Source organism: Heteronotia binoei, chromosome 1, assembly GCF_032191835.1.
Source record: "Heteronotia binoei isolate CCM8104 ecotype False Entrance Well chromosome 1, APGP_CSIRO_Hbin_v1, whole genome shotgun sequence".
In the NCBI taxonomy this organism is placed as follows: domain Eukaryota; kingdom Metazoa; phylum Chordata; class Lepidosauria; order Squamata; family Gekkonidae; genus Heteronotia; species Heteronotia binoei.
This window is the reverse complement of record NC_083223.1, coordinates 98,653,361-98,725,449: the sequence shown is the minus strand read 5'-3', so window position 1 is coordinate 98,725,449 and position 72,089 is coordinate 98,653,361. Positions and strand designations below refer to the sequence as shown.

General features: G+C 43.9%; 1 protein-coding gene across 1 annotated transcript; it reads left to right on the top strand.

The window, feature by feature from the left end:
- The first annotated feature begins 39,582 nt into the window (after positions 1–39,582).
- OSTM1 (osteoclastogenesis associated transmembrane protein 1) lies at positions 39,583–68,084 on the top strand. Its single transcript, XM_060237839.1, has 6 exons — positions 39,583–40,184; positions 48,422–48,533; positions 53,017–53,114; positions 63,360–63,518; positions 65,968–66,133; positions 67,224–68,084. Exons 1-6 carry the CDS (start codon positions 39,810–39,812, stop codon positions 67,277–67,279), a joined length of 966 nt encoding a protein of 321 aa, XP_060093822.1. The 5' UTR covers positions 39,583–39,809; the 3' UTR covers positions 67,280–68,084.
- Positions 68,085–72,089: the final 4,005 nt, after the last annotated feature.

The following is a 72,089-nucleotide window of genomic DNA, read 5'->3' as shown; positions in this document are numbered from 1 at the left end:
GTTGTATCCTTGACCTGTTGGGAAGAATTTTAAAAAATGGAATTCATTCAAATGAAAACATAAAAACCTATAGCTAATCAGCTACCTGAGTGCAGGACTGGCACTCATGGGTTAGGCCACTTATTTGTAAATATATGGTGTGTTTCTGATCTTTCAGTCAAGTAATATCTCAGATATGAAGGAGTTATCTACTGCTCAGCAAATGCTCCCTTAGAACTCATAGTAGCCCAAAGCCTGAGTCCCTGGAATCCTTGAGGTACTTCTCTGAAGCATATTAAAACTCTGCCCTGCACCTGATGGCCAAACTACACATTGTGTTTGATATGTGACTGCCCCAGGAACATACAGTGAGACAGGTTTCCCATTACAACTCGGTTTTGTAGTACAAGCCTTCTGACCCAGAATGTTTTTTGGGGGTGGGGAAGAGTATGTGTCCCACTCTTCACTGCTCATCTACTGATGCTGTAACTGACAAACTGCCAGTGAACCAAATAGTGCCCCCAGTGCTAGTTTGAGTCAGGAAAACAGCTGGAGGAGGAGAGACAGAATTTTCATCTCTCCCTGCACCACAACCCCAATCTGAACTAGGGGCCTGCATCCTTGACAACTGAGTTCCCATGCAGGGCTTGCAGCTGATACCTGACCATAAGTCCCTGTAGTGGTCATATATGTCAACTGTTGTTGCAATGATACCACTGGAGCAACTAATTTCCATCTACCTAAAAATGGTTCAGTTACCCAAGTCCTTTCACTTCACAGTAAAACTACATCTAAAGATGCCCAAAAGGATATCTGGAATGATTAATTTGTAGGGCTAGGATTATGGCCCTTTCTTCACAAGCTAGCAGCTAGACTAGAGGAAGAGCTAGAGCAAGTTTTATCATTTAAGGGTTAAAATCTAGTCATGTTGGAACTGCCTAAATGCTGACATAGGTCTGCTTAGTGCAACTTGCTTCCTCTTATCCCATTTGGCTAGTTCATGGGCACCTCATGGGCTAGTTTGGGTGGCTCTGAATAGAACAGATAAAAAGGTAATGTGAACATTGCCAACATTTGAATAGCTGTAAACAGCTGTACAAATAGGCACTGAGAGAAAGGGAAAGTGCAAGAAAAATGTGAGTGATTAGAAATCCTCCCCTCCCCCACAAAAAAGTTGGGCAGAATTTTCCAGGTCTTGGGATAGAAAAGAGGGATGGATAATAAATGTAACATAGCTACATGTTCAAGGATATAAGTGACAAATTAAGAACACAAAAGTGTCTCAGAATGAAATTAATATGACTCAGGGTTGGGTGACACCTTTACTCTTTCTTCACTGTCTGGCGGATTTTGCTGAATGTGGGTGTCTTGTCATGCCAATAATTCCTTAGAATTGGAAGGGACCTAGCTCCAGGGTAATCTAGTCAAACCCCCTGCACAATGCAGGAAATTCACAAATACCTTTCCCCACCACACAGTCCCAGTGACAACTGTTCCACATCCAGAAGATGTTTAAAAAAAAAAAAACCCTCCAGGATCTCTGGCCAAACAGATCTGGAGAAAAATTGCTGCTTGACCCCAAAGTGGCAAACAATATTTCCCTGGGCGTGTATGAAAGGGCCACAAGAACTAAGCACTGATGCAACCCTTCCTACCCTTCTTCTCATGATCTGCCTAAGCTCAAAGAATCAGCTTTGCTGTCGGATGACCATCTAGCTTCCATTTTAAAACCTCCAAAGAAAGCCCACCACTTGCCAAGGAAGCCTGTTCCACTGTGGAACTGCTCTGTCAGGAAGTTCTTCCAAATGTTCAGCTGAAAACTCTTTTGATTTAATTTCAACCTGCTAATATTTCTGACTTTCTGGGGCCACAGAAAACTGCTCTGCACCATTCTCTATATGACAGCCCTTCAAGGACTTGAAGATGGGTATCAGCTAAACATACCCAACTCCTTCAGCCTTTCCTCACAGGACTTGGTCTACAGACCCCTCACCATCTTTGTTGTCCTCTGGACTCGTTTCAGCTTGTCTATATCCTGCTTAAATTGTGGTGCCAAAAGCTGAGCACAATACTCTAGGTGAGGTCTAACCAGAGCAGAGCAAAATGATACTATTTATTTATTTATTTATTTATTTATTTATTTATTTATTTATTTATTTATTTATTTATTTCTTTCACTTTGCGTGATCTGGACACTATACTTCTGTTGATACAGCCCCAAATTGCATTTATGTGTTCATCTACCACATCACACTTCTGACTCATGTTCGGTGTATGGTCCACTAAGACCCCTCCTTTTCACACACACTACTGCCAAGACAAGTCTCCACCATCCTAAAATTATGTATTTATTTTTCCTGCCTAAATGCAGACATCCTCCTTTGTGATATCTAGAGGGTTTTTTGGGGGGTGGAGAGATCAAGCTCTTCATTAGGACAAAGCAACTATCTGGTGAAGGTCTTACTGCCCAGTCGTGCATTCTCCACACACACACACACACACACAGATATTTCCCATTTACAGAAAAGCCACACATAGTATTAATTGACTTCTAGGAACATTTTGAGACCTAGTTCTGTTCTTTTTTGATAGATATCATATAGGTATCATATCTTTCTCTGAACTCCCGGTCATCTTCTTGCTTAGTGGCTGTCAGGGAATTAAGAAAGGGAGGGAGGGAGGGACAAAGTGGTGGTGGAGAGCTTCACAATCTAAACCTATGTAAAAGGAAGCTCATGCTGACTTTATTTAGGAATTACTGGTTTTCCTTCAGTCTCAGAGTTTTACTCTGCATTTTCCCCAGCCACAGATCTGAAATATCTGCACATCTAAATCCAGAGCAATCTCTCCATCCTCATACATTGTCAGTGCTATAGCGCAAAACAGTCACACTTTGTGTTGTCATATCAAAATCGCCATAACTACATGGTTTATGAAAAAAAATGAAGGTAAATTAGATTATTCTATTGATGGATGCTGACCATTTCTTAGAGGTTATTAGGACTAGGCACTAAACAGACTGATTGATAACAGAATGAATTATTCTGCCAGTACTGTGAACCTATCCATTCCAGCTCACCTTTGATAATAACTCTTTTGTTCAGTAATCCTAATTTAAATTCCATGCCTTTATTCATTTCTGTTCTCAACATTTCCTTTTCATCAACTGCAGTTTATTTGCTTTGACTGAATGTCACAATATAGACGAACATTTAAAATATATATTTATACCATTTAAAACAAAATAATAATACAAGAGCCCTAGCGTATTGTAGTGAATCTGGGTTCCAGTCCTGCTCAGTTATCAAACTCACTAGGTTATATGTGGCAGTCATTACATAGCCTAGCTTTAGGCGACTGGAACAAGCATATATAAGCCTATATCTACCACCTTTAACTTTCTGAGGGAAGAGTAGGATAAAAATCTGGTTAATAAATGATTATCACACTATTCATAATAATTGCAACAAAAACAAAAGTTCTAAAAGAAATATGTCAATACACAGTATCTCCGTATCTCCCTAAATGGCCTAACCTGCCTTAGATATTCAATGAGAGGCAAATGGTTTTTTTGTGGGGGGACATATGGGGCAGGACCTGGTGTTCTATAGTTAAATGCAGTGTTCTGCTTGTAGGGGGGGATTTACTCCACATCAAGATTTCCAGTAGAATATGAACATACTGAAACTTTGAAGTCAAAGAATGAATTCTATTCCAAATGAATAGCATTCCTTAGCCTATCTCTCTCACACATACATCTTATCTTGTGAGTTATATAGGTGGTGAACCTGTACTTCTGTACTGTGAGATCAAACCACAGTAAGAAAATGTATCCTGATAAGTCCTCTGCCTTTCTTGAAGCTTCAGATCGTCCAGATGGGGTCAGAAAAGTCCTTTGTAACAAACTATAGCCACATTAGATATTAGGAAAATGTAATATTCTGCAACAGAAGTGTTATCTTTGAACAAGGTTATCTGTACTGCACAAAAGAGTGAATATATATTTTGGGTGTGCAATAAACAGATTTCCAGGAAAGGACTTTACACACCATAAATGGAGTGTCCCTTGCCATAAAGCTGGCATCTTTGGCACCATAAAGTTTTTTAGACACTGCCCCCCCCCCCCAAATGACTAGGCAGACATCAGCCTTTCCCCTTTTTTCTTCTTCCTCCCTTCAAGCCACTTATTTTCCATAGAGGGTGCCTACTTCTCCTTTTTGGTTAAAAGGGGGGGGGGGCAGGAGAGAGAGAGAGAGACATTTTCTTTCACACGAGCCCTCAGAATTACAGTTCATGAACTATTCAGTAAACTGACCGGCCTGAACCTCCCCTTCAACGGCCTAATCTAAGGGGTGGATCTATGTGTTTTGTTGCTTGTCAGAAACAATCACTCCTCGGCCCATTACATTTACAGCACGTCGTCCTTTAATTGGTGTAACACACTGAAGGCTGAAAGGAAGAAAGTCCTACAAAAGAGCCCGAGTGAATGAACCCTGACTCACACAAAAATACTCTTCAGAAGTTCAGAGCCGGGCACTAACAAGGAGGTAGGGAGTTAGCTTGAAAAGAGGTTAAGTTCAGAAATGTGCCACCTTGAAGATCCTCCCATCAAAGCCATGATAACATTGACAAGATGAAGGGAGGGAAAAAGTTAATCATTCCTGGGCTTGGGAGGGTTTAGCAAAATAGATCGAGAGGATCCCAACTGCCCCTCCCCTCCTCTCCCGGTTACAACTATTCAAAGGGACCCAGATGAACTTCTTTCGCTTCAGTGTTTGTGTGCGTCTTTTCCTTCGAAATATTTCCCTTAACTTCTCTCCACAATCGCCCTTCCTGTTTCTGCAGGCTTGCTCTAATTAACCAAGTCGATGAGCACCTAAAAGACGACGGTTCATTTGGAGAGGTGAAATGGAAAGAGACTGGAGCGGCCACAAAGCTCAAGGAAGAGCTGAGAGAAGGACTTTAAGACTGGGACGTTAATGAAGGAGAAGGAAGGAGGGAGGCAGAAACGGGAAAGGAGAATAAATAAGGGGGTGGGAATGAGGTGGAGGGGGGAGGGGGGGAGAGAGAAACCGAGCCCTTTCTCTGACAACTTTGATTACTGTGATCTGCATGGAATAATTACAACATATCTTCTGTGTCACAAAGTTCCAAGGAGACTTTTCTTTCTCTGAACTCCCAGCCATCTCTTTGCTTAGTGGCTGTCAGGGAATTGAGAAAGGGAGGGAGGGAGGGACGGAGTGGTGGTGGAGAGGGACTTGCTACTTTTTTTTTCCAGGCTTCAGTTCAGCAGAGCCTAAAAAAGTCAGATTCCTGCGTTGTCCCAATTTGTTGCTAATGTTCCATGATGGACGTTCCTGAAGTTTCCTATTAAACAAGATGGCTTTGCCTTTTGTTTCAACAAAAATTGAAGATGAAAAGGGGGCTTTAGTGGCGGAAATAAGGAAAACCCACGAAGTTTTAAGATGTTTTTACATTAGTTCTTATTTTATCTAATACCAACATTAATTATTTTATTTAATACCAATCATTTTATCTAATACCAACGGTAATCCAACTAGTTAATACCACAGTAATAGGGTGCTCTCTGGAAGACGAAAGTCCAGTAAAAGCATTTCTACTGTCGTTAATGGAAATTACGCTTTGATAAAGTCCATAGCTAGTGTTTATAAGGGTCAGTATTATGGAGACAGAACTTTCTATTAAGGGCGGATCAATGTCTTTTAGTGTGCTTACAGGGGATAAAGTCAGCTGGCCCCTCCAATAATTCCCAGCATGAATGAATTTTGCTCAGGATTAAAGTTCCTGCTCAGATTTTCTTTCTTTCTTTCTTTCTTTCTTTCTTTCTTTCTTTCTTTCTTTCTTTCTTTCTTTCTTTCTTTCTTTCTTTCTTTCTTTCTTTCTTTCTTTCTTTCTTTCTTTCTTTCCCATCTTTTGGGTGGGTGCCTGGAGTAGGGAGTTAATGATTCTTTGGACTGTTCTTTCGCTCTCTCGCTCCTCCTCCTGGTTTGCACCACGTTAATAAATTAATGCACCTTTCATTACTCCTACACGCATCAAAACCTCAGCTTTGTGTTTTGCTGACTGACCCCTGGTCGTTTTACTTTTGTGGGTAAGTTGCCCCCATGCTAAAGCTGGGGGCACTTTTTAAATTCAGCTCCCCATAGTTCTACCCAGGTTTGTAATCCGTCAAAAAGCCGTTGATTGCTGCAAGCGTTACTTTTCATTAGGGAAACTTCGAAGCAATTGGAGAGAACCCGGCTCAATGAATACATTTACCCCCAAATGCTTTTTCCCCCCTTCCCTTCATTCTTCGCCTGTACTTGATGAGTTTCTCTGGCACAAATCAGGCCTTCCAGGCACAGAATGGGCAATCCCTTGATCCCCATCAATTGTCATCCAGAGTTGGGGCCATTTTGACCGCCAATAGTGGGGAAGTCAGAGCTAATCCTTAGAAGGAATCACGGGAAAAGAAAAGCAACAATAACCAAGTCAAGCGTAAAAAATGAAAGAGAAATCTCTATTATCACCCACTACATTTCCCAGCGATGTACTGAAAAAATCAGCTCGTTTGTCATTCGAGTCAGACACCCGGAGAAGAATATGGGGTCGTGGTGGGTTGGGAGACTCACACGACGTAAGGAGCAATATTTGAGAGCAAAAGGCCTCTTCATTTGCCAAATCCTCCTCACATCCGCCATAACCATTAAATACAGACTGACTTTATTCTGCATGGGAAGGCCGAGGGGGGAAAGGAGCCCTCCGCCGCAGCTCGAGACAAAAAAGTCCGAGCAGCCAGGCACAGTCAGGCGAGGCGGAAGAAATGGGGAAACTCGCGGCCTCCTCCTCCGCCGCCGCCGCCGCCACAGGAATCCATTGCTCGGGACGGCAGCGGGACTGGAGGCACCTCGTTGTGTGTGTCTGTGTGTGAAGGCGTTGTGGCGGGCGGGGCTGCGAGGAGATTGCACCAGGTGCCTGATGGTGTCCTTGCGAGAGGGGAGGCTTCAAGTCATCTTGACAAATGGAATGACTCGAAGGGCATGGGCAGGGAAAGCGCGGGAAAGTGTGTGTGTGTGTGTGTGTGTGGTGTTTTGTGCAGTTACGACAGGACCAGTTCTGCTTCAGGGAGAGGGAAGTCCCTCCGCAAAATGTATGCGTGTATGGAGGAAAAAAAAAAGAAAACTGTGTGTGGTTGTGTACTGGGAAATGCCGTCAGAACGTCAAGCTTAGCGTCCGCCAAAATAATGTGAGTTCTGGCAAAGGAGGTGTTTGTGAGGGGGCCGCAATAGGTTTACGTAGCAGGAAGACGTGGAAATGTGTGTGTTTCTGGAAGCAATTGCATTGGCACAAGGAAATGACTGAACGTGGGAGGGTCTGGGTGTGTGGGGGACAGAGTAGGGGAAGAGGGGGCACCGAGGAGAAGAGGAAGAGCGTGCAAATGCTTGGGGGGGGGGGCTGGGGGCGGCGCCCTCTATCGAATCTGCAGCCTCCCACCCAATCTTTCCTTTCAGTTAAGGTTTTCCTGAAGTCAGATATACAGTAAAATACTGCGCATTGTAGGCGAATGTGAGGGAGGAAAAAGTCCGAAATATGCTTATGCGAAGAGGCAATGAGAAGGTGTGAGTTAGTTATTTAAAATTTTAGCCCGCCTTTCCCTGCAAGCAGGGCTCAGGGCGGCTTACCACACAAAGGAGCATACAGTAAATAACTAGACGTTAAAATCCTATAATACATAATACAAAATATATAATGCAACAATTCATAAAAGCAGACAGTATGAAGTGTGTGTGTAGTGTCCCAGACCCTAGTGAATAGTGCTAGTGAATTCAACCAGTGAACCCGGGGCTTTTTTTGTAACAGGAACTCCTTTGCACATTAGGCCACACGCTCTTGATGCAGTCAGTCCTCTTTGGTTTAATGCAGTGTCATGTTGGATTGGTGTATATTATAAATAGAGATTATTTCAAAAATAAAAAATAAATAAATCTTGGAGGATTGGCTACATCAGGGGTGTGTGGCTTAGTATGCAAATGAGCTCCTGCAACAAAAAAAGCCCTGGCGAGATCACATGTTGCTCTTGTGGGCTTTTGCATTTATTTATTTACGTCATTTGTAGTCCGTCTTTCTCACTTGGACTCAAGGGGGATTACACAGAAAGAGTCAATACAACGGGTCGGATGGAGTCTTCAATAAACTGTGAGCTAGGATTTGGATTGTAGGACCAACCAGAACTGAAGCACAGCGTAAGTGTTAACATGACACGTTAAATGACGCAAGCATACCTAGTAGGATCCAATTTCCAGCAAACTATACGCAGTGTAACAGTCCCTAATAATTTGTCCAATTAACTTTGCGAATCATTTTGTACAGTGCTCTCCTATTGCCAGCGTAGAAAAGCCCTCTTGAATAATTCAGTTTTGCATCATTTGCAGAAAGCCAGGAGAGAGCGAGCCTCCCTGACCTCCTAAGGCAGGCCATCCCATAAGGCGGGGGCCACAAGGGAGAAGGCACATGAATGGGCCTGTGTCCTTTTCATTATTACAAATCTATAGTGTGCCTTGCACCTATGGGAAGTTTGTGGGACAGACAGAGCGTGTGTAGCTGACATTCCGCTTCTCAGGGGGAACTGGATGCCTCCCTCTTCTTCCTGTGTATTAAAAGACGCACAGACTCACTCACGCTTGTCTGCCCCACACTCGCATCCCCATGCCATTTACTACCGGGAGTACAGCCACCAGATACCTTCTGCGTGAAGGGTGTGTATAAGAGAGGAAGATTTACGACTGGTGTGTGTGTGTGTGTGTGCCTGCCGTGTACCTGTGACAGGTACGTGATACCCGTAACAACAAGACAGTGTCAGAGGGTAGCTAGCCCTCTTCGTCTGCAGTAGGGAGCGTGGACTCGTGGAGTCTGGAAAGCTTGCGCCGGCCCGCTGGAACCCTTGTGGGTCTCTCAGGTGCTGCTGGACTCAAGCCTAATGGTGCATCGAGGAAGGCCCCCCTGAGGGACACAGCTCGGAAGTTCAATGTCAAGAGAGGAGCCTGGAGGCCGCTGCGTCCCGGAGGCTGGAAAGGGGAGCACGTGAAAGAAAGGACCTGCTGTGCCTGCGCCTCAGGGGAATCTGAAGTGGTGTGCGTCTCAAGTGCACCCTGTGTTACACCCCTCGTGCCCGGCGGAGAACGCGCAAGACTCCCGCCATCCAGAGACTCCTGTTGGTCTGATCAGCTTGGCCCTGGAGAGGGTGAAGAGGAGGAGAGGGTGGGGAGGAGGAAGGGGAGAGGTGGAGGAGGCACTGCTGCTAGAAGGAAGGAGGGAGGGAGGGAGGGAGGGACCTATTGAAGGGAAGAAGAGGCCGGCAGAATCTAGAGAGACGGCAAACACTGCCACTTTCCACGCTGACACCTACAATTAACCAATCTAAGGACGTGATTCCTTTACTCCGCAGCCAAGCAAGAGGCGAGGTTAGCGCTAAATAGCCGGCTGCCAAGCGCTGGGGCGGGTGGGGGGGGAGTGGATGATGGAGGCTTTGGCTGAGAGGAGTAAACAACTTTATAGATTGGAGAAGTCCTCAGGCTCACGGTGGCACCCCTACCCTTTCTTTTGGAACTGCCTCAAAAAGTGGGGTTTGCCTAGGGGGTCCCCCTCCCTATCAAACGCAGGGATTGGGCTTCTTTTTGAGCCATTCTGAATCATCTGGGCCAGGAGGGAGAGGAAAGGCGGTAACACCTCCGACTAGAAGAAGAAAATATTAATTTTAGCATACTAATTTAACTTTGAAATATTACTATCCAAAGTTTATGGTGCACTTCACTACAAATAAACTTCTGTTCATAGAACTGCCGAGCACAAAATTATTTCAGTACGTTTTGATCCGTTTTATGTTTTTGAAAGTTTCAGTTCTAGTTGTAAAATCAGATCCGTCCACCTGCGTATGTGAGAACTAGAATCAAAGAGAACGAAGTGATGTTTATTTTACTCCATAGGACTCAAGGAGAATTGTACTTTCTATAGATGTGCTGGATGTTGTCGTTTAAGTCTCTCTGCTTTCTGAAAGGCACTGGAACCCGCCCCCCCCCCCCCCCCGTTTGTTGAGCTTCACTAGAATGTATTTAGTATTAATTTAGCTTCTCTAACTTTAAGGAAATATGCTGAAAGTTTGCAGGCAAGTCTGTGCTGGTCGCCCTGCTTGGCAGACAGGCACGAAGTCTTCCCCCCCCTTAACTGAAGCGGATTCGACGATTTTATCCCGTGGGTTTCAAAAAGGGGCATGGCTGCAGTGTCTGTCCCCTAACTTGCTGGCTGGTGAGGTGACAACTGCTGCCCTGCTCGCTAAAGAAGAAGTGCAAGATAACGCAGGTGCTGTACTGGATCCAAACTCTGGGTGCCGCTTCCATTTAGGCTCATGAGGAGCTGGGCGTCACTCTGTCCTTTGGGCAGATTCATCTTTGCAGCTCGAGTGCCTGTTGGAAACCCACTCTCTGTGTCGTAGGACTATGCTTGCTTACATCTTCTTTTCTGGAGCCATTAGCTGGCCAGATGGAGGAGGGGGAAAGATGCGTTTAAATGGCACTCCCCCCCCCCTCCGAAACGGTTTAAAATAAACGCTCTGTTGTGGCTAGAGCCTGCTCTCAGATGAAGAAATTGTCGATGGTTGTCACTCAGACTAGCTCAAGCCCCTTATTCCAGAGTAGTCCACGTTCAGTCAAATGCGGGTGTGTGTGTATGTGTTAAGAGTAAGTAGCTCGAGGATCACAACCGGAATGTAAATGAGTCTTTTTGAAAGCTTCCCTTCTCGCTGCGTCGGATTCCAGCATACTTCGAATTCTGCTAAACCCTCCGTTCGGATGCTGTGCTTGAAGTTTACTGAACAAAAACTAGCTGGTAATTTGGAGCGGGCGACTGAGCTAGGGGCGAGATTTTAAAGCAAGGTAGAAAATGCTGGCAGCACAGTAGCCATTTTTAGCAAGCAGGAGACCACTCGGGAGTTGTTTTGAAAGGCATCTTCGGCGGCGGTTCCGGGGCTGTTTCTCGTGGCTGCCGCTTTCTTTTTAAAGCGAGTCGCTGCTTCTGCTTAGAGGCAACCTTTCGGCTGCGGTGTCCTGGCCCGGATTTACATAAAAGTGCGATCTTTGCATCATAGCCGCTCTGCGAAGGGTGCTTGACGAGCGCGGGAGGCCCTCTGCAATCCCTAATTAGTGATTTTTGTCCTCTTGTTCCCGGGCTCCTCAGCATCTCATGCAAATGAACTCTTCAGCGCAGGCACCATCACCCTCTCTCCCGGCTCCAGAATTAACTGACTCTTATCTTTAATGATATGCTACTGAACTTCGCCGGGCCCGGCTAGCTTTTTATCTTGATTACTCTAATCAATAAGAAATGATAGAGTAGAATTATAAACTCTATTGGCTTTTTAAATGTTGCCGACAAGCCCTCTAGATAGATGCGCTTCCCTTTCATTGTTATTTATTAACACGATCTTCAGCTAACAGGGGATGCAAATGGGGAAATGAACAGGGGGGGGGGATTTATTACACGCCAGTGCCTCGCTGACTCTTCTTCCCTTCCTCTCCCATGCACACGTTAGAGCCTCCAGCCGGTTTATTAGCCTTTATGCTCGGGTGGGAGAGAAGGAGAGCCCTGGATTTATGTATTTATTTACTTTGCACGTGAGGACCCCCCCCTCCTCCCAGCCTTCCTTCCATTGGTCCATGACTACCGCTTAATTCTTTTTCACTCCTGCAGGTAGGCGATGAAGAGGGAGAGGAATCGTCTTGTTTGTAACAAGAAGCCGGACTTCTTCAGAATCATGAGTCCCCCTAGTCTAGCCCCTCTCTATTCCCCTATGCTTGCACAATCACCCATCCTATTTTTAAAAAAGCGTATATCGGTTTTTAATGTTAACATTCCCACCTAATTCAGGTTACTGGAATCCATCAGAGTCTCACATCTTTGAATATTTTTCCTGTGGGTACCAGTACTGGAAGTTTGCTTTGGAAAGGTCGGTTTCCTGGATCTGTTTCCTGATTAACTAGGTTAGAGAATTTCCAGACTCAAGAGTGCCTGGTAGCATTCCAAACAATCACCCCTCCAATTTCTTTATTAGTCATGTGACAAAATCGACATGGGCGAAGCAGTAAGAAAGCGCTTCGAAGCACAGGCAACGCCAGTGAAAGACACCAGTCTTCAAAAACAGCAGGAATAAACTCGACAACTGCATCTTTCTGTTAAAAGTACAGACGCCAAATGGCACGATGGCTACGCTTCTTCTCTCTTAAGTCCCTCAGCAGCGCTTCACACTTCTTTCACCAGGAGTATAAACTACTTTGAACATAAAATGGCCCCCGAGAGAAGGAAAAGCGAAGGAGAGAGCCAGGCGTTCCCTGCGAAAGGCCACTGGCGCTTTGGGAGTTCCTGAGCAGCGGGCCCCGAGCTCTGTGGGGGAGAGGCCCGCAGACAGGCACAGGCAGGCAGCCAAACGCACCTCGCGGAGCGAAACGCGTCGACCTCGGGTGCCCCCGGCCCGGGCATCCCTGCCGCGGCACTTTCCAGGCCAGGGCCACAAGCAAGCGGGCCTCACCCGTCAGTACAAAGAAATGAGGCGCCTTTCGGAGCCAAGTGCTCCCGGCGGGAGGAAGCCCCACGGAGCCGAAATGCCAAGCCGAGGAGCGGCAGCAAGTCGTAGGCTTTCCTTGTGCAGAGTCTGCTCCTCCCTACGCAAGGCAGGCAGGCAGCCGATTCCCCACCCGGGAAAGCTGGCGCCCCTCGGGGGACTTGTGGTCTCGCCGGTGCCAGTGGCCCAGCGCAACTCGGGCGGGCTGCTGAACCACAGGCAGAAAGTTGTGTACTTCAGCGCGGCACTCTTGGCTGTGGGGGGAGGAGGGGCAGGGCGGGCTTAATGGTGCCAAATCATGTAGAAATCTCTCCGCCGAGCAACAGCCTCGTTATTAGGAATGATGACTAAACTGCCAGGATTATTCTGGACTGTAAGTTATCAAGAGCCCACTAATTTCACATTAAAACCCATTGACTGCAACAGCGTGATTGAAGGGTTTTTAACAATTAACATAATCAGAAAATGAGCGGAGATAATTTTTATTCAACTCATTACTTTTTAATCATGTATTTCTTTTAATTAATATCGTCTCGGTGAAAATAACAAAAAAAAAAAAGAGGGGGTGGGGGTGGGGGAGGGGGAGGAAGTCTCCACGGCTGGTCCTGGCGGCGAAAGTGAAATGGTCGAAGGCACAACGGTTCAGTCTCATCCCAAACCACGAGCCCACAAGCTGGGCTGCCCGGAGGGAGGGAGGGGTGGGAAGAGCACAGGCCCTGTCCCCAAAAGTCCCTTTCGAAACTTTGCTGACTGCGAAAGAAGCCCCTGTGACTTCCTCCGGTGATGTGTCTTTTAGGGCTGTGCCTTTATACGTTGCCTCCTGGACAGCGATTCTCTTTGCTGATGGCCGCAGGAGAACGGGCTGGCTTTGAAGAGAAATGCTTTGCAGCCCAACAGGTGCGGGACAATCCTTCCGCCAAACTGTGGAGTCTTGGGAGCAAAAATTCTGCTTTGTGACCTATGGCATTAAAGTGGTGAGCTGCTGCATAAATTACTTTGCTCAGAGGCCATTTTTCCCTGAGTTAAGACAAAAAGGTGTGAGCTGGAGGCTAAACCGCTGTGAGCCAGCACGCACTACCTCAGCTGAGAGGGAAGGCGGGTGCGGGAGCGCGAGCCCACGTCCTCCTGACCAGAGACGGGGTTTTTATTTGGGAGGGTGGAGGCGGGGGAGGAGAAGTGGCCTGGCGCCCTTCTGGAGTTTTCAGGGTGGCGCAGCTGAGCTTGCAACGACGGGAGCCTCGCCTCTCACCCCCTGAGCCCGAGCCTGGCCCGCGAAACTCGGCTGATCCTGAAAGGAGGCGGCAGCAGCAGGGAAGAGGCGCTTCCAGTCAAAGCCACCTCATCGTTGCTGCTGCCTCCTGTCAGGATCCCGCGAGTTTTTAGGGCCAGGCTCCGGCTCGAGGACAAACCCAAGAGGCCCAGAAGGTGCGGGCGCAGGAGGCTCCTTCGGAAGGACAGGCTATCCCAAGAGGGTCAATTTTGAGCAAGACAACCGCAACCGAAAAGGTAGTTCCAGAGTCTCGCCGCCTTGGTCCGCTGTAGGAGAAACGAGGGCTGAATCCACGTAAGAGGCCAACAAGATTTCCGGGGAGTTTGGACTCTCCAAAGCTTATACTTGTTTGGCCTCTTAAGTGCTACTGGACCTCCTAGTAACAAAAAAAAGTGGTTCATTTTTAACGATCCTCCCGTTCCCACCCAGCATTTTCTCACAAATAATAATGCGTTAATAAAGTTAATTTAACTATCAAGGCTTTGAAAAAAAGTAAACTAATCAGATTTTATCTCATTTACTTCTGGCGGAGAGGGCATCCAGATGTCGAGAAATGCACTAGCTACTGCACCATTCCTAGTGTTATAAGGGTACGTATTTAAACTGAAGCTGGCTCAGAACCTTTTTGGGAGGTGTAAAGGGCTGCTTATGTGGAACGGACACGTCTACTACCCCGCCCCCCTCGCGTTTATCTGACAGAAGAAGCCACCGACGCTCATGGGATAAATCAGAAACAAAGTCGACCCCTAGTGGAAGAAACTGGAAACAGGTGGCTTTAGTATGTCAGATCCATGCCAATCATGAACTTTTCAGGTTTGGAAGTGAGAATGAAATGAGAAGAGGGAAAATATTATTGTCTGTTATACGGAGGAGAGGAAATCTTTCAGTCTCTGTACATTTGAAGGAGGAGGTTTGGATTTATACCTCACCCTTCACAGGGAATCTCAGAGCAACTTACAATATTCTTCCTGTCTTCTCCCCACAACAGACACCCTGCGAGGGAAGTGGGGCTGAGAAAGCTCTGAGAGAACTTCTATTGAGAGAAAAGCTCTGAGAGATCTGTGACTGACCCAAGGTCACTCAGCAGCTGCATGTGGAGGAGTGGGGAATCAAACCTGGTTCTCTGCTCTTAACTATTACAGCAAACTGGTTCCCTTAAAGTGCAACTTTAGTTTGGTGAGTGAATCTGGACAACTGGTGTCTTCCAGCACAGCTATACTCACTCTTCAGTTTTACTTTGTCCCACCAGCAGCACACAAAATGGACAACAGAGCAGTCCTATTTGTATTTTCTGATGAGTAAGTTTCCTTGATTCCAGTGGGATTTCTTTTCTCCAAGTAAGCATTATTGGGGCTCAGTCCAGACTACCACCTGGGAGAACTGGTTTTGAATCCACGCTCTGCCATGGAAGCTTGCTGGATGACCATGGGCACATCACACTCTCCGCCTTCTACGTTGTGAAAATGCAATGATGGAGGGGAGAACCATGCTTTTCTGGGTCCCAAGTAAGGACAAAGGTGTGGTAGAAATAAAGTAAATAAATAAAATGGGAACTTTCCTACTGTCCTCAAGGGGAGCTGAATTGCACCCAAAGCATGTGAGATAAGAAATTATATTGTGTAGGAAAGGTTTACCTGTAGGATACCAAACCAGCTTCTTCAAACAAGAATGTGGATGGATTCTGGGATTAAACAAGTAAATACTATACTATACTAATGTATTTCCATTGTATAGCCAAAGTTTAACATGGCTAATATTTAAACAAAGTGCATAGTGGAAACTTTCTTGACGCTTTAGAAAGTCATAGATTTAGAAAATGCTGCCAGATAATAGCAAGCATCTCACAAACTCTCAAAACAGAGTAAACTTCAGAGAAATGGGGACAGAGATTCTGAACACTAATCAGTGGAAACTATTTCTTATAACATTTACTAGTAAATCAGCATTTATACTGGAGATCAGGAGCCTATTTTACCCCTTTATCTCTGCTCATCCCCCCCAAACATTTGTCTTACTTGGCTCTCCAGCCATACTAACAAGATCACAACACACTGACCATCTGATTGGAAAGTTATCTTTCACTTTCAAAATCTCATTGGTTTATATGCTATAGTTTGAATTTCCCTTAGTTTCTTAACCCGCCATTGCCTTGACAGAAAGCTACTACTTAAATTCATTACAGATAGGCTTCCAAAAATGGGTGTATCTTACTGAAGTATATTTGTGAGTAAGGGCTGTTCTCAGATGCAGTATAACTGCACATTAACTCTGCATTTATATATAGGGAGAAACCCCAGCAATGGTTTAGGAATATCACAAAATGAAAAAAAAGTACAGTATGGATCATTTATACGTAGAACTCAAAAGCACACAAATAAGAGCTACAAACTTTTGAGCTTTGTACCTCTTGTGTTCCATGTTTCTTTAGATCCACAAATCACAATCTCCTGCCCTTTATGTCCATTCATACATGTATCTGTTGACATAACTTATATACGAGGTAGGACTTAGGCCATGAATGCTTCTGACACAATACATCTGTTAGCCTTTAAAATGCCTCAAGGCTCCCAACACACTACCCTTTTGGAATTTGCTGAAGTAACTGCTGATGTTTTTAAAAAACGAAGGCAAAGCAAGTTCACTGACGTTAAATATCATAATATCAGAGTTCTTATTGCTCTGTCATTCTTTTTGTGATAGCCACAGGTAATTTGAGAAGACATATTATTCTAGTAAAATTCTAATTAAGCTTATTAATAAGGATATATGCTCTATTTAGTGCAATTATATACTGTTCCCTCTTCATTATAACTCTATCAATGAAAATGGGAATTTAAAATGGTTACATTTGGAGAAATTGGAATCCACATAAGGGTGCTGACTCTTAACCACAGACAGCATTTGCCGTTCTAGAAAATGCAGGCAACTGAGACGATGTTAAGGAATGAGATGGTTTCCATCACCCTGTTTCTACAATGGCTCACTTTTCTTATGTGGAATCCTACTCTGAACAGAGAACAGGGCAAAGATGGGAGATCAAACCTGGGTACCTTTCCTGAATAATGTCTCACTGCCCTGCAGTCTTACCATACAGTAATGTCTCCCTGCTGTAATGGATGCCCAAAGGAAACATACAGATAAATGGAAATGTAATGTTTTTGTTTTTAAAGATACTACACTGGTAAAGCTCAAAAGCAGCACGTGTAATTTTCTTTGGCCAAAAGATTAGGTGCCTCTTCATTAATATGCACGAACCCCCTGAAATGTAGTTAGTAAATCAAAGTCTTAAAACCCAGCCACTATAACGGATGTATGATGGTGTGGTGCATGCTTTTCATACAGAAAGTTGAGGTTCAGCCGTTACCATTTTGAGCTGAAAGGCTCTTGAATGGCAGATCTGAGATATTTGGAGATATTTCACATCTATACGGCAACCAGGTTCCAACAGTGTTTCTCCTAATAGACACCTTTAAGCCAACAGAACTTTAGGTATAAGCTTTTGTGTGCACTCATATTTCTTCAGATACATTTCCATTTCAATGTATCTGAGTGCATACAAAAGTCTATACCTTGAATAAAACTTTGGTGCCACCGGATTCAAACTTTGTTCTGCTGCTTCAGATCGACACAGCTGAACTCACCCACCTGGACTCATCCTGATAAAGGCACTCCAGTTGTGGGGGGTTTGTGTGAAGGAACAAGGTAAAACTGCCATTTGGATACTCCATTGCCACCTTAATGTCACTGCATTTGCAGCAGCAATGAAAGCTTTGTAGAGAGTCATCACTATGTTGAAGCAAACTTGGTTCAGACACCCTAATATAGTTGCCTGCAGGAACATTTCTTGTAGGTCTACAGACCAGCATGGAGTTTACATGGAGGTGCTACCAGTTCATTTGGGTGAACCTTATACGGGTATGGATGCCCACTTCACACCATCGATTTGCATAATGGCAATGACCCTTTTTCAAGATGCACCAACTACACATTCATCTGTATGTGGGGGTGGGGCTCAGGTATTATAGCTGGAATTTCTGTATGGTGCTAGTGGTTGGCAGGCTTCTCCATATTCTTCAGCAGGCAATCACACAAGAATGAAGGCCTTAGCTTCTGAAAATTCCTCAGCTTCTGAAAATTTGCCTGGCAATGCAAGTAAGATGCTAAACTTCTGATTCTGGCAGTTCTTGAGAGAGATAGCAGAAGATACATGTGGTCATCAAGTGGTTACCACAACTGCTGATCAATATTTGTGAAGTCTTTGTACAACTTTTTATTATTAGACATCAAAGACTAATTGTGGATAAGAAACAAGTTGTTGCATGGCTTCACGTTGGGATGGATTTAAGTTTTTCAACAATATTATCTGGGAGGACAAATTTTAAATACTATTTTTTGTGTGTGGCCATTCCATACCAATTAGATAGCAAACTCCCAGGCTGTGTGGTACTGCTGGTAGCATACCCCACCTGGGTTCTGGGAGCCACTGCTGGACCCAGCAGGATTTATGCGCTGTGTGATTGTCCCATACCAGCTGGAGAATTGAAGGAATGTTTGTCTGGTTAAATTGTTGGACTGGAGTTCCATTTGATAAGTAATTTTTAAACATTGTGGGAGAAGCCACTACACATTGAGCTGTGGGAAAAGCCTTTGGCTGAGGAAGGTGCAGCACCAAAACCGGTCCTTTCGAACTTCTGGCTTATTGCCTTGGCTTCTTGCAAACAGAAGACATCATTTGACAACTATGCCTTGAACTTAGTCTACAAGTACTTGCAACTGATATATAGACTTTTCTGCAATAGCACTTATTTGAGAGACTTTATTTGAGATGATTTTGTATGGACTTGTGTATGAACTTTTGCATTTCTGCCTTCATCACACAGTTTTTTCTCATTTCTTGCCATATCTTCAACTGTGTTTCTTCTTGATTTCCTGCACATTTGTCAAGGTCAGATTCCATTGCTGTATCTTTGCTGAATATTTGATGTATATTTAGTAAAGAATCAATCTCTGATTATGGCTTTCCATATATTTTCAAGTCATCCATATACAATAAGTGTGAGATCTTTGGGTCTGTTTTTGAAAGCTGGTATCCTAGACCTGTGCTGTTGACCATGATTGTGAGTGGCGTTAGGGCAATGACAAAGAGCAGCAGGGATAGTGAATCTCCTTGGACAATTCCTCATTTGATATTAACAGTTTCAATTTTTTCTCCATTCATATCAACCTGGTGTTCTATTTACTCGTGGCCTTTTTGATAAAAGGTTATTACGGTTTTGCCGATGCCTATAATCTCATGTGTTTTCAGGATCCATGTATGAGGGAGTGAATCAAATGTCTTCTTGTAATCAATCCAAGTGACATTCAGGTTAATTTTCTGCCTTTTACAATTTTGCAAGACCACATTATCAAAAAGTAACTGATTTGTAGTGCTTTGAGATTTTCAGAAAATTCTTTTTTGTTTATGCTTTGAAATTTTCAGAAAATTCCTTTTTATTCATGTGGTAAAATTGAATTGAACTATAGATATATTCTTGAATGGAATTGGCTACAATTCCTGTTGGTAGTTTAAAAGTTGTTGGGAGACAGGTAATGGGGTGGAAGTTGCTTGGCACTCCTTCTTTCTCTTTGTTCTTCAGAATGAGAAATGTCCTTCCAGTTATTACCCAATTTTCTACTGCTTTGGAATGAAACACATCATTAAGCTGTTGCACCATTGTGGATGAAGACTTGTCCATTTTTAAATCATTAGCTGTGGATTTAATCTTTTCCAGGCACTGTCCAGTTTTTTACTTTCTTCAATTGTCCAGTTTTTTACTTTCTTCAATTGTTTTTGCAGTCTTTCCAAGGTTATTGTAAGATCTGCCATTTGCTTTCCTTTCAGTTTGTTTTCCACATCTGTGATCCAGGTGACTTTTTTACTGCGTTCTTTCAAGTCTTCCCAGAGTTCTTTCCAGAAGTTTGTTTTCTTTTCTTTGTCTGGTTTTACTTCTACTTTTTCATTTCCCTCTAATGATTTGCAGGACTGTCTTTTGTTAATCTGGACTTGGAAGCTTTGTCTATATTGCTGGATCCTACTGTTGTACCTCTTGATCTTCTTGGATATTGCAACAATTCTTTGTTTGATTTCTTTGGCAACTTAGTATATATTTTTATATCTAACTGGTATTTCTTCCTGAGGTTTGCTTTTCTTTTTTCATTCTTGAGTTTCCTTTTTAAAAATTCCTTAGGCTTCCGGTTTCGGCGACGTGCTGTTAGGAGCAGCTTGGACCGGCGCGTCCAGAACCACTTCTAAATCCAACAGCGGAGGGGTCCCCCCTGAGGGGAGACTCAACTCTGGGACCCAGGAAGGGTCCTGGAAGGCAAGTAGCTCGAGCGGTTGAACGGGGGTGACAGCTACCCCCCAATCCCAGCTTGCTCCAAGTTTCGCTGTCTCGATCGTCATTTTTAAATGGCTCGAGGGTCGACTGCCGGACTTTTTCTTTTCCTCTTTTGATTTAAGCGACTCTGCATTAGCAGGACAAGCTGCGTTGCTACTATTAAGACTGTAAGTTTTCTTTTTTCTTATTACTGAATCCTGAGGCATTGTCTTTGACAAGCAGGAAAAGCGGAGAACTGGGGCTGAAGCGGAATTTAGACAGAGGCAAAGGCAGAGAAGGGGGGGGAACTCTCTCTCCTTCTCTTTCAAGGCTTCTTAAAGTTTCTGTCTAACCCAGTGATGCTTATAATCCCTGCATGAGAAATATGAATCACACTAATTTCTAAACATAGAAGAGACTTGATGCCTGAATTTAACTGATTTGTTTTAAACTTCTTTCTGGTGAAAGATTTGGCTTTGGGAAAGTTGTTTGCAAGCATATATGGATGAGAAGGACAGCTGGCTTAAGAAGTAATTTGAAGCTTATGCTGAAGTGCTCTGAACAAATTTATGTGAGCTCCAACTAGTCTCTTAAATCCTGGTGGGCATTGTATACTGGATTATAAAACATAACCTGATTGTTGGTTGAAGGAAGAATGCCTGTGCAAATTCTCAAAGTGGATTATAATTCTCTGATGGTGGATGTTATGGATATAACCTTGTAATTTTGTTTTTATTTTTATATGGTTTGAATATTTTTATATGGTTTGAATATTTTTGGCTTTTGATTCATTTTTCCATTTTCCCTCTTTTATATATACCATATTTGGAGTCTTTCTTATTTTTGTTACTATCTTTTTGGGAGTGTCTGGTCTAATTTGTGTTTTTCTTTTTCTCTTGGGTTGTTTGTTTAATTTTTAATTTTTGATCTCACTTGTGGATTATAAATAGGGCATTCAGCCCTGGATTACAAATTTGCACCTTGAAGCAGTCGGATGATCCTGTTGAGACTTGGATTTTAATTGAACTGTCATTGGTAGAAGACCTGTTATAGTGAATTGTTTCTGTTTTAGTGAGTTGAACTGTTTTGGCTAAGTGATAATAAGGATGTTGTACTAAAAAGATTTTGTTTACTACTAGTCTTATCATTGTTTTGGGTTTGGCAAATTGTTGACAGATGCTAGAAGGCTGTTTTTCTTTTAAAATCATTCTACAATATTGGCACTGTCTGGCAGAGATTAGCTTATCTACTATAAACAGGAATATTGAGTTTCAAAACAACCCCCTAAGAGGCAGCATATGGACTTTGTGGCTGTGAGTGCAATTGTTTTAATAAGGATGGAAAACAAAGCTGCGATTGGCTTTAAAGAAACAATAATAAAAAAAGAAAACCGAGAAGGTAAACCACCAATATATTCACCCAGCTCCTCATCTGGGCCAGGGAAATTTACGACCATGCAGGGAGATATGACAGAGATGCAAAATACTCTACTAACTGCCATAGCACAGCTGACTAGACAAAGTAGATAATATAGGAGAGCAGATGGCAGAGATCAAATAAGAGCTTCTAGAGAACAGCAAACAGCAGAGACCAATAAAGCCTTAAAGGTATTAGATGCCCAGGTGACAGATAATACACAAAAGGTGGAACAATTGGGAAAAGAACAGAACATACATGATTCCGGACTCTTGCATTTGGAAACAGACAGAGCTGCCTATATGCTGAGGTTCCAAAACATACCGGAAGAAAAAAACTGAAGATTTACAGAAAATATTAAGTGAAGCCTTGGCTGAAATTCTACAGGTGACTCCTCAAAGGATGGAAGACGAGTGTGATCAAGTCAAACGAGTGCCATCAAGCTTTATGAGACGGAATAAACTGCCCAGTGAAGTTCACTTGAAGCTTACAAGAAAGAGGACCAGAGATGATATTTTGAAGCAAGCAAGAGACAAACCTATGATGATAGCTGGAAATATGGTGAAAATTTTGAGAGAGGTACAATGGCCAGTGAGACAAAAGAGGAGAGAATACCAAGCTTTAACAAGCTTCCTGAGAGAAAGAGAAATACCCTATACAAGGCTAATGCCAGAAGGCCTTCTTTTTACTTACCAAGAGAATAGATACACGATAAACTCCATCTTCAAAGCCCAGAATATTCTGGATAGAGCGAAGGAAAAAGAGGGGAAGGAAAAGAAGGACTATGAAGAGGAAGAAGAAAGCTCTGGTGAAGAGAATCCAGATGAACCACGGAAATACCTGACAAGACAGCAGACTAAAAAAGATAAAAAAGATAACGATAAGAAAAATCCATAGTGGCATCAATAATTTCTATTAATGTGAATGGACTCAATTCTCCTGTTAAAAGGAGGAAGACCTTCAGATATCTGACAAAATTGGAAATGGATATAATTTGTTTACAAGAAACCCATATTTTAACTAAAGACCAACACCTTTTGAAAAATAAGAAACTTGGTAGTTTATTTACAGCAACAGACATGAATAAAAAGAAAAGGGGAGTGGCAATATATATTAAGGATAAATTTAACCCACAATTACAGTATGCCTCTGAAGATGGAAGAACCTTATTAGTGGAAATTACAGTGGACAATAAAAAAATCCTACTGGCAAATATTTATGCCCCAAATGATCATCAAGAGAAATTCTTTCAAGATTTACATCTTAAATTATCAAATTTGGAATATGTGAAATACAGTATAATAGGAGATTTTAATGCAGTTTCTGACAGACAACTGGACAAAAAACCACATAAACAGATTAAAAGTAAAAGTCTTCAATTGTCAATAAGCTTTTGGAAGTTAGCAGAGGAATTGGATCTGGTTGATGCATGGAGAACAAGATACTCAAATTCGAAAGACTTTACCTATTATTCTCCTAGTTATCAAATGTGGTCAAGAATTGATATGTGTTGGCTCTCTTACAAATTTGGTCTAAGATTTAGTTGAGACAGAAATTCAAATAAGAGTCATATCAGATCATAGTCCTGTAACAGAAAAGTTCAAAGGTACATGAATGAGAAGATCATGGAGGTTAAATACCTCAATTCTGAAAGATAAAGATTTTCTTAAGGAATCTAAGGTTGAAATGGAATCCTTTTTCAAACCGAACATAACACAAAATGTAAAGATGCAAGTAGTTTGGGATACTGCTAAAGCAAACTTCAGGGGTTTTGCAATTAGATATATTGCAAAAAAAAAAAAAAGAACGGAAAATTTTCAAAAACTAATGCTGCAAGCTGGAGAAGCTGAAAAGAACTTAAAAACTCAACCAACTAGACAGGAGTTCCAAAATAAGGTTAAAGAAACGCAACACCAATTGACCTTGTTACTCACAGAGGAGATGGAGATAAAATTGAGATATCCCAGACAAAATTTTTTTGAGCATGCCAATAAGCCTGGAAGGTGGTTGGCCTATAGGATGAGAAAAATGTATGCCAAAATAATAATATCGGTCTTGAAAGATGAGAATAACAAAGAGAAAGATCAAAAACAGGAGTTATGTCAAATCGTGGAATAATTCTATAATAAGTTATATGAAGATAAACAAGTTCACAAGTCAGATTTAGAAGATTATATAACCAAAACAATCTTAACAAATTTACAGAAGAACAACAAAAATTTTTAAATGAACCAATCACAATAACGGAATTTGGAGACGTAATGGCATCTCAAAATAATGGTAAAGCCCCGGGTCCAGAAGGATTGCTTGCGGAATTCTACAAAGCTTATGAGGAGTCTTTACTGTTACCATTTAAACGTCACATTGAAAAGATTCAAGATGAATGCCAAATGCCAGCTTCTTGCCAAGAAGCTACAATATCCTTAATACCAAAAGAAGGTGCGGATTTGAAAGATATAAAAAACTATCATCCAATCTCTCTTTTAAATGTGCATTATAAATCTTTGCTGCTATATTGGCACGTTTGAAGAAAGTTCTACAGTCTACAATACATCAAGACCAGGCTGGATTCTTCCTAGAAGATACTTGAAAGATAATGTTTGTAATATCTTAGAATATTATGAGACTCATCCAGAGAAACAACTGGCACTAATTTGTTTGGATGCTGAGAAGGCCTTTGATAATGTTCGTTGGCAATTTATGTTACAACTGAAAGGTATGGAATGTAGTGAAAATTTTTTGAGAGCAGTAGAATCAATATACTCTTTCCAAAGAGCAAGGGTGATGGTGAATGTGGAACTAACAGAAGCAATTAATATTCAGAAGGGTACAAGACAAGGCTGCCCACTGTCACCACTCCTTTTTAGTTTATATTTAGAGATATTGAATAACCAGATAAGAGAAGACACAAGTATCAAGGGAGCGGTGGTAAAAAGGTGAACAACACAAATTAAGAGCTTTTGCAGATGATCTAGTTTTTATATTAGAACAACCAATAGACTCAATAGCTTCTGTCACTCCACTAATTTTTCCCTCCCTGAGAGCTCTGAGCACTTTGCCCCCACCCTCAGGTCACCTGACGCAGCCCTGTGCGTCTTCAGTTTATGGTTAACCCATTGCTTTCCGTCACAGACTGTCTTATAAATAAGATCACTCAATTTGGTTACTGGGCAGGACTGAAGATCAACTACCACAAAAAATTTTTTTTGACAAAGGATATGACGATGGAACAAATTCAATCTCTTCAACAAAAATCAGGGGTTTTGTATGAGAAAAGAATCAAATATTTAGGTGTACTTATTTCAAATAAGTGCAGCAGTTTAAAAATGGACAATTATGATAAACTACTTAAAGAAATTAAAAAAGACCTGGAAAAATGGCATGATTTGAATTTATCCTTAATCGGAAGAATAGCCTCAATAAAGATGAATATCCTCCCAAGGTTATTATTTTTATTTCAAACTATTCCAGTATTTTTAAATAGTAGGTTTTTTCAAGAATTGAACAAGATGGTTTCTAAATATATTTGGCAAGGCAAAAAACCAAGAATCAAACTAAAGTTATTGCAATACTCTAAATTGAGAGCAGGTATGGGCCTTCCAGATTGGCAATTGTATTACAAAGCTTCTGTGCTCTTGTGGGTAAGAGACTGGATACTATTGAATGATAAGAGGCAATTGCTGTTAGAGGGACATGATCTCAATCTGGGCTGGCATGTGTATCTGTGGTATCAAAGATTTGAAGGACATTCCTATTTTAAGAACCATTGGTTTTGGAAATCTTTGTATCATACATGGTCATGGTTAAAAATGAGAATTTATCAAAAAATTCCAAAATGGGTGTCTCCAGTGGAAGCATTTACTCATCCAAATCTTTTAAAACCTAACTAGAGTTATAGATATGATGACCTGTTGGGAAAAGACAATCAATTGAAAACCAGAGAAGAGTTGGAAAGCATGGACATTAAAATGAATTGGTGGTTGAGAATGCAAGTCAAGTCTAGGTACATCAAAGACAAGACAACAGGCTTTAACACAGACCAATACCCATTTGATAAAAATTTTTCTAGGCCCTCAAGAAAAGCTAATTTCTAAACTATACGCATACCTACTACAGATGAAGTTGTAAAAGATTGTATGGTCCAATGGGTGAAAAAATTGGGTCATAATATTACATTAGAAGAATGGTAGAGCTTGTGTAAGTTCAATATTAAATTAACCAGGTCAGTAACTTTTAAAGAAAACTAGAATAAGATGTTTTACAGATGGTACATGACTCCACAGAAGTTGTGTAAGATGTATACTAATATGTCTAACAAATGTTGGAAATGTGCTAAACAGGTGGATTCTTTTTATCATATGTGGTGGACATGTGAGATGGTGAAGGACTATTGGAAAATGGTTCATGAATTATTACAGAAGATTGTGAAGACACAGACTCAATTCAAACCAGAACTATTTTTATTGAACATATTTTCTGAGGACTATTCCAAAGAGATGAGACATTTGTTGGCGCATTTCAATACAGCAGCCAGGATTCTTTTGACACAGAGATGGAAATTTTAGGAAATTCCCACGAGAATGGACTTGGTGGGAAAAATTCTGGAAACTGCAGAGCTGGACTTTTTATCCCAGCTATTGGCTGGGAAATCTAAGGAAGAAGCAAGAAAATATTGGTTGAAATTCTATGCCTGGCTAGATACTCAAGACTCTTAAGATTCTCTGGTGTGAATTTATATCTCCTTTTTCCTGTATTCTGTATTACAAGATTGCTTTTATTGGAAACGTCAAATTCAGTAGATATTTTAACAAAAAGATTTATAATACAAAATATCAAAATGTTGATGATGCAAAGTTTAGAGATAACAATATGTGTCAATCTATATATTTTAAGAAATTATAGCAGATGTAGATTTTTTGAATGTACTCTTTATGCAGATTAAGACCGATTTGCAATCTTCATTTCTTATCCCTTCTTATCCCCTATTCCTAATGCTTTGAAACTAATAAAAACTTTTAAAAACTAAAAATTCCTTAAAGGTGCTTGAGCCTGAATGGCCTTTGTTGATTTTTCCCTCCAAAGTCATTTGCCAGCAGGGCTGGTGCGTGAGAGTAGGCCAAGTAACTGGCTGCCTTGGGTGCCACTTGGCCTAGGGCACCTCCCTCCGTTGCCTCCCTCTGTTCCCCCGTGCCTGCTTCCCGCAGCAAGTGCTCAGCCCGCCTCTTCCCTGATTCGAAGGGAGTCAGCCGACTCCCTTCGAAGCAGTAAAGGGCCGAGGTGAGCGCTGCCACTGTGTGCATAGCCTGCCCCACCCCACCCCTGCTTTGAAGGGAGCCAGCCGACTCTCTTCAAAGCAGAAAGGGCCGAGGTGAGCGCTGGAGCTGTGCACACAGCCCACCCTGCCCCACCGTTGCTTTGAAGGGAGCCAGCCGACTCCCTTCAAAGCAGCAAGGGGCCAAGGTGAGTGCTGGTGCTGTGTGCACAGCCCACCCCTGCTTTGAAGGGAGCCAGCCAATTCTCTTCGAAGCAACAAAGGGCTGGGGTAAGCACTGGCGCTGCACGCGCAGCTCGTCCACCTTCTTTGAAGGGAGCCAGTTAACTCCCTCCGAAGCAGCAAAGGGTGGGGGTAAGCACTGGCGCTGCATGCGCAGCCTGCCCCTGCTTTGACTCCCTTCGAAGCAGGGAAGGGCCGAGCGCTGGCACTCGCAGCTCGATGACGTCATTGCTGTGCATGCGCTCTGCGCACGCGAAAAGGTACCGGGGGATGGCAGGGAACAGACCTCTGCCTAGGGGCTCCAGAACCCCTAGCGCTGGGCCTGTTTGCCTGTTGGTTTTGCTCTAAAATCTTTAACTGCCATTTTCTTTTTTTACTTCAGAAGACCGAAGAAAACTGTAGATTTATACCCCACCCTTCTCTCTGAATCAGAGTCTCAGAGAAGCTTACAATCTTCTTTATCTTCTTCCCCCACAACAGACACCCTGTGAGGTGGGTGGGGCTGAGAAAGCTCTCACAGAAGCTGCCCTTTCAAGGACAACCTCTGTGAGAGCTATGGCTGACCCAAGGCCATGCCAGCAGCTGCAAGTGGAGGAGTGGGGAATCAAGCCTGGTTCTTCCAGGTAAGAATCCGCACACTTAACCACTACGCCAAACTAGAAAACAAAATAATGAATATAAGAGTTACAAAAGAAAAAAAAGGGTTATATTTATATAGTAATATATGGCAGGGCTTTTTTTGAGCAGGGTCACAGTTCTGGCTGGCTTAGTGTCATGGGTGTGTGGCCTAATATGCAAATGAGTTCCTGCTGGGTTTTCTTCTATAAAAAGCCCTGTGTGAAGCAATGGTGATGTCAGGGGGTGTGACTTAATATGCAAATGAGTCCCTTCTGGGGGTTTTCTACAAAAAAGCCCTGATATGAGGAATACAAAAAGATATATCACAGATTATATAAAACAGAAAATATTTTTCCCTAACTCCCCTTCATCATAATTTTTAAGGCATTTCAAACATTTTGACCAAGCCAATAAAGTCTTCAAATTCAATTTTCTCCCCATATAGACTGGGGGCTTGGGATTCATTTAGTCTGACTCCTTAGCAGAGACCTGTTTACCATGGGAGACACTGCTTGCAGCTACACTACTGAGAACATAGCCCTCTGCTTCACTAGAGCACACAAGACCCACCAGCATGGTAAATTAGCATCCTATGGGGGATTATTATTGTTGTTGTTGCTGTTAGTGAGTAGTACAGTTGAGTAGTGATTTGAAAGTTGCCAGTTCTGAGAAATATCCATGTCTGTTGTACTGTATTCACATGGGCACATAAAGAGGTGAATGACTAAGACCAAGTCACTTTTCAAAAAGAATGCATGGTTTGAGCACATATTGGCATTTAACACTGAACACATTATGCCAGCTAAGAGTAATACTTCTTACTATAAATTTTACACATTACAGAAATGCCTAAATCCCCCCCCCCCCGTTTTATTCTTTCAGGAGAGATCATCCTGTTCTCCTGTCACAAAAGATATCTAGTATAACAGGTTTTCTTTCATTTTATAGCGAATGGCCCAATTATGGCTTAATTAGATGCATATGAGTAAAGCAAGGATGCTTGTCAAAATCCTTAGAAATGACATACCATTAAATTACTCATATGTAGAATCTTTTTCCTTTAAAATCATGTAAACTTATTTCAAGAGGAATCTTTTCAAAATAGAGTGATTGCTTATTAAAACTGAACTCTTTCCTCGTTATGCTTTCACCAACAGAAACTCTTTCTTTTTTCTGTAAAAAAAAGCCAACAGGTGCATTAAAATACCATTTTTATTGTGTTACATTAAATGTAAACATTGCAAGGTAAGAAGAGGCTTCCAAAGATGCCTTTTCCATTCGACTTGCAATTAGAAATTACAAAACGAAAAACTGTAATTCTTCTCTCTTACAATTAAGAGAGAAGACAGCAGTGGTGTAATGTAAAGCCTGTTCCAAAAATTGTGGTTGGGCATACTAAAATCCATTAAAAAAAAAATCTGCAAGGTTAATCTTGGAAAAACCACTTTCATCGTTATCATACTTTCATAAAAAGTATTTTGCATTCTTGCGATAACTGCATTATTGCAGATATTTTATTCCTTTCAAACTAAAACAGATATATAATTGTGATATCAGCCACAACCTGGAAAAATACATATATATTAAAAAGGCAAACTGTTTAAGCAGCTTTAATGTCCCAGTAAACTGTCTCATTAAGCAATAAAGTGCTGCATTAAACAATAAGGTCCCAATGCAGCTATTTTGTCACATCTAAATCATGTTGAAACCAATGGAGCAGACCACAGTCCAAACTAAAATTAAACAAAATTAAGTACGGTAAGTCACATTGCTTTGGCAGCTATCTTTAGCTTGATCAGTGCTCAGTTTCTATTACCTTGGCATTAAGACCCAAATCAGTGGCACATTCCAATCCTGAGTGAAATATTCATGTGCAATATCAATAGCCTATGCAGCTTTAAGGCTACAACTCACATAGAACTTGATGCCTGCCAAAGAAGATCCACCCTTTCCCCCCAAATATTTAAGAAATTACAGTACAGGGTGAACCATGCTGCAGATGAGGGCTATTCCACCCCCCACGTCCGCTGCTTGGGCAGGGGACAGAATGGAAATGGAATTCTTCCTGCAGATCTACAGTTCCTTTATCTGTTTATTTTTTAAAACACCTTTTGACATTTTGAATAAAACCAAGCTATTTCATGACCGGAGTTCAAGTGCAGGTGATTCCCAATTATGATATCTCCAGTCAGGAATAATCTTATGATAAAATCATGAAGTATAGTGACACTCTGCATTAATAGCTGGTTTTTTTTTTTAAAAAGCCCCAACCCTTTTTGCATGGGAATTTGACCACCAATGTATAGCAAACAGAGCACAGTGGAACAGAGAACAGAGACTCCTAGCAAAATTCATGACTTGCAGTAATTATACTAAATGTGTTGAGTTACTGATGTGTCTGCGTATTTGATATGCTGACCTTTAAGGGAGTTTTGCAAGTTGCAGTCTTAATCTCTGGGTACTTGGATGTAAGTCTCAGTGAATTTAATGGGGCTTTCTCTCATTAAAATATGTTGGCACAGAATTGCAGTCTTATTTGGGGAAGTCCTGATGGTTTATTGATGACTGACAATATTTATCTGCATGGGGACCGTGTACAATAACATAACATAGAATCACAGAGTTGGAAAGGGTCATACACATCATCTAGTCTTGAGTCTTGGGTGTGTGCTCGATGCAAGGAGCTTCTGGTACTCAGGGAACAAGTTCGTACCTTTGAGGCCAAGATGACTGACCTGGAGAAGCAGAGACAGTCAGGCACTCGGAGAAGACTCTCAGGGACGTGTTAGATGAGCCCCACTCTGAACATGGCAGCCCCGTTGCTGCCAGGGAGCATGAGGGTCGAGAGGGAATAGGGCACCATGCTGAGGATAAGGGGAATGCGCCCTCAGAAAGGACCTCTTCTTCAGTTGGTGAGCAGGTAACTTTTCACGCCAAGGAACCATCCCTGGGCAGGGAGGGGGGGGTGTCTTGGTAGTTGGTGATTCGATCCTTAGGCAAATAGACAGCTGGGTGGCAAAACCGCATACTGACTGTATGGTGACTTGCCTGCCTGGTGGCGGACATTACGCGTGTTGTAGATAGGCTGATAGACAGTGCTGGGAAGGAGCCAGTAGTTGTAGTGCATGTTGGCACCAACGATGTGAAGAAATGCAGTTGTGAGATCCTGGAAGAAAAATTTAGGCTGCTAGGCGGGAGACTTAAGGCCAGGACCTCCAAGATAGCCTTCTCAGAAGTGCTACCTGTTCCACGTGAAGGGTTGGAGAGACAGGCACAAATAAGAAGTCTCAATGTGTGGATGAGACGATAGTGTAGGGAGGAAGGGTTTAAGTTTGTTAGGCACTGGGATGCTTTCTGAAACAAGCGGGAGCTGTACAAAAGAGGTGGTCCCCAGAAGGAACCAGGCTGCTGGCGGTTAAAATCAAAAAGGTGGCAGAGCAGTTTTTAAACTAAATCTTGGGGGAAAGCTGACAGGAGATGATGTCTCTGGTTCGGGAGGACTCAACTCAAATAGATGAAGGGTTAGCTGTTACTTTTCTACCAGGTAATGGATCAGAGTTGTCTACTGAGATGGTGACAAACAGTATGGACTGTCTGCCAAAGTCTTGAGGTGGCAGGAGGAAGGTTACGGGCCTAACTTGCCTGGGAAATTATAGATGTTTGTATACAAATGCTAGAAGTGTTCAAAGTAAAATTGGTGAGTTGGAATGTTTAGTGTTGGGGGAAAACATAGACATTGTAGGAATTTCAGAAACTTGGTGGAATGAGGAGAATCAGTGGGACACGGTGATTCCTGGATATAAGTTATATCGGAAGGATAGGGAGGGAAGGGTTGGAGGTGGGGTGGCTCTGTATGTCAGAGAGGGTATACAGTCCAGTAAGACTAAGGTCAGAGAATTAGATTCCCTTCTAGAAATGTCTTGGGTCGAAATAGATGGCTCAAAAGAAAATTTAATTATGGGAGTTTGTTATTGCCCACCAAATCAAAAGATAGAGGATGATTATAATATGATGGAAGGATTAAAGATAGTGGCTAAACGTAAAAACTGTGTCATAATAGGTGATTTTAACTACCCGCAGTTTGACTGGGTCAATATGTGTTCTGGTTGAGAGAAAGAGATTGAGTTTTTAGATGCTCTCAATGACTGTGCTATGGAGCAGATGGTCACAGAATCTACCAGGGATGGGGCGATCCTGGATTTGGTCCTAAGCAATGCCCAAGACCTGGTGAGAGATGTAAAAGTGATTGCACTTCTTGAGAGCAGTGACCATAACGTTATTGATTTCACCATTTGTATAAATAGGGAGTTGCCCCAAAAGACCAGCACAACCATGTTTAACTTTAAAAGGGGTAAATTCTATGAGATGAGGAGGCATGTGAAGAGGAAACTGAAAGGAAAGGTAAATACAGTCAAAACTCTTGGGGAAGTTTGGTGGCTATATAAAACTACAATCCTAGAAGCTCAGATAAAATAAATACCACAAGTTAGGAAAGGCACAAACAAGTATAAGAAAAGGCCTGCATGGTTAACAAAGTAATGGAAGCTGTAAAAGGTAAGAAGGATTCCTTTAAGCGGTGGAAAGCTAGTCCAAGTGAGATTAATAAAAGGGAACACAAACTGTGGCAAATCAAATGCAAGACTGTGATCAGGCAGGCAAAAAGAGACTTTAAGAAGCATATTGCAAAAAACATAAAGACCAACAATAAAAATTTCATCAAATATATTAGAAGCAGGAAACCAGCCAGGGAGGCAGTGGGGCCCTTGGATGACCAAGGGGTAAAGGGATTACTGAAGGAGGATAGGGAAATAGCTGAGAAGCTGAATGCATTTTTGCCTCCATCTTCACTGTGGAAGATGAGAAGTGTTTGCCCACTCCAGAACCGCTAATTTTGGAAGGTGTGTTGAAAGACCTGAGTCAGATTGAGGTGACGAGAGAGGAGGTCTTACAACTGACAGATGAATTAAAAACCAATAAGTCACCAGGTCTGGATGGCATACATCCAAGAGTTCTGAAAGAACTCAAAGTTGAACTTGTGGATCTCCTGACAAAAATATGTAATCTTTCATTGAAATCTGCCTCCATTCCTGAGGACTAGAAGATAGCAAATGTCATCCCCATCTTTAAAAAAGGGTTCCAGAGGAGATCCGGGAAATTACAGGCCAGTCAGTCTGACTTCAATTCTGGGAAAGTTGGTAGAAACCATTATCAAGGACAGAATGAGTAGGCACATTGATGAACACAAGTTATTGAGGAAGACTCAGCATGAGTTCTGTAAGGGAAGATCTTGCCTCACTAACCTGTTACAGTTCTTTGAGGGGATGAACAAGCATGTAGACAAAGGGGACCCAATGGATGTTTTTTATCTTGACTTCCAGAAAGCTTTTGAAAAAGTTCCTCATGAAAGGCTCCTTAGTAAGCTTGAGAGTCATGGAGTAAAAGGACAAGTCCTCTTGTGGATAAAAAACTGGCAAATTAATAAGAAACAGAGTGAGTATAAATGGGCAATCTTTGCAGTGGAAGACGGTAAGCAGTGGGGTGCCGCAGGGCTCAGTACTGGGTCCCATGCTCTTTAACTTGTTCATTAATGATTTGGAATTGGGAGTAAGCAGTAAAGTGGCTAAGTTTGCAGATGACACTAAATTGTTCAGGGTGGTGAGAACCAGAGAGGATTGTTAGGCACTCCAAAGGGATCTGTCAAGGCTGGGCAAGTGGGCATCAGTGTGGCAAATGAGGTTTAACATGGCTAAGTGCAAGGTAATGCACATTGGGGACAAAAATCCTAACTATAAATACAAGTTGATGGGGTGTGAACTGGCAGAAACTGACCAAGAGAGAGATCTTGGGGACATGGTAGATGACTCACTGAAAATATCAAGACAGTGTGCGACTGCAATAAAAAAGGCCAACACCATGCTGGGAATTGAAAATAAATCAGGCAGTATCATAATGCCCCTGTATATATTGATGGTGCGGTCTCATTTGGAATACTGTGTACAATTCTGGTCACCGCACCTCAAAAAGGATATTATAGCATTGGAAAAAGTGCAGAAAAGGGCAACAAGAATGATTAAAGGTTTGGAACACTTTCCCTATGAAGAAAGGTTAAAACGCTTGGGGCTCTTTAGCCTGGAGAAATGTTGACATGATAGAGGTTTACAAGATTATGTATGGGATGGAGAAAGTAGAGAAAGAAGTCCTTTTCTCCCTTTCTCACAATACAAGAACTTGTGGGCATTCAATGAAATTGCTGAGCAGTCGGGTTAGAACGGATAAAAGGAAGTACTTCTACACCCAAAGGTGTGGAATTCACTGTTACAAGAGGTGGTGGTGGCTACAAGCATAGCCAGCTTCAAGAGGGGATTGGATAAAAATATGGAGCAGAGGTCCATCAGTGGCTATTAGCCACAGCATATTATTGGAACTGTCTGGGGCAGTGATGCTCTGGGTATGCTCTGGTGCTTGGGGTGGGGGGCAAAGTGGAAGGGCTTCTAGCCCCACTTATGAACCTCCTGATGGCACTTGGGTTTTTTTTTTTGACCACTGTTTGACACAGAGTGTTGGACTGGATGGGAAATTGGCCTGATCCAACATGGGTTCTCTTATGTTCTTATGCTGAATCCTCCCCCACTGCATGTCTGACATCCCTGCCACTGCTGATCTCCCAGTTCACTACTTACAACTAGTAGTGGGGCTTCTCCCTGGTTGAGCTCTTTGAGGTAGAGATGCTGGGCTGCACCTCCTCTTCCCCAGCCTCTTCTACTCACTCTTTCCTCTGGCCACATCTGTTGGCCTGTAGCCTCCACAGTTCTTTGCAGAGCTCTTCCACCGCAAGAGCTCTTCATGCCTTTCATCTGAGTGTCACAGTCTATACTGGCCAGCTTGGCCCTTTCTTGTAGAGAGGATGTAACCTGGTAGTGATGCTCACCTGCAACCTCTCTGCCAAGGTCCTGACCTGTTAGAGAACAGCCAGCTCTAGTGCAGAGACCAGTGCCCTGTCCAGCCCTCAAATCAGGAGGATGACTTGCCTGAGGCTGGCCATATGGGTACACAGAATATCAGTGGTGTCCTGGAAGGGCTTGAGGACACATACCATTTGGGAGAGGGTCAGCCAGTCATTGGAGCTGATGCTGATCTCCTCTTCTCCATCCAGTATGGTCATGGAGGAGATGACATCCTGCACTGCATTCTTCTTCTCTATCAAATGCCCCATCATGGCAGAGGTGGAGTTCCTCATCCCCCCTCCCCTGCCTCTCGTGCAGTAGATGGGCAGACTTGAGGCTGTGTGAGAAGTGGGTGGCCAGGTGCTGGCAGGTCTTAAGCAAGGACCACATCTCAAGAGGTGCAATGTTCCAGGTTGCCTTGACAATGCTCCCCAGCCCCAGAGCATCCTTCGCCATCAGCTGAAGCATGTGCACCAGGCACACAATGCCCTTGAGGTGTACACTTCACTTCTGCCAGCATGTTGGCACCAGCATCCATGAGCATGTAACCATGGGTGATGTTGTCACCCTTACCCCACTGCCTTAGGCTACTCTGTATCACACAACAACAGTGTTTTGTGCTATGTGGTCTGCATCCATCTCCTGCATATGGTTCCTGCATATGCATAATCACTTTTTACTATTTTCAGCTGTTTAGGCAACTGGTTCCCTGTCTCTTTTCCTGTGACTTAGCCACAGCGATTTATGCAATGGTCACGACTGGACTACTGCAAGATTGACCTGGAAATTAAGGAACCACTCAAACCATCAGAAAGTTCTACCTAAGCCAGTTTGGTGTAGTGGTTAATAGTGGTGGACTCAAATCTGGAGAACCAGACAGGGTTTGATTCCCCACTCCTCCACATGTAGCAGCTGGGTACCCTTGAGTCAGTCACAGTTCTCTCAAGGGCAGCTCTTTCAGAGTTCTCTCAGCCCCACCTACTTCACAGGGTATCTGTTGTGGGGAGAGGAAGGGAAGCAGATTGTAAGCTGCTCTGAGACTCCAAGTGAAGGGCAGGGTATAAATCACCATCACCACCTCCTCCTCCTCCATCCGCTATAAGACAGCCCTTCAAATACTTGAAGATAGCTATCATATCACTTCTCAATGATTTCTCTAGGCTAAACATATCAATCTTCTTCAGCCTTTCCTCATAGGACTTGGTCTCCTCTCTAAGAGGATGTGGAACCATTAATAAGCACTTTTGGGGTGTGATCCGTCAACTGGTTACAAGTCCACCAAACAGTAATAGGATTAGGGTTGCCAATCCCCAGGTGGGGGCAGGGGATCCCCCGGTTTGGAGGCCCTCCCCCCGCTTCAGGGTCATCAGAAAGCGGGGGGAGGGGAGGGGAATGTCTGCTGGGAACTCTGTTATTCCCTATGGAGATTTATTCCTATAGAAAATAATGGAGACTCGGGGGGGGGGGGCTGTTTTTTGAGGTAGAGGCACCAAATTTTCAGTACAGCATCTAATGCCTCTCCCCAAAATATTCCCCAAGTTTCAAAACGATTGGACCAGGGGGTCCAATTCTATGAGCCCCAAAAGAAGGTGCCCCTATCCTTCATTATTTCCTATGGAAGGAAGGCATTGAAAAGGTGTGCTGTCCCTTTAAATGTGATGGCCAGAACTCCCTTTGGAGTTCAATTATGCTTGTCACAGCCTTGATCTTGGCTTCACCCCTAATGTCTCCACCCCCAAAGTCTCCTGTCTCCACCCCCAAAGTCCCCAGATATTTCTTAAATTGGACTTGGCAACCCTAAATAGGATTCAAACCACATTTTACCAACTTGTCAACAAGAATATTATGCGGAACCTGTCAATAGCTTCACTGAAATAAAAATAAAGAATTTTCACAGCATTCCCCTGATCCAAGAAAGCAGAAAGTCTCTCAAAGAAAGAGATAAGATTAGTCTGACATGATTTGTTATTGAGGAACCTGTGTGGCTCTTAGTAATCACAACCATCTTTTCTAAATGCTCAAGTACTGACTGTTTGATTATTTGTTCTAAAAACTTACAAGCTATGGAAGTCAAGCTGATGGGTAAGTAGTTACCCAGGTCCTCCTTCCCCCCTTCTTGAAGATGGGGACAACATTTGCCTGCCTTTTGATCTCCAAAAATTCTCAAAAATGATGAACAGAGGCTCCAAAATTGCATCAGCAAGTTCCTTTAGTATCTTCAGATGCAATTCATCTGGCCCTGAGGACTTGGTTTCATTTTAAGAAGCTAGGTGTTTCTATATCACTCCTATGCCTATACTAGGCTGCAACACCCTTCTTTTATCATGTGTTCTCTTCTTGCCAGGTTGAGAACTGTTTCAACTTGCAAGAGATGACCAAGGCAAAGTTCATCACCTGCTGCATTTCTCTTTCCTCTTCCTGCAATGGGCCTAGCACTTCTTTTTCTTTCTCCAAACATAACCAAAGAAACCTTTTTGTTGTGTTGAACATCTCTTGCTAGCCTAAGTTCATACTGTTCAAAAAGTTCATACTGAACTTTTCTAGTACTCTCCTTCCAGCACTGGCTACTTGTTTCTTGTATCCAGTCTTCAATATCAGCCACAGGCAAAGCACATAACAGTAATACACCCCAGACATGATCAAAGCATGGATCTCCTTGGCCACATCACACTTTTCAAGGATAATGACTATGCTACAACAATAGATCCAGGTTGTCTTGGTCTGAAGCAGTAGGAAAAAATTTGAATTCAGTGGTACCTTTAAGACCAACAAAGGTTTATTCAAGGTATACACTTTTGTGTGCAAACACACTTCTTTAAATAGTAAAACAGAATTTCCTCAAACATTACATATAGGAAGAGAGGCTGGGGAGTGTTTAGTTGCCAGGAGGGGCCAATTAAAGACAGACAAACAAAAATGGAAATTACCAGTCTGTAGATATAGGAGGAGGGTGAGCAATACATTATCATACAGCATAATTGATTTCTGTTGCCCTGAAAGGTAGGACCAGCACTAATGGGTTGAAATTAAATCAGAAGAGTTTCTGGCTCAACATTAGGAAGAACTTCCTGACAGTTAAAGCGGTTCCTCAGTAGAGAACATGCTTCCTCAAGAGGTGGTGGGTTCTCCTTTCTGGGAGGTTTTTAAATAGAGGCTAGATGGCCACCTGATAGCAATGCTGATCCTGTGAATTTAGTGGGGAGGTATCTGTGAAGTTCCTGCATTGTGCAGGGGGTTAGATTAGATGACCCTGGGATCCCTTCCAATTCTATGAATCTATAATCCTGTCATTCTGCTGTATGATAATTTACTGCTCACCCTCCACCTATACATGTGTATGTATATGGGTAATTTCCATTTTTGTTTCTGTTTACTCTAATTGGCCCTTCCTGGCCACTACTCCCCCTCTCTTCCCATATGTAATAGTTGAGTAAATCCTGTTTCATTGTATCTGAAGTGGTGTGCTTGTTAATGAAAGTTTATACTTTGAATAAAACTTTGTTGGATTTAAAAGGAGGTGCCATTGAATTCAAACTTTGTTATGCTATAACAGGGGTGCCCAAACTTGCTTAGTGTAAGAGCCACATAGAATAAACAACAGATGTTTGAGAGCCACAAGACAGGAAGGAAGGGAGAGAGAAAAAATGGAAAGAAAGAAGGAAAGAAATAGATGGCAAGAGGGGGGAGGGTAGGAGAGGTGAAAGAAAGCAACTTTAAATGCATTGTCCAAGCCACTGGCTAGCTTGACATGGAGAAGTGATATAAAGAGACAAATGCCTTCCTGAAGCTGGCCGATGCAGCAGTGGGGGCTTTGAGAGCCACACAGTATATGTGAAAGAGTGACATGTGGCTCCCAAGCCGCAGTTTGGCCACCCTTGTGCTCTAACAATACCACTTACAAACACTGAGAATTTTAGGAGCACTATGGTAAGTTGTTTTAAAAGTTTCCTTTACATGAAAAAGCTCTGGGTGTAGATATCTTTTGAACATTTATCTTTTTTGTTATTACCGTGGTCTATACTAATGTTTAAACTAGGATCCTACTATGCAATTTTTGCATCATTTAATGTGGCATTAATACTTATGCTTCAGTTCTATTTTTAGACTTCTGGTTGGTTCTACAATCCTAATTCTATTGTACTGTTTAGTCAATGTCCCATCTATTGACTCACTCTGGGTAATCCACTCAGTACAATTGAGAAAGGTGGACTATAATGTAAAATAAATACATTTACAATATATAAGCACAGCACATGAGAAGAAAAATGGCACCCGCCTAAACTATTTATCTGCTTCAGTTTTAGTGAGAGATAGATATGACATCTTCTGAAAAGTTGATCCTACCCCCAAAATTCCCTGCAGCACCATCAAGACAGATTCACTGCAATAGAGAAATTTTGTTGAAATCTTGGAAACCCCCCTCCGAATTGCCACGCCTATCAGATCACATCCTTCGAGAGGCGCCTCACGTGGAGGTGCCCCATTAACCGCAATAATAAAAAGGACACGAATCCTCACTTAACATACAACGGAAAGTCCTGAAAACGAGAAAATTATTCACACCTTTAACACGGTGATTGTAAGTTTTTAGAGGGTAATTGAAGAAGCAAGTAATTCTCTGCTGTAGAATATTCATCCCGGCGCCTTCTTTCTGTTGAGGTTCACTAATCCCCAAAGCCGAAAAAATTCCAGAATTAATGCAAGAGGGCCTTTATTATAGGCACAATTGTAAATATTTAGAAACGTATAACCTAGTGCATTATATATATATATTTAGATTTATTTACTAATGTTTACGTACCAATATTATTGATCTTATAAAATTGTTTAACCTCATGAATGGGGGGGGGGATTTCCTCAACAACTTTATAATAATAACAAAATTCCCACTTTAGAGTAAACCCACCATCTCATACTACGCCTAAGAACTGGAGACACGGATTGGCTCCGCCTCTTCTTGCGAAAATTTCACGTCTAATCCACAGCAGCCAATGAGAGCACGCGTTAGACTTAGTTCCTGAATGTTGACAATTTTCTTCTCGGCTGCACGTGACCGTGTTTCGGTTCTCGCGGCAGTCGCAATAGGAAGGCGGTGCCGGTTCCTCCGGCGCGGGTGGCAGAGATGGGCCCGGCGACGATACTTTTGGTGCCGGCGGTCCTGCTGGGCCTCTGCTCCGGGGACAGCCTGTTTCCTAGCCGACACTTCGTATTGCCGAGCGGCCAGGAAGGCAGGGCTCTGGGGGGCTGGCGCCTGCCTCTGTCCTTAGAGCTGCTGGACGAGGCGGAGGACCTTTCTTTGCTAGGATTGGAGTCCCTGTGGGACCTGCTCGAGTTGGAGCCGGAGTGCAGGGAGCTCTTGGCTGCCTTCGCCAACAGCAGTGTGAAGTTGACAGGCTGCTTGGTGCGGAGCGCTCGTCCCGTGAGACTCTGTCAGAATTGCTATCGCCAGTTCCGGGAGATCAACAGCCTGCTGGAGAACATCACCAGGGCTGTAGGGGTGCGTTTGCGTATTTGTCGGAATAGATTATCAACAAGCAGCAGCCTTTTCTCAGGAACTACTGGGGGTGGAGTGTGTGGTGCTGGGAAAGATACGCTTTCTTTCTCTTGCTTCCGGATTCTCAGTGTGGTCCGGGGTTTTATTTTATTTTATTTTGTGTTATAGCATATGTTGGGCCTGATCTCTGAAGCGTTGTCTGTCTAAAAACAATTCCCAGAGTGAAAAAAACCAGAAATGGCAGTAATTGCATTGTAAATGAGGAAGTACGGTACTTTGGGACCTCAGTAACTTCTCTGACTGACGTGTGGTAAAACCAGAGTTACTACATGGAGGTGGGAGGAGGGACTGGTGGAGGAAAAAGATGCGTTTCTAGGGTTGCCAGTCTCCAGGTTGGTCCTGGAGATCTCCCAGAATTATAATTGATCTCAAGACTACAGAGATCAGTTCCACCTGGAGAAAATGGCATCTTTGGAGGGTGGAATCGATGACATCTCATCCCTGGTGAGCTGTGTCCCCTCTGTAGGCTCTAACCTTCCCAGGCTCTGCCCTCGACTTTCCAGGAATTTCCCAGCCTGGAGATGGCAACCCTAATTTGTTCTCTTCTTGGAAGATTTAAGAGGGCAGAGTTGCCCAAGACTGCTAGAAGGGGAGACTAGATGACATTCTGGAAACCCTGCTCAGATTGGAGGGCTGTGGAGCTGGTCAAGTAATGTGCACTGTTTTCACAGAACAGTTGGGTTGTGGTTTGAGTGGCATAAGGGAACACCCAGAGGGTATCTTTGCTTGAGACTCAGTAGTGGTTTTTGGCAGTTCTGGGTAAGATTTCTGACTTGCGCTTTATGTATGTCCTTGACATTCATTTTTGCCGGTGCTGACCTAGTGTACCATGATTCAGTCAAATGATACACCAAAAACAGCAGAGTTGACCAGCCATATTGAGTTTCACTAAGAAACAGACAGATAACAGAGATTGTTTACCAATATTGGATTGTGGTAAAGGTAGGCAAGCTGTGGATTTTCAGTTGTCTATTCCACATTAAAGGTGAGGTAGGCCTGCACAGGAATAGCCACAAATGATGCAGGTTGGTACTAAGGTTATTGAGTTTACTTTAAAGGATCTGAATTCAGCCAGAGGCAAGAAGAATCTAATCCGTGCTCAGCAGTGAAGCTCACTGGATGACCCTGAAACTGAACACTCAGTTGTCTTCGGAAAGTGTTCGTAATCCTATTGACTGTTCTGTTTGCTGCATATGACTAGACCAATTGATGCTTTGCATTAGAGACAGGAAAACAGAGATTTTTTCAGTGGAGGGAAATGAATCTGGGTCTGACTAATTCTGTCACAGTGTTGATGTGAAGTACAGTCAGCCATGTCTGCTTAAAAGTAGTTCATGTGGGATAAACATATGAAAAATGCTAAATATTATTTTCTGCACAGTCTGTAATTTTTGCTGTCAGATGTTTTTCCAAAAGAGTAAAAGGAAAAGTTGGGGGGGGGGCTTAAATGAAACTTGGGCCTGAATCCCTACTTGGCTATAAATCTTACTGGGCGATCTTGGGCTGCTGCCTTATCTAATTCTGGCCTACCTCACATGTTTATTATGAGGGTGAAATGGAGAAGGAAACAACCACATATACCATTTTGAGCTCCACAGAAGAGTGGTGGAATAAAAAATGTGATGTGTATATATATATTGTTTGGATAGATTACCTTGTGGTGGTAAGGAAACAAAATTCTTTGACTTCTCTGGATGTATAGCAGTACATGGCCTCAAACTTGTGGGGCTGTTTAAAATGAGATAAGAGTGCTTCCATATAGGAATTTTAAGTGGTCCTGTCATGTCTTACTCAGGCTGAGCAGCAGAGTGATTCTTGATCATTTCTCTCTTCTTGACTATGAATATTGGTAAGGCATAAATCATACCAAGGGTAGGTGTGTAGTTCTTGTTCATCACGTATAGACAGAAACCAAAGCCATTTTAGATAGGCTGTGTCTAATCTGTTCTTTTAAAAAAAATAAAATAAAATAAAGTGTGAGTGCACTATATTTTGTCCTGCCCTTTGTCCAAGGAGTTTCATCTAAAGACATGCTATGGTCTCAAGATCATCCAGTGAGTGTCATTGCTGAGTGCCATTCTTTCTGGTGAAAAGTCAGATATTCTATCACAGAGGTGTTGAACTCGTTTATTACAAGGGCTGGATCTGACACAAATGTCACTTTTGTTGGGCAGGGCATGCCATTAAATGCAACACGAGGTACCGGAGATCTAAACTTTATAAAGGTGATTTCAGATGTAGAATGGCAATAGCAGGTGAATGACAGTAGCAGGTTTGATTGGATTAGGTGTGAAATGCAGAGGGATGGTAGGCATGGAGATACTGGCTTTGATAATGAGATAGGAAACCCAGGTCTCAGTTCCATCCAGGAGAATTCAGTCCTGGAGGAAGCAAAGAGTAAATGGACATAAGTCTGACATTAGAAACCACCACATTCAGTTGCTGACAGTAGCAGTGCTCTTACAAAGGAATTTCAAAAGGAAATTAGAAAGAGAGACTGCTGAATTGCAGTTGATAATGAAACTCAAGACCAGGGCTGGCACCAACCAGTAGGCAATGTAGGCAGCTGCCTATAGTGATATCCCGCCACAGGGGGGCACCAGCCGGGGTGAACTCCTGCAGGCTAGGAAGAGGAAGATGCCCCCGCCTGGAAGAAGCCTGGTGGCGCAGGAAGCTGCAGCCAGCCTGGCTGATTAAAGCCCAGCAGCAGCGCCAGGGGCCAAGGAGCGAGTTGGAGAGGAGCATGATTCAACTTGTGAGGCGTGTGTGAGGAGTGCTGCAGGTGGCTGGTGGTTGCGGTGGCAGTGAGGAGGAGGAAGGGGCTAAGTGGGGGTAGTGGGGCAGGTGTGGGTGTGGGTGCCTCACCTGGGATACCGAAAATCCTGGTGCCACCGCTGCTCAAGACAATGCATTCTCCTGGACTGAATTGAGAGCTTGTTTTCCTGTCTCATTACCAGTATGTGCTATTATCATTTGGCATCTGAAATCACTCCACTCTCCAAGATATAAGTGTTCTAATCCAAGTGTTCTAATTTCTAATCAGGGTCTTTTCAAAAGAAAATAAGTCCAGATAGGAACAGAGAAGTCCAGTTTTTTTTTTAACCAACTTTTCAGAATAAGCCAAAATAATTTCCTCAGTGTACATTGTGCTTGTCAGAAGAATCTCTCCCTCCATCCAAAGAAGTGTGCTTGCACATAAAAGCTTATACCTGGAATAAAATGTTCATCATGAACTGCCATGGGACTCTCTTTCCTCCTCCTCCCTTCCTCCTCAAAAGAGGAGGAGCAGCAGCAGCCCTGGAGAAGGAAGCAGAAGCTATGTGTGTGTGAGAGAGAGACTGGCTGACTTGTCTTTGTAGCTCTCCTGCAGGAAGCAGCCATGGAGCTCTCTGTGTGCCTGTTTTTATGTGTGAGGGAGAGTGAGGGGTGGGGGGGGGATGGCAAGAGGCAGGAAACAAGGAGCAAAGAGCCACTAAGGGAGCTGGGAAAATAGCAAGCTACTGTGTAGCTGCAGCAGCCACCCTGGAAAAAGAAGCAGGAGAAGGAAGTTGCTCAGTGGATGGATTTGAGCCCTCTGCGGACTGGATCTTGTCCATGAGCAGCATGTTTGACACCCCTGTTCTAGCTACTGTGCAACAATTGCTTAAAATATGCACAAGCAGTCTAAATTCTGTTCCACGAAAAATAAAACAAGTCCCAGGGCACCTTAAAGATTATCAATATTGAAGGTTGAATCACCCGCCTCCGTCACTGGTGTTATGCAATGCCAGGTCCATTAATAATAAGACCTCTGTCCTACAGGAGTTCCTGACCGAACAGGACATGGACCTGGCTTGCGTGACCGAGACCTGGGTGCGTGAAGGGGAGACGGTAGCTCTCTCTCAGACCGCCCCCCCAGGATACTCGGTCTTTCATCAGTCACGGACTAGCGGGCGGGGGGGTGGGGTGGCACTTTTCATACGAGAGGCTTACTCCTTTAGGGCTCTTCCGGCTCCAGAGATTCCGGGCGTTGAATGTGTTGGCCTGATGTGGGATGTTGGGGAGGGGTTGGCGATCTGGCTGGTGTACCGACCGCCTAACGCACCGGCCGGCGCCTTACCATCCCTGGTGGAGGCCGCGGCGGGCTGGGCGCTGGAGCACCCAAGGCTTTTGGTCTTGGGTGACTTCAATGTCCATGCCGACGACGCGGCGTCCAGCCAGGCGATGGACCTGGTGTCATCCATGGCGACACTAGGACTCTCCCAGGTTGTTACAACACCCACCCATCAGGCGGGACACATGTTAGACCTGGTCTTTGTGGCCGGAATATCAGTGACTGATATTGCAACGGAAGCAGTGCCATGGTCAGATCACTTTGCCCTTAAGGTCCGTATGGAGGTGTCACCCAAAACCTGTTTAGGCGGAGAGCGTATTTTAGCTCACCCGCGGAGCCTGATGGACCCGGAACGGTTCCTAACGGCTCTACGGGATACCTGGCCCGCTGGCGATTCCCTGGATGATCTGGTAGAGTCCTGGAACGATGGGCTCTCCAGGGCCATTGAGGAGATCGCACCCAGGCGCCCTCTGCGCCCCCGCCCGAAACCGTCGCCCTGGTTTAACCGGGAGCTGCGGCAACAAAAGCGGGAGCTCAGACGACTAGAGAGGCAATGGCGGCGTACTCGAGACGAAGTGACCCGAACATCTTATAGAGAGAGTTTGAAGGCCTATGAGATGGCAATCAAATCCGCAAAGAGAGTATTCTTTGCGGCTAAGATTGCGTCCGCAACTTCGCGCCCGGCACAATTATTTGATATAATTAGAGGACTTACAACGCTGCCACAAGGCAGGTTAAATTCTATTGAATTGGAAATCGGCTGTGAGGCTTTTGCGAAATTTTTTGCGGATAAAATCGCGTCACTTCGCCCCGACCCCCCTGCCAGTTTGGAGACAGTTAGCGAACCTGAGGCCCCGAGCCTGTCTTCGGACTATACTCTGGATGGCTTTAGACCCCTCAGCCTGGAGGAAGTTGACAGGATTCTCTTATTGGCTCGCCCAACAACTTGTAAATTGGACCCATGCCCTTCCTGGCTTATTAAATCTTGCCAGGGGGATCTTAGATATCCTGTGCGGGATATCATAAATAGATCCCTAACGGAAGGGCACTTTCCAACGCCACTCAAAGAGGCTGTGGTCCGTCCCCTCCTAAAAAAACCATCTTTAGATCCGGCCCAATTGGCACATTATCGGCCGGTTTCTAATTTGCCCTTTTTGGGTAAACTTATTGAGAGGGCAGTGGCGATACAATTACAGAATTTCCTGGAGGACGCTTCCATCCTTGACCCATTTCAGTCCGGCTTCCGCCCGGGACACGGGACGGAGACAGTGTTGGTCGCCCTAGTAGATGACCTTCAACGGCATCTGGATCGGGGTGGCTCGGCGGTGCTGATGCTGTTAGACCTGTCGGCGGCGTTCGACACGGTCGACCATCGGCTACTGACGTGCCGCCTCGCCGACGCAGGGATTCAGGGGTTGGCCTTACAGTGGCTTTCCTCTTTCCTGGAAGGTCGGGGACAAAAGGTCGCAGTAGGGGGGGAGCTATCCCAGAGGCGCACACTTGATTGTGGTGTGCCCCAGGGGGCGGTTCTCTCCCCGATGTTATTCAATATCTATATGCGGCCTCTTGCCCAGATAGCCCGAAGGTATGGGCTGGGGTGTCACCAGTATGCTGATGACACCCAGCTCTATCTACTGATGGACGGCCGGCCGGTCTGCGCCCCGGAAAATCTGGACCGGGCATTACAGGCCGTGGCTGAGTGGCTCAGACTGAGTGGGCTGAAGCTAAATCCTACGAAGACAGAGGTCCTTTGCTTGGGTCGCCGCGGCCCGGGGGGGGGGATCCCCCTGCCAGCTTTTGACGGTGCACCGCTGATGGCGGCGGACAGAGTCAGGAGCTTGGGGGTGCTGTTGGAGCCTTCCTTAAAGATGGAGGCTCAGATAGCAGCCGCTGCCAAGTCCGCATTTTTTCATCTTAGGCGGGCAAGGCAGCTGGCCCCCTTCCTGGAGCGCGACGACCTAGCAACAGTGATCCATGCTACGGTCACCTCGAGGTTGGACTACTGCAATGCCCTCTACATGGGGCTGCCCCTGTCCCGGACTCGAAAGCTGCAGCTGGTGCAGAATGCTGCGGCCCGGCTGTTATTGGGTCTCCCAAAGTGGGGACACATTCGGCCGGGTCTTCGGACTCTGCACTGGCTTCCAGTGATGTATCGAGTCCGGTACAAGGTGCTGGTTATTACCTTTAAAGCCCTATATGGCCTGGGACCTGCCTACCTGAGGGACCGTCTCTCCCCATACGTTCCCCAGAGAGCACTGAGGTCAGGAACACAAAATCTCCTCTCTATCCCCGGGCCAAAAGAAGCCCGCCTGAAAGTCACTCGAGATAGGGCTTTCTCCGTTATGGCCCCCACTTGGTGGAATCAGCTGCCGGAAGAGGTGAGGGCCCTGCGGGACTTGGTTCAATTCCGCAGGGCCTGTAAGACGACCCTCTTCCGGCTAGCTTACACCTAGCCGGGATGGAACTTGACGTAACTGGCCTGCCATCTGTTTATATAAAATGATATGTTATTGGTTTTAAGCTGCATTGTTTTTATGAATTGAAATGTATTGGTTTTAATGTTTAAATGTGAAGTATTTAATTGTTCTATTTAAATTGTTAAATTGTTATTGTTGGAAGCCGCCCTGAGCCACTCCTGGGAAGGGCGGGATACAAATCCCGAATAAATAAAAAAAAAAAATAAAAAAAATATATTTATTCCACCTTAAAGCTTGTGAGTCTGTTAACTTCTTCAGATGCATGGAGTGTACTTTCCTAGCCATTTTTCCCCCGTGTGCCAAGAAATGTAGAATACCACAACTTGTATAAATTGTGTAGATTTACCCAATATCTCATCTTTTGCATATAGTTTATCTTGCATTGTATACTCTTTTGTGTAATTGGTTGTACTTACGTTAGTGATAGGCAAGATCATGGGCCATACAGAGTACTGATGCCTCACCTACCATCGCTTGATCATCAACCACTTTAGGATTCTGCAGTTTCACCAGTGATTGCTCATTCAAACATCTTGTTACATCTATAAGGACTAGAAACATTCTTCTTTTTAAAAAAGAATGAAACATCCACTGTTTCATTCAGCACTATTTTTTTTAAAGCTTCCCAGGATGGGAAACAACTATGTGATGATAATAAAAGCAACCCTAAGAATAACTCTTCAGGTAGAAAGTTATGTTTGAAGGTCAAGCTTCCATTTGCAAACAAATGACTTCTATAGCTTGCTTATTCAGGAGATATGCAAGCTTCTCTACAGTTTACACACCTCAAAATTTTGAACGGAAGATTCAGTATTTCCAGTATACAAGTAGTTTAAGGTGTGTCTGATTTCCATTACTGCTTCATTTCAGATCATTTCCAGTCACAATGCTGGTTGCCCATGAAATGGTTGCTCATATGTAGGCAGAGCATATGCACTGAATGTAGAAGGTCCTGGCATCTTCCAGTTAAAAGTGGGCAGGTTTTGCAAAGACCTGTCTGTAAACTGCTGCCATTCAATATAGAGAGCACCATGCTAGAACTATCAGTGATCTGACATGCTGTAAGGTAGCTTTTGAATGAGAATGCACTAAGAACCTTGCAGGGCAGTTCAGTGTTCAGAACAATATTTTAACCTCTTTGTTTTGCTGTGACATTTATCTTACCAGTTAAGGATTTCTTCTCATTTGCAGCAAGATGCTTGGGTAGCTTGCTTAGAATCTGCAGCTATTTCCACTACAGGCAACTTACTGTTATTTACTTCTCTTTGCCGGCAGCATCCAACGTCCTGAATTTTTGTAGATTGATTTAAGGGGGAGCATTGCTTGAAAAACCCTTTGGCTGGGGAATGAACTTCAAGGCTTTTCAGGTTCCATCCAGCCTTTAAGATGTGGTTGTTGTTTTTTGAGTGATTTTCTGCCCTGTGGAGTTCTTGGAAGCAGGAGAACCTGTTGTTAAGTGGCTATTTTTCTTCTCCTGGGTAAAATAAAAGAAGCATGATAATCTGTGCTTTACAGCTGTGTGCTGTGATCTGCTAAAGAAATGTTAAGACCTGCATAAGGATGAATGTATAACAATGTTTTCTGTCTCTTTTTCTCACCACCTTTTTCAGAACACCTCTGAGAGCAAGTGTACCAAAAGTCTCTTGATGTCCGATAGGCTACAGATTGTTGTGATCCTGTCCAAATTTTTCAATGACACTTGGGAGAAAGCAAACTGTGCAAGTATGTAGTGATTTTCTTGCTTAATATTGGCATTGTGCACATTTATGTGATAACTTATTTTCAGGTGGTCTGCACAGGCTGTAAACCAAGGGATTCTTAATAACATATTGCTGCATTTTTAGATGTTGGAACTGGTGGACTTTTTAAAGCTAAAAACATCAGAAAATAACAGTGGTTGGCAGCTTATGCTTTAGCATTCTCAAGATCCAATTATGCTTTGTTATGACAGATGCCATCAATTTTTTAAATTTGAAATGATAAATTTTAGCTGCTTGATTTGTGCTTATGAAATTACTTCTCTAATTCAGTCATTTTATTTTTCCATTGTGGCCTGTATGTGGAAAATGAACTTGAACCAGAGTAGGTTGTCTTAAATTGTAAATTAAATAACCTACAGTTTTTCATGATGTCAGATTATGGCCTCAGTTCAAACATAACAGGAAACCAAGATGCAGTTAAAATAACTGTGGTTAGTGAGTCTGTCTGAATGTGAGCTATTTCAGTAACATACATAGAATCTGTCAAACCAGGATCTGAAACCATGGTTTGAATCTGATTTATTAATCCATCTTTAATGCCATTTGGTTGTGGTTTGTGTTAAAAATGCTGCCCTAGACATTTTGGTTGAGACTTGGTTGAGGTTGGATGATTGAAGCAGAGCTGGCTGAAATTAAATCCATCTAAGGTTCTGTGGCTAGGGGGATGTGGGGCTAGGCTGCCAACTCCTGGATCTTGATGGTGTGCCTTTAACATTAGCTGCCAAGAGTCTGGGTATATCTATCCTTTTGATGGAGGCCCAGATCACAAATGTGGCTAGATTGGAGTTTCTTAATTTCTGTCAGGTTAATCAATTGGTTCCCTTCCTATGTTACCCGGCCTAGCCACAGTGATCCATGCAACAGTCACCTCCAGACTAGATTTCTGTAACTTGGTCTGCACAGGGCTACCCTTGAGGCTGACCCCGAAACTTCAACTGTTCCAGAAGGCAATGGTGCCTGTTCTTATGGGAAACCTATTTAGAGACCATATTCAATTGGTGCTCCATCAGCTTCACTGGCTCCAGGTCGAATACCAGATCAGGTTCAGCATTTTAGTATTAACACTTAAAGCCCTAAGTGGTCTGGAACCAATGTATTTGTGGGATTGAATTTCCTGGTACGTCCCCCAAAGAGCATTATGCTCAGTGGTTAACAACTTACTGGTGATCCCTGGCCTGAAAAGTATTTGGCTGTCCTCAACCAGAGCCAGGACTTATTTGGCCCTGGCCTGGTGGAACTTTCTGCTGAACCCTGAGGAGGAGGAGCTGGAAGGGTTAACAAACCTGGAAGAATTGCCAACCAGTTCCCACCCAGGACCTGGTAACCTTGTGGAAGCAACAAGTCCATTCTCTGGGTTGCATCCACGCTCCTTCCTGATCTGCTTGATTTCCTTGGCACCCTGACCTTTTGGCTTTTGGACATTGACTTCTGATTACGGTTTGTGATTCTGCATTGGCGACTTGGCTCCTGCTTGACTTCCTGGACTTTGACCTTGGACTGACTTTGGACTCCTGCCTGCCTGCACCCTGAGAATGTGACAAGTGAGATCTGGGCTCTGATGCAGTTCTGCAGGGCCTGTAAGACAGAGATGTTCCTCCAGGCCAGGGATGGCCAAACCATGGCTTGGGAGCCACATGTGGCTCTTTCACACATATTGGGTGGCTGCCAGAGGTCAAGGGAAAATTTAATGCAGCTTACTCTTGTGTAAGTGTGCGTAGCATCTGGACCTCAATCAGAAATAGGTGACTATTTCTGCCATGGGGGAAGGAGGGGGAAATAGGCAGGCTTGCAAGCTCTTCTCCTCTAGGTCACCAGGGGACCTAGAGGGGGAAAGAAAGTACAAGAGCCAAGGGAGAAAAGCATGTAGGGGAGGGAAGTCGCTGATTGCACCACCAGGTCCAGCTGAGTGCCTCTGAGTCCAGTATTAAGAGTTTTAATAAAAACGTATATGTAGTATTTGTTCATGTCTTGCAACTCTCAAACTTGTGATGTTTATTCTGTGTGGCTCTTACATTAAGTTCGGCCACCCCTGCTCCAGGCCTATGGATGAGAAAAGCAGTGGTTTACATCTAGACTGGCATCCCTCCCTTCCTTTTCCCTCATCCCTTTTCCCTCTCCAGTTGGTTATTCTGCATTTACCATTCTGTATGATGTCTATTCTCCCCTGGATAAGGGGCACTATGTCATGCTTCCCTTTTTTTGTACTAATGTACCAATTACCAGTAGTATTGCAATAGTTTTAATAATTTTAAAATAAGAATGTTATTGTCACCCGCTCTAAGCCTTTTGTACGTGAATGGCAGGCTATAAATCTAATAAATAAATAAAATGAGGAACCATATTCGTGGAAGAAATCAAGAGTAGGGAAGAAAAGAGGAAAGAACAAGAAGTAAAAATGGCATATACGGTAGCAGCATGGGCTTGATAAGTAAATAATAGTATTTGTTACGTACATTTGTCCCATTGAACAAAATAGAACTTCTTAGGAGACATGCATAACATTATGCTGTAATGCAGATGGAGAGAGTGGAAGCAGGCTGTGTACTGGGACACATACATACAAATCCAGTCTGACACCCAGTAACATTACCAAACCTGCTCAAATAACTATAGCAGTGGAGAGGAAAACATTTTGAAATTGACTTGTGGATTAACTGCATGTTAAAGGTATACTTTCTTATTTAAACTGGACTTACTTCCAAGTAAATGTGCATAAGCTTGCAAGTTATACTTGTGTCAGTGACTGGGTCTGAGGGAGGTCCCCACCATAAGACTATTGAGTCTAAGTGCTAAAAATTCTTAACTGCCCACTGCCACCAAGCTGTTTTTACTTTCGGTGGGGGGAGGGGACTTAAATACAGGGTTTACTTTTCTCCCAACAGGAGTAATAGCAGCTTGGTGAGAGTGATTTTCTTCAGGAAAATAGAATTAGGGGAAAGTTCCTCCATCTCTGGGCTGATTTCTGCCATTTTATAGGCCATTTTAATTTATGTTTAAAAAAGGTAAAGGTAGTCCTCTGTACAAGTACCAGTCGTTTTCGACTCTGGGGTGACGTTGCTTTCACAACGTTTTCACGGCAGACTTTTTATGCGGTGGTTTGCTATTTCCTTCCCCAGTCATTTACACTTCCCCCCCAGCAAGCTGGGTATTCATTTTACCAACCTCAGAAGGATGGAAGGTCGAGTCAACCTGGAGCCGACTACCTGAACCAGCTTTTCCTGGGATTGAACTCAGGTCATGACCATAGGGCTCCGACTGCAGTACTGCAGCTTAAATAACCCCAAACTTCCTAAAAATAACTGTGGAGTAACATGGAATATATTGTTTTATTCTTATTTGTGTCTGATAGAATGTTTAAAATTGGTGGGCAACATCCAACCTATGACCGGTTTTATGTGGTCTGTAGAAATCTAATTATCCTTAGAATCTCATCTTAATGTTTCTGTTGTATGTCTTTAATGCTCCCCATGTGGCTGTAGAGATATTTTGAAACTGCCAAATGATTTCTGAAGTATATTTAACCAGAATTGATTAAATATTATTTATTCTGGGGTTCGGTTTCAAAATGGCTCTGGCAACATGTTTCTGCCCAGTCTTAACCCATTTCATTTTCTGTGCTCTGTTAGACCACACAAATTGCTGTGCAGTACTGCTGCTATGGTTTCATGATCTTAGTTGACTTGAAAAGTGTCTTGTAGGCCACTTCAAGTACATTGAGGGGAGGGATGTGTATGTTTAAAGTATATAAGGGGTTTGCAGTTATTCTGATTTTTCTAAAAGTACAATGGTTATTTATTGCTCTTTAAAAATTCAAGTCTTCATTTAAGTCTTGGAGATTGTATGTTAGATTGTGATTGAGGAGCCTGCAAATGAAATAGTTGTTTCCTAAAGCCTGAAAGAGAAGAATAGTTATTTTTTTTTTTTTTAAGGGCAGTTATTTCTGTAGAGATTCCTTAGTGGATACTTGGAGGGTGGTGTCCTCAACAAGTAGCTTAAATGCTCGTAAAAAAGCAGGCAAAACTGGTTATGGTCTGCCCCCCCTCCCACTTTTGGAGTTGTGTGTATTTTTGGCCTCAGTTCTTAAAAATGCAGTATACTTTTTAAACTTGTTCCCCTCCCTTTCTTGATCTGCCTGTTTGCACCAAGCTTCTTCATGGGTGAAGCACCACTTGTGTTGCCTGAAAGCCCAGTGGTAGCTCCAAGCCACTTCACAATGAACGCAATTTCTTTTTTCATAGCATGAAGGTCAGTTAATTCAGGCACAAATTGTCTAACCTCAAATGACATGAGAACGCCCACTGAATTACAGGAGTATCATGACCTTACTTGAAGAAAAGCAACATGGGCAAGATTTTGAAAATGGGGCAACAACGCTTGGCTTTAAAGGTACCTTTTGGAAGGAGACACTGGGGATATACTGACATGCCTGTCTTTCTCTTTCACAGATTGTTTAAAGAACAACAGTGAAGGCTTATCCAATAGTACAGTGATGTTCCTGGCCTTATTCAATGCATCGTTGACATGCTTTGAACATAACCTTCAGGTACTTAATGCTGTTTACAGAGGGGTACAGTTGAGCCCTCTAATTGTGTAGTGAAAACATCTTTTTTTCAGAGCAAGATGCGGCAAATACAATTCCCAAACTCTTATGCAGTTTAAGCAGGTAGAACAATTATCTATAAAACGCAGGTGTTCACCACTGAGAGAACAAAATGCATTCTAATTAATGTTCACCTCCGTTTCGTATGCAATTATGGTGCTGTTTTGGTCTCACAATAGTTGGTAATTATATAGGAAGAGTCGTGTAATCTCTGCATATAGTAAATTACTTTCCTTCCTTATTCTGGGCCTTGTCACCTCCTGATTTAACTACATGGGTCTTTTGGTATTTTGTTATAGCATGGATTTAGCCATACAGGCCTAGTTAATTGGATACATTTTAAACAGTTGGTTTTTTAATATGTCAGAATAGGAGATAGTAATGCTTAATCCAGTATCTTTTTGTATTGTGAAAATTTGATTTTTTTTTTCCTTCTGGAAAAGTAGCCCTTAGGTGTGGTTGTGTATCTGTTACACTGGCTTTAACTCTAAATTTGATTTAATTAAATGATTTACTTGGGTGCAATGGAGCTTACTGCACAGAAGGTGATGTTCAAGTTAAGACTGCAAGCCTCAATCCTTTTGCCCCAGAATGCTTTCGCTGGCTTTCTTTTAGGCTACCGTGTAATCCCAGCTCAGTGGTGAGTTTGCAAAGCATTTTTGCTCATACAGCTTTAGTTAGTGACTAACAGTTTGAGAATAATAATAACCTGTTTTTTAGAGTAAGTTTGAGAATGAATAAGAGACTGTTGATAAAACTGGAAAGAAAACAACCCTGAGAGAGACAACAGTGGATTTAGGCAGTGAGGGGAACAGGTTTTTAAACTTGGTTAGGGTTGATCTGTGAACAGTGTGATCTTCTTCGTGGTCTCTGTGCATTCACACATATGGGTAATCCGCAGGATTGGCCCCGACCTCGGAGAGTTCAAAGCAATCTTGATCGTAGATCTGGCGCGCCTCCCACTTGTCCTGGGAGGAGGCAGCTACTGCGCATGCCTGGACAAGGGGGAGGTGCTTAGCCACTCAGTTTCTTCCTTACCGCCGACCGGATCGCACCTTCCTCGTTGATCTCCAACTTCTTCATTGCAATCTCCAACAATTACCTTCTCTTCGCTTCAATTCTTCATCTTCTACTCCTCCTGGTATCGTATAAAAAAAAAAAAAAAAAAAAAGCCTTCTCTTACTATTCTTTCTGGACTTTCCCCTCCCTCCCCCCCCCCCCTCCCCGGGCGGATGGAAGGAAGGGACAAGATAATCTTTAAACGCTGTACCAGCTGCTCATCCAAAATCCCCTCGTCCGACGGCCACTCTCTTTGCTTGTTCTGCCTTGGAGAGGCCCACCGTCCAGACTCCTGCGTGCACTGCAGCCAATTTGGCAAACAGGCCCGCAAGAACCGCGCCGCGAGACTCAAGAGCCACCTCATGGAAACCACACTCCGACCGGCCATGCCGCATGGCGGACAAAAACAACCCGCGCCATCTTCCCCACACCTCGTGGGAGAGACGCAGTCGGCAGCTTCCGTGGCACAGAGTCCCTGTAAGCCTAAGACCGGCAAACACTCCAAGAAGTCGGACGACCCCAAAAAGCGCCGCCGTTCCGATTCCGCCCACTCGGACCCGACGGGTAGCGTTAGCTCGAAAAAGCACAAGAACCGCCCTCTCGACTCGGCCTCGAACCCGACCACCAAACCGAAGGCACCGAACCCGAGCGCCACTGCCTCCGGATCGATGCCGAAGACTCCGACGTCGAAGTCGACGGCAACACCGTCAATCACTCCGTTGGAAATCATCCGCATCTCATCGAAGTCGCCGTCCATTCCGAATTCCCCACCAGACCAGCTGCTGGATACGCACTCTACCGCATCCGTTAGGACCCGGCCTCTCGACCCCACTAAATTCATAGATCTCGCACAGCCAATAGACGCCCACGCGCTCATCAGAGAACCCTCGACCCCGAGAGCTCTCCCGACTAGACCACGATCTCGCAGTCGCAGACGCACCAGGTCCCGCAGTCGCCGACACACCAGGTCCCACAGTCGCCGCCGCACCAGGTCCCGCAGTCGCCGCCGCACCAGGTCCCGCAGCCGCCGACGCTCCCGCAGCCACCGCAGGGGGAGACACTACTATTACTCTCCATCGAGATCCAGGTCTCCATCCCCACGGAACCGAAGACGACACCGACGATCACCCTCCTACGATCGCCATTACCACAGCTACCAAGAGTCTCCTCGCTACCGAGATCACACACACAGACTCCAAACTGCATCGGTCGAATCGCTTCACCACCATGACGACCCTACGAGTCTCGGCGCCGAACCGAAACTCCCATCGCCACTGGGATCCTTACACGCGGCTCCCAAGACAACACCTCAGCCCGACCTGCACCAAGGAACCGACGACGGATCCGAGGAGGAACTCTCCGACTCCGACCACTCTTCGGGTTCGGACCTACAATCCCCAGACTCCGACATAGCCAAGCCAGCAGACCTATCACCGTCTGAGGGCCCGAGATCCTACCTCGACCTCGTAGCAAACATGGCAAGCTCGCTAAATCTGAAACTCAATACGGACGCTCCCAGAGTCTCGGACGTCGTATTTGATCTAGTGCATGCGGATCTTCCATCCAGCTCCTCTCTTCCCATGCTCCCCGTCCTCCTAGAAACACTCAAAGAAGCATGGGACAAACCGGCATCAGTACCGCCAACATCCAAGAGGGTTGAAGCTCTGTACAAGATACACGCACCTGATTCCAAGTTCCTGTTCACCCACCCGGCTCCGAACTCGATCATTGTGCATTCGTCTTCGAAGTCGAAGCAGACTAGACACCCGGTACCACCAGAACGGGAGGGCAAAAAACTCGACACGATTGGGAGAAAGATTTACGCCCTCACTACAGCCACAACCAAAATCCTCAACTACATGGCATGCTTTTCCGCATACACCCACAACCTGACCACTTCCCTCGCCGCATTGGTACCATCCCTGCCCGAGGCATCCCAAAAGTCAGCCACCACTACCCTGCAAGAGATGGCCAGAGTGAGCAAACAGCAAATCAACACTGCCCGTCACGCTGCACAGTGTTCCTCCAGAACCTTGGCCTCAGCCATAGCACTCCGCAGACACGCGTGGCTCAGGTCCTCCTCCCTCCAACCAGACATCAAATATAAGGTTGAAGATTTGCCCTTTGATGGCCTTGGCCTGTTTAGCTCATCTACAGATGACATCCTCACATCAGTAGACGATGGCAGGAAAAGGGCGAAACGACTGGGAGTCTCCCAACCTCTGACCCAATCCAATCGGCAAAGGAACTGGAGGTCCAGCCAATACAAAGGGACCAGATCCCCACGGCAACAGGAATCATGGAAGCGCAAACCACCGCAGTCCAAACCTTCCTTTCAAAACAGACGCCAAACAACCAAGAAACCTTCAACCACATCCAAACCGTCTCTCTGACCTCCCTCCCCCGAGCCGTCCAGTCTCCCTCCATCAGCCAAACCGATCAACACGACTACAACCATTCTACACTGCCTGGAGGACCATAACATCAGACGCCTGGGTCCTCGCCATCATTCAAAGAGGCTACCTAATAGAGTTTACCTCCACTCCAAGGCACCACCGATTCCTCACCACACCCCCGTCCGCACCCCTGCAGACAGAAATCGCGTCTCTGCTGGACAAAGGCGCGATAGAACCAGTCCCACCCCAATACCATCGCACCGGCTTCTACTCCCGGTACTTCCTGGTGCCAAAAAAGGACGGAGGACTCCGACCCATTCTCGACCTCCGCAAACTCAACCTACACATAACCTACAAGAAATTCCGTATGGTCACGCTTCAGGCAATCCTCCCGCTCATCCCAGAACGAGCATGGATGGCGTCCATAGACCTCCAGGATGCCTACTTCCACATTACAATCAATCATCATCACAGAAGATTCCTCAGGTTCGCCATAGGGAAGCAGCACTTCCAGTTCTGCTCCCTTCCCTTCGGCCTCTCCACAGCACCAAGGGTCTTCACCAAGTGCATGGCAGTAGTAGCAGCCACATTACGCCAACAACAGATATCAATCTTCCCTTACATAGACGACTGGCTGATCGTCGCCCATTCCAGGGAGCAACTACAACTGGACGTCTCGACCACTCTCTCCACCCTGGCCACCTTAGGCCTCCTAGTCAACCTCTCAAAATCCAAACTAGTCCCTACCCAGAGGATTCAATTCATAGGAGCAGACATCTCCACGCTCTCGCAAACGGCTTTTCTACCTCAGGACAGGGCACTCGCCATACTGTCACTGGCCAACACTATCATCGCCCAGCGCTCCCAAACAGCGCTCACTTTCCAGAGAATGCTAGGCCTCATGGCAGCAACCACAGCAGTTCTGCGGTTTGCGAAGCTGCACATGCGTCCCCTCCAAATGTGGTTCGTAAGGACTTTTCGCCCCCACACACAACATCAATCCACACTACTCACCCTTCCACTACACATTGTGCCATCCCTCAAATGGTGGACCAAGGAACGTCACCTCTACAAGGGCATGCCATTCAAGCAGACACCGCCCTCGGTGATTGTAACCACAGATGCCTCCAAGTGGGGATGGGGAGCCCACTTGGAAGACCTCACGGTGCAGGGCCAGTGGACAGACTACGAACGCTCTCTCCACATAAATTGCCTGGAGCTCATCGCAGTGCACAAGGCTTTGCGGTCCTTCCTCCCATCGCTAAGGAACCAGCACGTCCAGATCACCTCCGACAACATCGCCACAGTCTTTTACATCAACAGGCAGGGCGGCACCGCCTCCGTCAGACTCTGCAAGAGAGCCCTGGCACTGTGGCATTGGAGCATAAGCCAGGGCATCTTCCTCACGGCCGTACACCTACCAGGGGTCGAGAACACCCAGGCAGACGCCCTGAGTCGCCACTCTACCAACAACCACGAGTGGTCCATCAACAGCCGATACATCCGACAGATCTTCAGCATCTTCGGACAACCGAAGATAGATGTATTTGCTTCACCGTCAAATGCCCAATGCACCCGCTTCTACACGAGAGGTCCTCCATCCCACCTCTCCAGGGGGGATGCCTTCCTACAAACTTGGAACGGAACACTCCACTACCTCTTCCCCCCCATTCCACTTATCACCAGAGTTCTACAGAAGATTCAGGTAGACCACACAAACTGCATCCTCATAACTCCATGGTGGCCCCGCCAGCCCTGGTTTACGACCTTGCTGCTCCTGTCCAACAACACCTTCATCCAACTCCCTCAAACACGGGATCTCCTCTCTCAACAGGACGGCAGGGTCCTTCACCACAACCCGGCATCGCTCAAATTAACAGCCTGGAGAATCAGTTTCTAGACTTCCCCCCGGAGGTCCGTCAGGTCCTAGTGAACTCCAGAAAACCATCTACTAGGAAATCCTATCTACTGAAGTGGAAACGCTTCTCACACTATGCCTCACAGCACAACTTCGACCCCAACTATGCCACTATACCTCAGGTACTAACTTACACCTTAACGCTCTCTAGAGCGGGTCTGTCGTATTCTTCCCTGAAGGTACACCTGGCAGCCATCTCTGCCTTCCACCCCCGCATCGATGGCACAACGGTATTCTCTCACCATGCGACCAGAGCTTTCCTCAAGGGCATCATTCGCCTACACCCACCAATCAAACAAGTTCTACCCACCTGGAGTCTGTCTCTAGTCCTGAGCCAACTCATGAAACCGCCCTTCGAGCCCATGGCTTCCATCCCACTACACCTGCTGTCATGGAAGACGGCATTACTTACGGCCCTCACCACAGGTAAGAGGGCCAGTGACATCTGCGCATTCAGAGCAGACCCACCGTATACGATATTTCATAACAGTACGGTGATCCTCCGACCTGACCCGACCTTTCTACCCAAGGTCGTCTCTCCTTTTCATCTAGGAAGACAGTCCACTATACCAGCCTTCTTCCAGCACCCCGCGGACGCGGGACAAAGGGCGCTCCACAACCTGGATGCACGGAGAGCCCTAGCCTTCTACATAGACAGAACCCGCCAAATCCGTAAAGACCCTAGACTTTTTGTCACCTACGCTACCCATGATAAGGGCAGCAGAATATCTACTCAGAGACTCTCCAAATGGATTGTTGCTGCCATCGAACTCTGCTACCAGCTGGCAAAACAACCCATCCCTCAACATATACGAGCCCACTCAACCAGAGCCGTGGCTACCTCGTCCGCCTTCATGAAAGGCATCCCTATAGAGGACATCTGCGCCGCAGCCGTCTGGTCCTCCACATCTACCTTCGCCTCGCACTACGCTCTCGACGTTCGTGCCCGGCGAGATGCCTCCTTCGGACAAGCGGTGCTACGGTCGATCTTCGACTAACCACTGTGAGTACCACTATCATTACGTTACGCTCTAACTTTACATATTCTTACAGATCCAGCACCCACCTCCGAAGAAATGGCTCGCTAATCACCCATATGTGTGAATGCACAGAGACCACGAAGAAGATGGACAGGTTTCTTACCTGTAACTGGTGATCTTCGAGTGGTCATCTGTGCAATCACACAGACCCACCCAGCCTTCCCCGCTGCTGGAAGCTAGTTAGCACAGTTATTTCCACCTATCCGGCGGCGGGAAGAAACTGAGTGGCTAAGCACCTCCCCCTTGTCCAGGCATGCGCAGTAGCTGCCTCCTCCCAGGACAAGTGGGAGGCGCGCCAGATCTACGATCAAGATTGCTTTGAACTCTCCGAGGTCGGGGCCAATCCTGCGGATTACCCATATGTGTGATTGCACAGATGACCACTCGAAGATCACCAGTTACAGGTAAGAAACCTGTCCTTCTCAGTTTGTAACCAGAGTTTGTTGAAGCTTCCTTGCCTGATAAGTATGCATAGGATTATTGACCATGACCACAATCCAAAGAATGATATGTTTAGAATTTATTTAAAACATTTTTATGTCATGTTTTTACCCACCCAGGATCTGCAATGTGGTGAACATTAAAAATGAAAACTTTTGAGCAATTAACAATACATTTTAAATGACAAAAGAATTCAATTAAAACCATATAAACAAGCAACATCAGAAGAAGGGCCAATAACTGTTATTTGGGGTATGCTAGATAAAATAAAAAGGCAGTCTGAAGAACTTGAACATGCCCCATAAGATGTAACCCTCCCTCCTCATTTCTTTGAATTCTCCATCAAGACACGTTTAATGTGTTTAGCCATTTGATATTATGACAGCACCCTCCTCATTTGGTTATGGTAGGGAAAATTAACAAATTCATCTCACAATGGAATTCTGGTCCTGGGAGTCAGTGGACCCATGGGAATGACATTATGGCAAAATGAGGATTCACATTGGGAGGGGAGAATTGACAAATTACTGCCCTCTCTTTTAAACATTGACATGCCCATAAGACTTCAGAAGTACATGGCCAGATGTGTGCCAGTGTGTCCCACAAGTGTAAGACATAAATTGAAACTTCACTTCTATAAAAGGCTCAAAAGCCCACCTGATGTGGGGAAAAAGTGCGTTCTTGTCCATATTCTGTTACACAGTCCTCTTTAAGTAGTGTATACCATCTGAGAAAGTTTGTAGTTTTGTCAAATCCTTTGCATGCATAATAGCATCCTGTCTAGATCAGCTTACAAATGTAAAATTTTAGGTCTTCATGAAACTAACTCCTCCAAAGCGAGTGGATATATCCCCATCCAGCTTCTTAAGGTAGTTCTAAAATTAATCTTAGGCAGATGTTGCTTTGCCATCCGGTAAACTATGTTGCAGAACATACAGACTTAAGCATCTCTGGAAGTACAGCCACTGCTCTAAACTTATTCTGGAGGGTCTCCAGCTCAGCATAGTTCTCCACACTACAGATCTCAGAACCATCTAATCTTGGATCTATACTGCAGAGTGCTTAGGAATTCTTGTTCGCTTTGCAAAGTGTTTTGCCTTTCACCTCAGTGGATGGGGGTGGTTGTGGAGAATCGCAAAGGCAACCACCCTTGAGAGTGGCAGCACCTTGCATGGTATTTTGGATTCTTTGTTCAACATGGTTTGAAGAATGAGTATAGCCCTCTCTGAATCAAGAATCAGTGGCAAAACTAAAGGTAGCTAATGAAAGCCTGTTGCACCCTAGATGTAACTAAAACTATAAATGTATGCCTTTATTTGACAGATGCACCTCAGTGTTAGACTCTTTGAAAGTATGTCCCATTATTTTCTGTAAAAATGACTGCCCAGTAAATGTTCTTAACGCATCGTGCTTATTATGCTAAATATTTATTAATGTTGGTTACCGTTCAAAATTTTGTGAGTGTGTAGATGATCCTAGCAGGAACCCTGTGTCTACAAACATGCTCCTGATAATGGAAAAACACAGATAATTTGCATGCACATCTTTTTTCTTTTGTTGATCAAAGTATCAAATGTTAAAATGTGATGTTGTGATGGCTTCTGTAACACAAAAACAAACCACCTATTGTTGATGTACAGTCATTAGCACAAATGTTTTGCATTTATGCTGAAATAGTCAATAGCTATTGAATAATAAGTGTTGTCAGCAGGAGGTAAATGAAAAGAATAGCACGTTGGGGAGGAAATGGATCTGTTGGCAGCTTGAAAACGTATAAATGAAGTTCACCCAAAGACCTCCAAATAAGCCTCTTCAGGAAGGTTCTATTTAGCGCATTCTTTAGTACAATATGTATCCCTCACATACCATCCTTGCCTTTTCTGCCTAGTTTCTTCTTTGCTCATCTGCTTACCTGTTTTAAGATGATGCAAGGCACTTACATTAGCAGTGCAGCAAAAGTACTTTTAACATCCTCCCCTTCTTACCATTATTTCCATTCCCATGTTTATTTTAGAGTGTGAGACATCAACAGGAGAGGTAATCTTTAGTGTATTTTGTTTTGCAGAGGATTCTGAATAGTGGTTTTTGAAAACCAGTATTCCAATTTGCTTTTTTGAAGGAGGCTGTTGTGTATCTGTTCCTAAAGTATCACATTTGCAAAATAATTGCTATAAAAGTGACACTATTTTAGTTCTCTCTCTCACCCACACACACACAGCACCCTTTTATTTCCTGTCATATATTTATGTAGAGTCTGGAACCAGGTAGGATGAGATCCCGTGGCTGAATAGTGTGAACTCAGCTGGGTCAGTTCCAGCATCTGCTATGGGGAAGGGTCTTGCCTTCACAGATCCTTGCCTTTGACAGCTGTCTATAGGCTCTGGATGGGATACACAGGTTTGCTGAATTAGGGCTTTTATGAAACATTGTGGGAAATAAGTTATGTTTTATTGTCCATCTGCTTCTATTATCAGAAATAACAGGACAAATGGTTCTGATGTACTTTGAATTCACTGAGATACTGTTACCTGAAACATCAGAATTACTTGATATAATAATTTATCATATAGATTATATCTGTACTTTCCCTGTGGATCTATCCTGCATAGCTGTCTGCTTATTTGTTTTTGTTCTCTCACACCCTTTTTCCTTTTGTTTCTTCTTTTTCACCACTCTTCTTCATTACCATTTGCTTGATTCACTTGCTGGTGCCTGGCTGTGGGATTAGCAAGTCGGGTCAGGGAAACCCTGACTTGACTTTTAAAAAAATGTTTCATGTAGTTTGATTCTGAAACCCACATGGATTCAATCCATCCCACACATACAGTTCCAGAGAGTAGGAAGAATTAAGAGATCTGTGGCCATTTTAACTGCTTTTTAAACATTCTTATGCATGGGAACACATTTTCACCAGCATCCATCACCACATGAAAATGAGCCGATCTGCTGATTAGGTTGCCTAAGGAAAGCAGCTTGGACAATTTACATGTATGCTGTTTTCCTGATCTATATTATGCATCAGAATCAGGTTTAATTTGGCCCTGACCTGGATAGCTCAGGCAAGCCTGATCTTGTCAGGTCTTGGAAGCTAAGCATGGACAACCCTGGCAAGTACTTGGATGGGGAAGACCTCCTTGGAATATCAGGAGGCAGAGGCAGGCTGTGTCAAGCCACTTCTCTGAATGTCCTCCGTGTCCCAGTGGGAATTGCCAAGAAGTCGCCATGACTTCCAGGCATGGGTGTGTGCATACACACAATACAATTTAAAAAAAGAATCAGGTTTACTTTAAAATCACACCCTGAGGAAAAATGTAATTTCTGGTTCTACTTCTAGGAGCAAGAAGCCAGTCTTGTAAACAACTACACACAAGTGTGCAAGAACTGCAGTGAGACATATAAAAACCTAAATGCTCTGTACAAGAGGATGCAAGAGAGCAGTCAGAAACATGATGCTGAAGAACAATCTCATTTGTGCATTGATGTGGAAGATGCAGTAAGTATTCCTTTAAAACTGTACCAGCACCCATCTCAGTGCTGTCTGCTATCTTATTCGCAGGCTTTTATTTTTCAGAATTTTAATGCTCTGCCTTTCAAACAAGTACTCAAGATGGATTACATTCATTAAAAAATAAGTCACATAAAATAGCAATCAAATACATAATGATATTTATTTGTTGGAAACATTTATAGCTGCCTGTCTCCCTTGAGGAACTCATGAAAACTTACAGTATAAATAAAACAAGAGTTATAAAAAAACACATATAAAATCCCTAAGTAGGATTGCCTATAGATAAAAAAATTAGACAAATGTAGTCCTAAATAAAACTTGTTTCAATTGCCTCCTGAAGATCAAAGGTGTAGCTACGGGCCAGGTGTGCCTCCCTAGGAAAGTTGTTCCACTGTTGTGAGGCTGCCACTGATAAGGCCCTCTCTCTCACCGAGCCTTTGTCCATCATCTTCCAGACCTCTTAGAGGATGGGAGATGTGCAACAAGACTGGAGGAGGGCAGATAATACTCCAATTTTCAAAAAAGGGAGGAGGGATGACACAGGAAACTACGTCTGACCTCTGTCCCAGGGAAGATTCTGGAGCAGATTTTAAAGGCCCGCCTTGCATCAACTAGGGCCAGGGCTTTTTCAGTCCTGGCCCCGACCTGGTAGAATCAGCTCCCTACAGAGATCCAAACCCTACCTTGCTTATTAGCCTTCCATAGGGCCTGTAAAACAGAGCTGTTCCGCCAGGCTTTTAATTGAGGCTGCAGGCATCTATTCTTGATCTGGTTGGCCTCCCCTGCCAGCACTGTCACCTGTGCTATAAAACAGAATAATATCTGCCATTTCTATGGGATATTCATGATATGAGACGGCTGGGCAATATGTGATTATGGTTTATTTTCTGAGTGCTGTTGAGTTGTCTGTTTATAACATGTTTTTATTGTATTTTATTGTTTTATCTTATGTTGTACTCTGCCCTGAGCCCTACGGGGAATGGGCGGAATAGAAATATACTAAAATAAAATAAATAGAAATAAATAAAGGGATCAATCTGTGAGTGTCTAAAGGACAAGTCAGCATGGATTTGTCCCCAGTAGATCTTGCCAGACCAATCTCATTTCCTTCTTTGATCGTGTTACGAGCTTTCTGGATCAAGGGAAGGCTGTTGATGTTGTTTATCTGGATTTCAGTAAAGCTTCTGACAGGGTTTCCATGATGTTCTGATGGGTAAACTAGAGGACTGTGGACTGGACTCTAGGATAGTTAGTTGGATAGGGAGCTGGTTGGAGAACAGCATTTAGAGCAGTTGTCAATGGCATTTTATCTGAATGGAGGGAGGTGTCCATTGGGGTGCCATAGGGTTCAATTATGGGCCTGGCACCTTTCAATACTTTTTATCAGTTATCTGGATGAGGGTGTGGAGGGGCTACTCATTAAATTTGCAGAGGACACCAAATTGGGAGGAACTGCGAATGCACCAGAAGATAGAGAGAGAATTCAGCAAAATCTGAACATGCTGGAAAAGTGGACAAGGATAAGTGCCAAGGATAAGTGCCAAGTTCTATATCTGGGTAACAAAAATGAGGAACATTCATACTGGATGCACTTCTGGGTAGCAGTGTGTGTGAACAAGATCTTGGGGTACGGGTGGACCATAAGTTAAATATGAACAGAAAGTGTGATGCAGCAACAAAAAAGGCTAACACGATCTTGGGGTGTAAACAGAGGCCTGACATCCAAATCGCAGGATGTCATAGTCCCACTGTACATTGCATTGGTCAGACTGCACCTAAGTATTGTGTGCAATTTTGGAGGCTTCACTTCAAAAAGGATGTGGATAGAATGCAGTGGGTGTAGAGGAAAGTGACAAGGATGATCAGGGGCCTGGAGACCAAGCCCTATGAGGAAAGGCTGAGGGACTTGGGATTGTTCAGTCTGGAGAAGAGGCAGTTGAGGGGGGGGCATGATTGCTCTCTTGAAGTATTTGAAGGGCTGTCACTTAGAGGAGGGCAGGGAACTGTTCCTGTTGGCAGCAGAGAAGACGACTCACAATAATGGGTTTAAATTAAGGGTGGGAAAGTACTGGCTGAATATTAGGAAAAACCTTTTTACAGTAAGAGTTGTTCAACAGTGGAATCAATTTCGAGGGAGATGTGAGCTCCTCCTCACTGGCCGTCTTTAAGCAGCAGCTGGATGAATGCTTGGTGGAGATGCTCTAGGCTGATCCTTCACTGAGCAGGGGGTTGGACTAGATGGTCTGTATGACCCCGTCCAACTCTGTGATTCCATGATTCTTCTGTCCATCAGACAAACCGATCAGAATAAAACCATAAGTGGTAAAGCAGCAGAATGATAGCCTTGAACCCATTGGTGTTTGCATGTGGCTCTGGTTGGCAAGTAGTTTTTTAAAACAGCAACAATAAACCTCTATGTTTTCTCCTTTTTTAGATGAACATCACACGGAAGCTTTGGAGCAGGACTTTCAATTGTTCTCTCACTTTCAGTGACACGGTGTCAGTGGCTGCTGTTTCTTCATTCATTCTCTTTTTACCTGTTATTTTCTACCTGAGTAGCTTCCTTCACTCGAAGCAGAAAAAGCGAATCCTGATTCTCCGTAAGTATCATTTTCCAGAGACTTCTTTCTGTTAAAATTGCTGATGGATGGTGCCCAAGAGCCCTTCAGGAAAGGACACTAGCTATAAAATGCACAACAGCTGCACTGCTTGGGGATCTGGGCTGCAAACAGTGCAGCTAGATTTTTCAAGCCCTTCAGGCCAGAAGTGAAGAGGATTGTATGACTCTGATCAGCAGCTGATTTAAAAAAAAATGATCATGTTTTCAGTTGAGCATGTTGACAGTCTAGCAGCATTGGTTCTCCCCACTAACTGCAAGCTAAGACCTAGGCCAAGGGCTCTTTCCCCTCTTCTTTCCCTTGGGGTGAACTGTAGCACGAGCTTTACTAGAGCCTCCTTCGGATGGCTCAGTTGTACGTTGCCGTGTTCCAGTATTCTGGCTTAATGTACAGGAGTAAAATCTGTAGTAAGGGAAGAGTTTTGCTAAAACTTCTCTTGCTCTTTGCACTACATCAGAGGGGATTAAAGAGCTCTTTGCATTTGTCTCATCTTGGAACAGAATGTCCGAGCTGCATAATAGTGTGCAGTGGTCAGTGGGAGGGTGGAAAAAGTCTGAGACCTAAAGATATGCTGGAACCAGATTAAAAATCTTTAGCATGTCACTCCTCCCTCTAGCATTTACTGTAATCGCCTTTCTCTTTAGAATGATCGTCCATTGCATGTTTGGCTCAGGACTCTTCCTATAGTCATGAAGTGATACAGCAGGAAGAGCTGTATCATGTGATTCTGTTGCAAGCAGGGCTTTTTTTTTTCTGGGGGAATGCGGCAGATTACATTTCTGGAACCTCTTTATGGAAACAAAAGTCTCAAAAAAAACTTTTAAAAGTTCATGTGTTTCTCCTTCATTGCCCTCTTGAGAGTTCGGGCACCTCTTTTTTCAGAAAAAAAAGACCTGGTTGCAAGTATAGATTAGCTCCAAGTTTTTAATCTGCCTTTTCTCTGTTTCTTGTATGTGGAAATAGTCCTGTTGCTGGAGCTGTTGTTTGGCTGCCATATGCCCAAACAACCAAAGTGAAAAGCCTTGCTTTTGTGGATTTAAAAGCAACAACAATTTTGTTTTTCTCCTTCTAGCTAAGCGGATACGATCAACTGCCAGTCTTGTGAACATCCAAGAGAAATGCCACTGATCCTGCAGAATGCAAACCGCAGCAGAGTGCATACTTGATTGTTCTAAAGGAGGTGATTATGATTTAGCCCTCCAGTCCATGTATTGTAACACATTAAAATGCTTTGTGACTCTCCGATGGTTACATGCACTAATAGGGCAAAAGTTTTCCACTAAAGACTCAATATGGCCTCCAAAGTGAAAGGAGGACTTCCCCCAATATGTTTTTGTCTCACTTGGTTTCATGTTGTCTTATTTTCTGTACACATTCCTAACTCCCACATGGTTTCAGTTGAGTTTATAAGTGTAGTTTTAATTTCTATGAATGAGTTTAAAAAGGTTCATGGTGTTCTGATTTGGAAATGTTCTTATTTGTGGATCTTTTTTTTAGATACTATCAGACTACCTTAGCTGCTAATAATTATGTGAAATTTTAGGTTATAAAATTAGTTCTCTAACCAAACCGAACTGTTTAGTTTCTTGATACACTGTTTATAGTTTTAAATGCCTTGTAGCTGGCAATAAGAGAGCAGAACTGCTACTGAATTAAGTACATTTTGTGGAATTTTTCCTTGGCAGGTTTTTACTGGGGTGTGTGTGTCTGGTACTGCTGTGGGTTGGGGCCCAATCCCCCAAGAGCTGTGCTTCAGCATGCTCCACTGACATGAGTCAGAGTTGCATGAGAAGAATAACTGAGGGGCCATGCTGATTGAGGAATTGTTACTTTCCCACCTTTAATTTTAACAGTGTTTATTTTTCTCAAAGGTAAACTTTATGAAGTGGCTGTATATTTAATGATACAAAGTATAAATATATTTATAAAGACAGTATTTTGCTATTTTTGTATATATTGCTAGGAAGAAGTTACAATTTTTAAAAAGAAAATCACTGAAGATGCTGAACTGTTTGGACCAAAATCAGTTTACATATATTTTATGGAAACTTGTAATGCTTTGTTTTTGTTTTTACACATAGTTTTGACGGATTCTAAGTAGAAAAAATTTAGTAACAAACTGGGCACATAGATTTTTTTTGTCATTTTAACAATATATAAACATTTTATTAAATCTGAGACATCAGACTTATTGGCTGATTACAGACCGGCACTTTGGGCCAACTCAGAGACACCTCTGAAGTCGGCCCAACTTATCCCTCCACACAGAAACATCTGCCAGGCGTCCCCAGCCTGCACTCACCCTGTTCTTCTGACCGCTCCATCCAGCTCGAAAAGCAGCCACTTTGAAAGTGGAAGCAAATATTTGAGACGGCTGGTAGTCGCCTCCCGGCCGTCTGGAAGGGAAGAGCACAAGTGAGGTGTCTTGGCAGTGTGGATCTGTCAAGTTGCCCCAAGCTGTGTCCGGGTTTTTTTTTTTAAGGACCCAATGAGAGCGCTGGAGCACTCGTGCACATCAGCGCTCCCCCCCCCAAGGGGGAACAAAGAGGAATCCGGCTTCCCGGTCACCTTCCTGTGTGGAGGCGCCCGGCAGCCGTGCAGACCAGAGACGAGTAGCATGTGGGTGAGTGTGGGGAGGCTCCAGGGTAGCTCGTTTTGGGCCGTCCCAATTAGGGACGCCTCCAAGCAGCTCCGAAATGCCCGTCTGTTATCAGCCTTAGAAGCCCTAAATGACTTCTCAGAAGTAAGTCCTATGTTATTCATTGGAACTTACTCCTAAGAAAGTGTCCTTAGGATTGCAGCTTTAGTGTCTAAATCTGTGGAGGAACTTAGTGTGTTTATAGATAGTAGGTTTGTTTTTTTAAAAAAAGATACTGGCTTGAATTTCCTCCCCTGAACACATAAACAATAGGAAGTTAAATTTAGCCACTGCCTTGAGTAGTATATTATTTTTCTCCTTGAAACATTCTCAGATTCCATATCAACTGTTGTTAAGTCACATAGGCCCTGTTCAGACACACAATATAATCAGATGTCACTGCTGTTTCCTTTAGGATTTAAAGTGACTGATTAGACAGCTGCCTCCCGGTATTAACTCATGGTAGCCCTTCTCCCTCCCCAGTCCTTCTTGGAACCAGATTATTTTGTTACCTGCTCCTTTGTGGTGTTTTTTGAGTTCTCTGGTTTCACCTCATAGTTTTCTCTGTCTGGATAGTTCTGCTGCGATATTAACCAACTTCCGGATGTCTAAAGGCTGTCCCAGAGCAAAAGGAGCCTCAGACATCCGGTTTACGGTCACCATTTTTTGGTACTACTTAGCAATATGCGCATAACTGCATAACCACATGATGTTTTCACCTATGCGCATGTGTACAATGTGCACAGTGCACACGTGCGCATAATAGTGGAAGAAAAAAGAACAGCATGGTGCTGTCGTGTGGATGGGAGAAGACGGTTTCACCGCAGAGTGATTCGAATTGCAGTATGGCAGTCTGATTGATAATATCCGGAACAAAGATATTCAGAACAGAACCGAGTCAGTTTAACACGGACTCAATATGCTTTGTGAACAGGGCTATACATTAACTGAAAGATGTAAGAGAGACGGTGATTTTGCACTCAGGCCTAATGCATAGGTTGCATTTATAATAGGTTGCAGAGGGTGAGTCCTGGACTCCTGCAGGCCTGCTCATTGCAGGTAAACTGTGCTGTGAGAATGGATTTGTAGCACATTTGTCCTGCCTGCCAGAACCATGATCCATCTACCAGAAGGAGGTGGACAGGACATGTAGGTGAGGCACATATATAAATAAATGTTTGTTCAAATGGTTCTGTGGGTAGTGTGGGCAGGCATGCATAAACCCGTTACTGCCAAGCCACACAATATGTAGAATGTACACTGGTGTGCAAACTGGCACACAGAAGTAACGAGAAAAATCATACCTGATTTTTGTACAATTCCTATGTATAATTGCAGTAATTGGGCATATAACAGTTCTCTTGCAGTTCTGAGCATTTGACAGCACTTTATCTGGTTGTGCTGTTTTCCTCCGTAGAGTTAAGTAGTCTTTCCTTTGATTAAAAATAACTGCTAGGCATTAATACAAGTTTGGAATTCTAAGATGCAAATCTGCCCAGATCTGTGCATATAGTTGTTGCATTGATTTCAGTGGGAGTACTGCCGGCTTGGAGGCGCAAGTTTGACAGGCCGTGCATGGCTGTGCTATCATTTCCTCCAACAAGCTTAATTTGAGATTATATGTACATTCACTTTGGATGGGTATATAGTATATCCAGTTCTACAATGCTGTTATGCTGTTTTAAGAAATGAGTTGGGGTATTCTAAGGTGTATGTGCAGACTTTACAGTGAGATTAGCTTGGTGGAAGAGGGGCTTCTCAGTTCTAAAACAATACTTCTTTGTCTCAGGCTTCTCTCCTGCTTAGAGCTACAACTTCTGTGGCCAAAAGCACCTGTTAGAACAGGAAAGGGCTGTGAAGCCAGAGGCTGTTTCTCACCCTTTCCTTCCTCCAGGGTATTTTGGAGAGTAGGAGGAGAAAGAAATCAGTCTTGTACCAGAATGCTGACATTTTTATGTAGAAACAGAAAGACAGGAGAACATCCTATTCCAGGACAATTAGCCATACTCTTTTCCTAGAATCTCTGTGTTTCCTGGCTGTTTTATCTGTTATTTCTTTCATCTGTTAATCCCACCATTCTTGGCCTAAGTAGCATACTGAGCAATAAGCTTCATGAGTTTTCTCTGCAAAGTTGAATGTGAGCATGAAGCTGTCCTGGAAGCCATCTTTTTCTAGGTATAAACTGTAAACACTTTGTGGAGTGTTCAGAATATCTAGTACTTTTGATGATGCTTGGAAATTTGGGTGAAAAGTGAGAATATAACTAAAGAACCATGGCTTTTTTGAAACTGAATATCCAGCTTGAGGATATATTGAAAGTATTTTCTCCTAGCTTCTCAAAGTGCTGTGTTTTGTTTCCACATCATCTTCAGGAGGAAATTATTTACATCATTTATATCTCACCTTTCTCCACAATGGGGATCCAAAGCAGCTTACATCATTCTCTTTCCATGTTACCTTCACATCAGGTAGATGAGACTAAGAATGTGTGACCGGCCCAAGGTCACCCAGAAAGGTTCCTTGGCAGAGTCGGGATTCAAACCTGGTTCTTCCAGATCCTAGTCCAGCACTCTAACCATTTCTGTACCATTCAGACTGCCATGTCGGTAGAAAGGAAACTATTGCTACTTGTTTATCATAGCCACAGTCTGAGAAGGAGGACAGTACCTATGTCATATTCCTTTACATTGACTAAGAGAGTATGAATCATACTGTTGGTGAAAAGGAATTTTGACATTTCTGCCCAGAAGGACAGAAGTTTTTACATTTCATTCCAAAATTCTTTCTGTGGCCTCTTTCAGGCGATCATTGGATATGCCCATAAACTACCCCCAGAACTGCCCCTAGACTGTCTGGCACTCTAGACAAGGCTAACATCTGGCACCTCCCCCCCTGCACTGATAACATCACCAAGTCACATGGGGGCACCCTAGGAAGTCACCTAGTTTGTCTAGTGGCTGGGCTGGCCCTGACTACCCCTGGATCTTGTGGCAGAAATTTAATGGCAAACTACTGAAATGCAAAATGTACAGTGGTGGAAACATAAAATGCCAGTGTCAATGCATCCAACCATGCACCCTTGAACACTTGACATGTTTGTCAGTTTCGTCTCTTGATGCTACATCACTATGAAATTTGAGTAATCCGAAGTGTTTGAAATGACCTCTTTTATAGAAATGAATTGCCCTTACTGATTTTGAGTGGTTCTTTTGGCCTACTAATGAAATCTACAAAACACTTAAGTTGATATAATAGCATTTATGGCAGGTTAATTCTCTCGAATCAGCAGGGTTAAGCTGC

What these genes read in the sequence shown, in the direction of transcription:
- OSTM1 (XM_060237839.1), top strand. Translation starts at nt 39,810, where the DNA reads ATGGGCCCGGCGACGATACTTTTGGTGCCGGCGGTCCTGCTGGGCCTC. An exon ending in ACATCACCAGGGCTGTAGGG is followed by an intron (nt 40,185 to 48,421) that starts GTGCGTTTGCGT and finishes CACCTTTTTCAG; the next exon opens with AACACCTCTGAGAGCAAGTG. An exon ending in AAAGCGAATCCTGATTCTCC is followed by an intron (nt 66,134 to 67,223) that starts GTAAGTATCATT and finishes TTCTCCTTCTAG; the next exon opens with CTAAGCGGATACGATCAACT.